General features: G+C 54.0%; 7 protein-coding genes and 1 non-coding gene across 9 annotated transcripts; 4 read left to right on the top strand and 4 right to left on the bottom strand.

The window, feature by feature from the left end:
• The first annotated feature begins 164 nt into the window (after positions 1–164).
• LZTS1 (leucine zipper tumor suppressor 1) lies at positions 165–3,976 on the top strand. The gene is made up of 3 exons (XM_074164258.1): positions 165–515; positions 1,199–2,020; positions 3,311–3,976. The coding sequence occupies exons 1-3, from the start codon at positions 165–167 to the stop codon at positions 3,974–3,976; spliced, it is 1,839 nt and encodes a 612-aa protein (XP_074020359.1).
• A 7,756-nt stretch (positions 3,977–11,732) lies between these two features.
• ATP6V1B2 (ATPase H+ transporting V1 subunit B2) lies at positions 11,733–21,269 on the bottom strand. The gene is made up of 14 exons (XM_074164341.1): positions 21,122–21,269; positions 18,402–18,457; positions 17,691–17,789; positions 16,956–17,049; positions 16,778–16,855; positions 16,131–16,270; positions 15,897–15,998; positions 15,443–15,540; positions 15,087–15,210; positions 14,517–14,667; positions 14,071–14,153; positions 13,875–13,979; positions 13,561–13,690; positions 11,733–13,452 (listed from the first exon to the last, which is right to left on the bottom strand). Exons 1-14 carry the CDS (start codon positions 21,228–21,230, stop codon positions 13,310–13,312), a joined length of 1,512 nt encoding a protein of 503 aa, XP_074020442.1. The 5' UTR covers positions 21,231–21,269; the 3' UTR covers positions 11,733–13,309.
• A 5,908-nt stretch (positions 21,270–27,177) lies between these two features.
• Positions 27,178–34,837, top strand: SLC18A1 (solute carrier family 18 member A1). Its single transcript, XM_074164072.1, has 15 exons — positions 27,178–27,301; positions 27,533–27,893; positions 28,560–28,618; positions 28,908–28,991; positions 29,275–29,367; positions 29,664–29,753; positions 30,723–30,766; positions 30,859–30,919; positions 31,474–31,569; positions 33,347–33,425; positions 33,540–33,591; positions 33,787–33,850; positions 33,954–34,073; positions 34,275–34,408; positions 34,724–34,837. Exons 1-15 carry the CDS (start codon positions 27,178–27,180, stop codon positions 34,835–34,837), a joined length of 1,575 nt encoding a protein of 524 aa, XP_074020173.1.
• Positions 34,838–38,191: 3,354 nt separating this feature from the next.
• Positions 38,192–43,032, top strand: MAK16 (MAK16 homolog). Its single transcript, XM_074164119.1, has 10 exons — positions 38,192–38,252; positions 38,664–38,713; positions 38,957–39,066; positions 39,219–39,283; positions 39,986–40,137; positions 40,428–40,482; positions 40,564–40,638; positions 40,975–41,085; positions 42,068–42,130; positions 42,392–43,032. The coding sequence occupies exons 1-10, from the start codon at positions 38,238–38,240 to the stop codon at positions 42,578–42,580; spliced, it is 885 nt and encodes a 294-aa protein (XP_074020220.1). The 5' UTR covers positions 38,192–38,237; the 3' UTR covers positions 42,581–43,032.
• Positions 42,961–46,881, bottom strand: TTI2 (TELO2 interacting protein 2). The gene is made up of 7 exons (XM_074164118.1): positions 45,992–46,881; positions 45,532–45,718; positions 44,940–45,032; positions 44,391–44,575; positions 44,158–44,301; positions 43,516–43,678; positions 42,961–43,122 (listed from the first exon to the last, which is right to left on the bottom strand). The coding sequence occupies exons 1-7, from the start codon at positions 46,642–46,644 to the stop codon at positions 43,042–43,044; spliced, it is 1,506 nt and encodes a 501-aa protein (XP_074020219.1). The 5' UTR covers positions 46,645–46,881; the 3' UTR covers positions 42,961–43,041.
• Positions 46,882–47,160: 279 nt separating this feature from the next.
• LOC141475821 (small nucleolar RNA U13) lies at positions 47,161–47,258 on the top strand. The gene has a single exon (XR_012463657.1). It is a non-coding gene; the product is annotated as a small nucleolar RNA U13 (small nucleolar RNA).
• A 146-nt stretch (positions 47,259–47,404) lies between these two features.
• RNF122 (ring finger protein 122) lies at positions 47,405–57,187 on the bottom strand. Its single transcript, XM_074164128.1, has 6 exons — positions 57,110–57,187; positions 50,966–51,122; positions 50,016–50,061; positions 49,442–49,483; positions 49,024–49,106; positions 47,405–47,900 (listed from the first exon to the last, which is right to left on the bottom strand). The coding sequence occupies exons 1-6, from the start codon at positions 57,132–57,134 to the stop codon at positions 47,786–47,788; spliced, it is 468 nt and encodes a 155-aa protein (XP_074020229.1). The 5' UTR covers positions 57,135–57,187; the 3' UTR covers positions 47,405–47,785.
• Positions 57,188–59,742: 2,555 nt separating this feature from the next.
• DUSP26 (dual specificity phosphatase 26) lies at positions 59,743–64,355 on the bottom strand. 2 transcript variants are annotated; one of them, XM_074164127.1, is made up of 5 exons: positions 64,250–64,339; positions 63,517–63,710; positions 61,939–62,211; positions 61,338–61,546; positions 60,129–60,903 (listed from the first exon to the last, which is right to left on the bottom strand). In XM_074164127.1, exons 3-5 carry the CDS (start codon positions 62,115–62,117, stop codon positions 60,704–60,706), a joined length of 588 nt encoding a protein of 195 aa, XP_074020228.1. In that variant the 5' UTR covers positions 62,118–62,211; positions 63,517–63,710; positions 64,250–64,339; the 3' UTR covers positions 60,129–60,703. The 2 variants fall into 2 exon arrangements, with proteins under 2 accessions (XP_074020227.1, XP_074020228.1); XM_074164126.1 differs by lacking the exon at positions 63,517–63,710 and having other exon boundaries at positions 59,743–60,903; positions 64,250–64,355.
• Between the last annotated feature and the right edge of the window lie 1,872 nt (positions 64,356–66,227).

Raw genomic sequence — 66,227 nt, 5'->3', positions numbered from 1 at the left:
TCACCCTGCTCTCTTTGCCTCCCCCAGGCTTGCAGCTCCCGGGCACAGCGAGGTCTTTGCTATGATCGCAGCAGCGGCCGGCTCTACCCGCTGCCTGGACCCCTCGCCCCACGGTTCAGCCGGGCTCCGCTCCCCCCACTGCATGCCCCCGGCCCGGGACCAGCATGGGCAGCGTCAGTAGCCTCATCTCTGGCCACAGCTTCCACAGCAAACACTGCCGAGCCTCCCAGTACAAGCTCCGCAAGTCGTCCCACCTGAAAAAGCTCAACCGCTACTCGGACGGGCTGCTCCGCTTCGGCTTCTCCCAGGACTCCGGCCACAAGTCCAGCTCCAAAAGCAGCAAGAATGAGGACTTCTTTTACATCAAGGTCAGCCAGAAGACTCCCGGCTCCCACAGAGCAGACTATACCTCTCTTGCCGGAGGGGAGCTGGGCAGCCAAGCTGGGACGAGCAGCATGGACTTCGGGACCCCCACGCCGCAGAAGCTGATGCCCTTCCCCAGTCAGCTGGAAGTGGTTAGTAGGGGAGACGGTGGTCCCAGAAGTGGTAGTGGGGGGTGTCCACTGGACCGCATCTGCCCTCACCGTGGGTGCAGGTCCCATCACAGGGTTGTCCTGGTCCAGGAGAAGGCCCAGAGGTGATAGTTTGTGCTGAGGGAGAGGGGCAGTGGGGAGGTGCTGGGGGTACCCTGCCCACCCTCAGCGATATGATCCGTATCCCTTCAGCCCTTCAGCCCATGGGTGGGTTGAAGGAGGATGGAGCCGGACTCTTTTCAGTGGTTTCCAGTGACAGGACGAGGGGCAACGGGCACAATCTGAAACACAGGAAATTCCATTCAAATATGAGGAAAAACTTCTTCCCAGTGAGGGTGGCAGAGCCCTGGAACAGGCTGCCCAGGGAGGGTGTGGAGTCCCCTTCTCTGGAGATCTTCAAGCCCCACCTGGATGCAGCCCTGAGTGATGTGCTCTGGGCAACCCTGCTTTAGCAGGGGAGTTGGACTAGAGGATCTCTAGAGGTCCCTTCCAACTCTGACAATTCCGTGATTTCCAAACCCAGCAGAGGCAGATCTAGCCATCAGCACCCTCCTGAGCTTTGAGTCCTTGATGGGGCCATCCCTACCACGTGGGTCTCATCCTCAGGGGCAGAAGGGATGGGGGACAACAGATGACGTACTGACGGGCTCTGCTCTTCTCCCCAGGGCGCAGAGAAGCCGGCTGCACGACCCACCGCCTTCAAGCCGGTGCTGCCCCGATCCGGTGCCATCCTCCACTCCTCCCCGGAGAATGGGGGTCACCTCCCCCAGCAGCTGCACCCCTTGGACAAAGCCAAGGAGCAGGTGCTGAAGCCGGCGCTGTGCTCGGGGGGTCTGTCCGACTCCGGCAGGAACTCCATGTCCAGCCTCCCCACCCACAGCACCAGCAGCAGTTACCAGCTCGACCCCCTTGTCACGCCCATGGGACCCATCAGCCGCTTCGGGGGCTCAGCCCACAACATCTTGCAGTGCGCCATCATCCAGGACAGCAACATGATGAGCCTCAAGGCCATGTCCTTCTCCGATGGGGGCAACAAGATCCTCAACCCTGGCAAAGTCCCCCACCACCATGCCGCCGAGAAGACCACTTGCATCCGTTCGCCCATCTCCACAGACGAGTCCACCATCCAGGAGCTGGAGCAGAAGCTACTGGAGAGGGAGGGAGAGCTGCAGGAGCTTCAGTCGAGCTTCGAGGAGAAGGAAGTCAGCTCCTGCCAGGTTTATGAAGAGAAGCAGCGGCGCTGCAAGGAAGAGCTGGAGGGCCTCAAGCAGAAATGCAACAGCAAGCTCAAGCAAACCTCACAGAAAACTCAGCGGACGCAGCAGGTCCTTCACCTCCAGGTGTTCCAACTGCAGCAGGAGAAGAAGCAGCTCCGGGAGGAGCTGGAGAACCTCATGAAAGAGCAAAACCTGCTGGAGACCAAGCTGAGGTCCTACGAGAAGGAGAAGACCAGCTTTGCCCCGGCGCTGGAGGAGACCCAGTGGGAGGTAAGTGGCACCGTAGCACCAAGAGATGTCTCGGGCTGTCAACGCTGGAAGCAAAGCGTGTGCACGGAAGGCGATAGCTCCAGCACCAGCAATAAACCACGCAGCTCTTCTCCATTTCTGTACCTGCAGAAGGTGCGAGCGGAGCAGATGGTGCCCACAGTAAGCCCAGGCTGGAGGAGATAAATATTAAAGGCGAGGAGAGCCCTAGTCTGTCGCGTGGGGGCTCTGCAAGTTATAATTGAGTGACTCACTGCCCCTCTTAACCCCTCAGCGCTTCACATCGCACAAGGAAACAGCTACTGCATAAACCCCCCAATCATTAAAATAACTTCACATTTCCAGCCTCCAGCGCAGGGTTTTCAGGCTGCCTGCCCCAGAGGAGCAGTAAAGCTGCCTTCCCATGTGTAAATAGGAACTACTTGGACTTGCCACGGTCATTTATTAGAGAGCAGTAAAACCTTCCACTCTGTGCTTAAGCTTGATTTTCCCGCTGATTGGGCATCGCTGAACAAAGACCGTTAAACTGCTGAAAATTGAGAAGCCAGCCTGCTCACCCGCCTGAGTAACATTTCATTTCCCTGCGGCCGTACAGGGAGAAGCAGAGCTGTTGCCCGGCACGCTTCGAGGAGTGTGGGGTTCACCTTCGCTCCCACGCATGCAAGGATTTCTCATAGGGCTTTCAGTATCTCTGGTTTATTTGCATTTTCGAGCCACTTTTCCAGGCTGTACGCAAGACCTACCACAACTGCAGCCGCAGGGTCCCACCAAGAGGGATCCCAACATCAGCTGGATGTTGAATCCCCAACAGCCGTCTCGGGGAGGGCTGTACCAGCCACGCTTTAGGCTCCAGCGGGATGCTCCAGCCGGATTTACGTGCTTTACTCCCAGCTGCAATTTTACAGGGTGCAGTTGGGTGTCTGCTGGGTGAAACCAGCTCAGCCAGTTTAACTGACCGCGTGAGCCATCCTGTTGGACGGGGTATTGAGGCTTGAGCACTTCCTCAACGCCATCCGCTTCCACACCTCAGTTGAGGGGGTGTCAGCTCATTAAATCCTTACGGCTGTTCACAAGCAGCTAGGGTGTTGATGCGTAGAGAGCTTAGGGTCCCCTCCAGCCCCCCTGAGAGCTCGGGGCATCACCCTCTCTTCCTGGGCATTGCTCTGGGTGGGATTTCATGGCCGGGGTCTCTGCATGCCAAGCCCCAGCTATTCCCAGCATGGTTTCCATGGGGGTTCTACTGGCTTTTTCCAAGGCACATCCCTAACTCGGGTGCTGCGTCTCTCCCTGCAGGTGTGCCAGAAGTCAGGGGAGATCTCCCTCCTCAAGCAGCAGCTGAAAGAGTCCCAGACGGAGCTCAACACCAAGACCACCGAGATCCTCAGCCTGAAGGCTCAGCTGAAGGAGGTGAGGGTGAAGATGGAAGGGCTGGAGATGAAGACCCAGGACCTGGAGAGCTCCCTGCGCACCAAAGCCATGGAGCTGGAGGTGTGTGAGAACGAGCTCCAGCGCAAGAAGAATGAGTCCGAGCTGCTGAGGGAGAAGGTGAACCTGCTGGAGCAGGAGATCGTGGACCTGCGGACGGAGCTCGCCGTCCTCAAGGAGCAGCTGAGCGAAGCCCGGGAGGTGGCCAGGCCCTGCGCTGTGGTGGACGATGCTCAAGCCCTGCAGGGAGAGGTGGAGAGGCTGAGGGCAGAGCTGAAGGCTGAGCGGGACAACAACGAGCAGATGACCTCCAGCTTCCAGCACGAGCGGCAGACGTGGAAGGAGGAGAAGGAGAAGGTGATTCACTACCAGAAGCAGCTGCAGCAGAGCTACCTGCACATGTACAAGAGGAACCAGAACCTGGAGAAGATGCTCCAGCAGCTCGCCGGGGGGGAAGACGGCAAGGAGCCCATCGAGCTGGACATACCCGGCACCGACGTCCCCTACGAGGACATCATCGCCACCGAGATCTGAGCCAGGTCTGCCTTCTCCTCCCTGCAGCTCTGGGGCAGGTCTCTCTTCCAGGCGAGAAGCTCTGCCCCACGGCTCGGTCCATGCCTTGTACAGTTCAGATGAGCCATGTATTTATTAGCCGAGCTGGTGGCCTGGCCAGCTCGCCAGCCTTTGTCCCCTCCCCGCGTGGCACCGTGGCGGTGCCCTCCGTCGCCTGTCGTGTTACAGAGGTGATCAAGCAACTCGTGCCAATGGTGACGTGCCAGCAGCTCCCCCTCGCCCCCGCTGCCACCTCAGCAGCGTCTCTTCTGCCCCCTTGTAGGACTGAGAAGCCGGCGACAGGGGTGGTCAGGGAACAGGACTTCAGGAAATAATCTCCCGATGATGCAAAACTCCCAGGGGATGCTCTGCTCCGGGCTCGGAGGGACCCTGTGATGGCACAGCCCTGGGAACAGGGACACCACAACCCTTCCCATCGTCCACAGCCTGGAGGACGCTCCGTGCTGCTCTCACATCTCCTTCACCTTCCTCCGGTCGGTACCGATCTCCAGGGACCGAGGAGGCACCTCCTGCGACAGTGCAGGTTGCACATCCACTTTTCCCATCCTTCGGCTGCTGTAGAGCCTCAGGAAGGACCCACCCGCACCCCCCACCTCGTCACAGCCAACACCCCCACCAAAATCACCTTTCACTAACGAGCACAGCCCACCTCGCACCCGTCCCATCCCTCGGCCACGACCGCACCGGCACATCCCTCCTCCCCGGACCTGCACAGCCATGGCGAGCCCAGCGCTCCCCACCCTGACCGACGAGGGCTCGTGGTCCCTTCTCTCCAGCTGCCAGACGGGCAACCGGATTGAAGAATTTACAGAAATCTCCAAGCCAGAGTCTGACCCGAGGAATCGGGGGGGAGAGGGAACGGCTTGCGTTTGCCCCCTCACCCCACACACTCTCACTTGCTCAGTGCGACCGTCCCTCCGGGAACCCCGGCTGCCTTATCTCCTCCCGTGCCCTTACGTCCACGGGATCCCAGCAACACAAGCTGGTTAAAAAACCCAAACCGACCACTTTTGCTTCATTTTCTACCCCAGCTCTTAAAATTCCCTCCTGCTGCCCGCAAGCGGATAACGAGGCTCCACTGCAGGTCACCAGCGGTGACTCTCCTGTCCCCCCACGGCTCAGGCTTGGGAGGGCATCAGCCGGCACCCAGCTTGCCAGGGTAGAGATCTCCAGCCGGGACCGCTTTGTGCCAGTGCAATGGTATTTTTACTGCAATGTGTTTGTTTACCCATTAGCACCAGCCGGGGAAGCCCCTTCCCAGGGTTGCGAGGCGGGGGCGGGGGGGATCTTGATCTTGCACGACCCCATACCAAAAATTCGGCCAAGGGCTCCAAGCTTTGCACAAGCAGCAAAATTCAGCATCCCTCACCCCGCAGGTGACACATGGAAACCAGTCTGTGCCTTCCTCACCCCCCACCCCGGGGCATCCCTGCCGGTCCCGGCACACAGCACAAGCCCATCCTTAGCCACGGTCCGCTGGAGAAAAGCCAACCTCAGATCCCAGTTCCAGCGCTGGAGCTGTAGGATGGGGCCGCGTCGGGTGAGCCAGTGTTTGCCCAGACCCACTGAAGGATGTTTTGGAGAGCCGAAGGATGAGGGATGAAGGATGGCACCCGGCTCCGCTCCGGCTCACCAGGCCAGAAGGGATTTTCTGCATCATCCAAGCCATAACCCTGCACCGAGGGCTCTGCCCCCCCCCCCCCCCTCCACTTTGCCCCCCACGTCAGAGCCACAACACGGCGACCAGGAGCTTTCCAGTGCCGAACACATGCGGGGTGGGTGTCAAGGGAGGGGGGGGGGGGGGCGCAGAGCCCTCCCTGCCTGCCCAGCCCTGCTCCTGCCAGCCTCGGTGGCACCATCCCCGGTCCCCATCACCCCAACCCTGTGTCCCCCTAACCCCCCCCACCCCAAGCCAGCGCTGTGTGATGTGATCGCCCGGAGGCATCGACGTGCTGCCTTTGCACAACGCTGTGTGTGACCGTCCGCATCGCAGCCGTGTCGCTCCCGGCTGAGGCCGGGCTCAGCCTGTACATATAATTATTTTTTTTCTGCAGGTTTTTCGGATGTTATTTCTGGTGACCGATGTAAACTACTGGTAATTTTATGTTTTTATTTATAAATAAATTTTTTAAAACTTCCTCGGCCTCTTGGGGTGCCTGGCTTGGCAGCGCTCGGAGGGTTTTCATCGCCGGTGACTGGCGATGCAGGACGGGGCTTCACCGCATCCCTCTCACATCACCCCCCCCCAAGCCACAAACCATTTATCGCGGCAGACCAAGGTCCCCTTTGGGGACATCCTTCCACCTGGCCCTGGTTGTTTCCAGCCCCGTGAGCGCTTTGCCGCGTGGGCGGGCGGCGTTATCTCCGCTGTGCAGCTGGGATAACCCATGCATGGAAAAGCGGCGACTTGGCCTCCGGCGAATACAGGGGGGAGCGGAGAGGAGGAGATTATCCGCCTGGCCCCGCTCCCAGCCCCTGCCCCACGGCTTCACCCCCCTGCTCTGCAGGTGAGACCGATTTTCATCCTTACCCACAAAGCCCAAAGACCCCAGCCCCGGCCGTCACCGTCCCCAGAGCAGGCGCGGGTCCATCCCTCCTGCCGGCGGAGCCGGAGAAAACAATTACAGAGGGAGAAATACAGTGGAAACACCTTAACAAAAGACAAGGACATGTTTTGACTGTTTAAGCTGTTTTCCTTCCGAATCGATGGAGTCGGAGCCTGTTTGCACTGCGCAGATCTGGCGGATTCACAGGTCTAAACAGTACAGGGGGAGATAAAGGGGGAGGCTGGGGGGGGGGGGGGGGGGGCGGGGGGCAGAAAATAGGGGGAAACACTCAAATTGAGGAAAACACAGTTCACCCTGACTCCTTTGGCTGTTTCCACGGGGTACGTGCCCCACCACAGCACAGGATGGGGGGGCCAAGTGACACACAAGCTGCTCCGTGCCCCCCGAAAGGGCACCCAGCTCCCACCGATGCTTTCCAGGGAAATCTTGGCTTTGCTCACGCTGCCTGAGGCGTGAGGGAAGCTTATTTTTAGAGCCTTTGAAAACTGCCGAGGAGGAAGGAGATAGAAAACCACATGCGAGGACTCTCTTTCTCCTGAGCGGCACCTTCTGTTAGAAATCACCTCCGACCATCGCCTGCCCCGGCTGTGGGTGCTGCCGGCTCCTCCGAGCCCTTCCCAGGCTCGTCCCTGTGTCTGGGTCAGGGAAACAGCGAGGAGGAGACACCCCCCCTGTTATCCCACGGGACATCCCTGTCCCACAGAGGTCACAACCCAATTGCAGATGATGCAGCGCAGCAAAGCAGAGACTTACCAGGGCTGAGCAGGAGCCAGGGCAGATGCAGGAGCAAGCGCAGCATCCCTGGGGGCACACCCCCCCTAAGGACAACTTCTCAGCAGTGCCCAGGACACTGGGAAGCCAAAACCCCAGCCTTAGAGATGCTGGTCTGCTGCTTCTGTTGAAGCAGGTGAGAGTCCCACCCCTTTTCCTCCAAAACCTTAATGAAGCTACTGAGAAAAAGCTGTGTCCTCCCCACAGGTAGGGCTCAGATGGCAGAAATCAGGTAGTGGGCACCACCCAGCCCTTGTAGGGCTGTTACACATCAGGAGCAGGGCTCAAACAGACCCAGCTCCAGTGTTAGGATCCTGTGGGATCACAAGGAAAGCTGAACAAGAGGAGACAGCCTCCGCCAGGTCCCCGCTGCCCTGGGAGGAAGGAGCAGAAAGCCCTGATAATACAAGGGTAAAGCCATTTCCCCACGATCCCCAGTGCTTCTTGGTGGCAGGTTGAACACAGAAGGGATGGCACCGGTGTGTGCCAGGGCTCCCAAGCTCATCGGAGCACGGGGGGGCACGGCTGGCTCAAGTGATGGGGGGCAAAAGAGGAAAAGCAGCACTCGTGCGTCCCCCCCCCAGTCACCGGGGTCCCTGCTTCCTCCCTGCTTTGGGCTAACTCTGCTCCAGCTGCCCGGGCGCCGACCGCCCTCAGACAGAAGGAGTTTGAATTAGTTGTTGAACTAATCAGCGGATGCAAATAAGCTTCAAGACGGAGAAAAGCTGATTTGCATCTTCTTTTAACACCCCGGTGCCACCACCCCACCAGTTTCTGGCTACGGGGGAGCAGAGTCAGACCTAAAATCTCAGCAGAGACAAGACCAGGGATCGCCTTTGAAAGAGCAATTAAACCGAGCCACCTTTTGCTCGCAGGGTGAGGGAGGGTCGGAGGCAAAGCTGCTTTTGATGTGCAAATAACCTGCAGCAGCTCCCCCCACCAGCCTGCTCCCCCTGCCTTACATCTGCCAGCCCCAACCGAAAACCCAAGGGGCAGGGTGTGGGGGGGGGACGTGTCCAATGTTTGCTCTCCCCCTCCCTCCGCCTTCCTCCTCAATGAGCCGACAGCTGGCGTGTGCTTCTCGCAGGGACCTGACGGGCTGACATCAGTTGGCAAAAGGGGATAAGACCCCCAGGCAGCCCTCATTAGTCATTACTAAAAAAAAAAAAAAAAAAAGGAAAAGAAAACAGCGTGTAAATGCGCAAAGGCAGCAGCTGGGAGATCAGCACGTCCCATTTACCATGCTACCTGCTGTCTCCGCGCCGTGAAATATTGGGCTGTTTGTTTAGCATCCGGCTAAACGCCGTGTCGAGGGCTCACCGCGCCGCTCGGCCCGATGCCACGCAGAAGGACACCCCTTCCTCCCCATCCCTTTGCTTTCCCACCCCATTTTCCTGGCGAAGGGCTCTGCTCTCGGCTCGGTGCTAAAATAGCTGTGCTGCAAGCCCCAGCCTGCTCCCGGGGCCTCCGGCTGACAGCAGCTACAGCTATTTTTGTCTTTTCTCTCTTCCAGGGCTCCGTGCCAGGCTCAGGCTCAGCTACCTGCGAGCTTTAGTCTCAGGACAGGCTCTGCTGCGACCCAGGGACCTGCCTTCACGCAGGGTGACAGTGACTCCGGGTCCTCTGTTGGCAGATGGATTTTCTCCATGAGACAGGAGGAAGACGGGGGTTTGGATACCAGAATCCAAATAGAATCGTAGAAGACAGACCAGAAAGAAGTTCTTTACTGTGTAAAGAATTACTCTGTGATTCTATGATTACAGAATCACAGAATCAAGACAGGCATTTTGGATACCAGAAAGAAATTCGTTCCTGTGAGGGTGGTGAGGCACTGGAACAGGTTGCCCAGGGAAGCTGTGGCTGCCCCATCCCTGGAAGTGTTCAAGGCCAGGCTGGATGGGGCTTGGAGCAACCTGGTCTGGTGGGAGGTGTCTCTGTCCACGGCAGGGGGGTTGGAACTCGATGGCCTTTAAGGTCCCTTCCAACTCTAACCCTTCTACGATTCTATGATTTCTGCCCAATTCTGCAGAGCCAGAGGGGAGCAGGCTCAGGCATGCCCTGCCATCCCAGTGGAGGAGCAGTGTGGCACGGCCAGCACAGCCAGGGACCGGAGGGGACAGGTCAGAGCTGGGTGCTGCCACCAAACCTCTGCCAGACACATTAAACCGGCAGCCCTAGAGGTTTAAACTGCAAGGAAGCCTGAATTAACTCCCCCAGAAAGGAGCCTCACAGGTTCTCTGCCGATACGCTCAACCTTCTGCCTTCATCCCACGAAGCCAAACAAACCAGAACCTGCCCCATCCCACCGACCTCCGCAAAAAAAAAAACCTCAGCGCATTTTGTGGCATCCGAGTGAGCTAAGAAGCATCCCTGCAGCTCTGATCATCTCTGAAGCAGCTCTTGCGCTGCTGTCTAAATATTTAATCGGGAAAAAAAAAAAAAACAAACCCAAAACACGTTATTTCCAGGTGATGGATGGATCTGACCCTTCCTTCCCGGCTGCAGCAACACGGCTGGCTGGGGAGCCGACGGGCGGCAGCCGGCTCCGTCCCTGCTCCACGCTCCATCCCTGCTCCACGCGCTGCCGGCCAGGCGCGCAGTGCCGCTGCGTGGCTGCCATGCTCCATCCTGCACCGTGTCCGCCGCATCGCGTCCTGCGCCACATCCACCCCCCACAGCATCCACCCCAGCCCGCTCTCTCCTGTGCTGCTGACAGTGGTTATTTTCTCCCCGGCGCAAAGCCTCCCCCCCCCCACTATTCATATTCACCCCAAACCTCTGCCTGCCCCAGATGAGCCACGCTCTCATCGATGGCTTCCCTCACCAGCCTGCCCTGAGCCACTGAATACACCTCATTTTTTTCCCCTTTGTTCCCATCAGCCGAAAATTAGTAGAGTTTAATTGCAGAATTAAAAACTTATAATTGCAGAACTCCTTTCCCTTTGCTCCAACGTGCACCTTTCGGGAGCCGTGGTGTCCACAGGCTGATGCTCACAGGTACCCGCCTCGCTCCGCAGCGCTCGTCCACCCTCAGGAACACTTGTCCAACCTTTGTCCCCAAAACCAGTCACCTGCTGAGGGACTTGAGGAATTCACCGGACTTTGGAACTTCTCCTCTTACTCATGTTTTCAGAACCTGTGTTACTGCGCTCCGATAGCTGCCGTCTGCTCAGAGCTATTCCCATGCCCCAACCACAGGCTCCCTCAAGACAGGGACTGAGACGGTAAACAGGTAGAAAAAGCCAAAAAGCACTTGTCCTGACTTTTTTTTTTTTAAGTCATCAGACATGTTTTTAGCATTCCAGATCCTCCTTCCGCCACATTAAATAACAGTCTTTCAAGCTCTGTGGGACAATCAAAGCCATTATTAATCCTGAGGATTAATAGGATTTGTAACGTAGCGTCTCTCCTGGTGAAAAATATACTGCAGGAGCCAGCTGGGACATTTAAATGAGGATTTTAAAAAAAAAAAAAAAAGTAATGAGCTAATGTCTTTGTCTACCTCAAGGACTTGTACTTCTGTATAAGAAACAGCTCGAATTATAGCTTAGTACAACATTTAATAGGAGAAGATCAGAGGCAGCCTCAGGCTTCTATCAGTCAGAACAAACTCTGGGGGGGTGCTGTGGGTGCAGGGCACAGCAGGGCTCCGGTCTTTAAATGGCAAAATCAGCAGAAAGGGGCTTTTTGTTTTTTCCCCCCCTTCAGAAAGGGGCTGGGTTTGACGAGCACCTTGTTCAGAAGAGGAAGGTGTGTTGGGGTTTACCTCCAGCTCCCTGGAGTGGGTCAGGGAGAACTCAGGAACTCCCCATTTCACACCGTTCTCGGTCTCTCACCTTCACCAGCCCACGCTGCAAAGCCCCAGGAGAGTTAGTTCACAGAGAGGGACCAACACCAGGGATTTAAGCAGAGTCACCCCCCAGGGAACACCTGAATAAACCTACCCAGCCCCCCCCCCTCTTTAATAGTGCTGTTTGTATGGAAAATTTAAAAGTCAATACGTGCCTAAGTTCATTTTCAAGCAGCCTTTTAAGGTCTCCTACCCTCCTCTGGTGCGAAGCATCCCGAGACCCCTGGGGTAGCGCCTTCCCCAACATTCCTGCAGAGCCTGGACCCGTGACTGCGCCTCCCACCCCCTCCAGCGGCACAAAGCACTCCAGTCCTGAAGCCGAAGGCCAAATCCTCCTCCTTAAAGTACTAGTGGGGGGGTGGCTCAAGTGGCCCTCGCTGTGCGGACCGAAGTGGAGGTGAAAAGTGTTTTCAGCACGTTTCATTCAGGTAAAGAGGATCCCAGAGGGAAAGGACACCGCAGCTACCACTGAAAGACCCCAAGGTTGTTTTTAAACCACAGAATCACAAAAACTGCCTTTTTTTTTTTTCAACACCTTCCATATTTAATTTATTTAGATATTCTCTACATTAAAGTATTCTCATGCCAACACTTCCGACCTCCCGTCCCTACCTCGAGAAAAATAGACTTGACACAGCTTTAGGGTGGAATGCACTGGAATAAAGTTGCTATTGCGTCCAAGTTACAGAGAACACTGAACAAACTAGAGAGAGAACTGCACACAGGAGACGTCAGGGCAAGCTGGAATTAGTACACTTATCGTCCCAGTCATGTTAGCACCTTCCCAGACAAGCACCAGAGGCGTTCAGAGAGGTGCAACATGCTTTGGTTAGCTAGACCAGAGCTTAGACTACATTAAGCCTGGGAAAAAAGCAGAAAGCCTGCCAAGCACTGGGCTCCGAGCCTCATCTCGGCCAATTCAGGGAAAAAAAAAAAAAAACCAAACAAAACCAAACAACCCCAAACCCAACACTGAATGGACCAGCCAAGTTTGGGGTGTTAGGGAACGCTGAGCTCTCCTGGCTGGCCAAATCTGTGCCTGCAGCACAAACCACAACGGTCTCAAACAGGGCTGGGGACCCAGTGCCGCCCGGAGCGTGCTTTGTAACAGAATTCAAAATATCCATTCCCGCATTCAGCTGCTTTCTCCTGTTGCATCGTTTGGTACAAGCCATACTTTAAAAGCTGGTCTCCCACCAGTACAACTGTGTCAGGTATAAGGTGGCTTCTTTTTCCCACATCTCAATCCCCTTCAGTAGCAGCACAAAGCCTTGAATCACCTACAGTTTTGCCTGCTGGGACACCACTGATCTCGGAACGCTTTAGCTGCTCTTGCGTGTCTCTGGCATTTCCAGAATTCAAAGAAAAGAAAAAAAGAAAAAGGGTAAGTAGGAAACTTACTCTGCAAATTCCAATTTGAAACCTTCAATTCAGTAATTAAGCCTTATCATGCTGCGTTCAGGTAGCAACACACTGGCCTGTGACCTCTGAAAAAAACCCTTTTGCTTGTGGAAAAGCACCTACTGTGCCCGATAGTGTTCTCAGTTCACACATACCTTTAACAATCTTAAGCCAGAGTTAAAAAAACAATCAGTGTCTGGCATTTTTCAGAAAGGTACATTGCCACGCACCATGCTTTCCACAGACCAGCCTGGTCTTCAGACAGGAGAGCAAGGTGCCATCTGTTCCACCAGCAGCACGGCAACCGCCTACCATCACACCCAGCAGATGCTTTGGACAAAGGAAGTCACATTCGTGCTCTTTCAACGTTTTCTAAACCACGTGGGGCTCCCGGTTTCAAAGTAAAGATTTGCAGTTTCTGGGAATCCTCTGACATTCCCCTTGAAATGTCTACAAAGAGTCCAGATCAAAGAACAAGCTTGGCGATAGCTATTGCACATTTGTAAGAGCTGGCCTAAGTATTTTCCTGAAGATCCAGGCTTTGGAAGAAGGGATATTTTAAAAACTGGTATCAGTGTGCACTGGAACACTGGCACAAATGTCACCTATTCTTGGTTTTAATTTTAAGGGCAACGAGTAAACACCAACACATGGAAAAAAGAAAACAGCATTTCACAGAGCAAGGAGTTAGAGATGAAGCTGTGGCTAGTGTTTCGCAGTCGAATCTCGAGGATAGAACTCGGCCAGCGTTGTCTGAGGAATTCTCTTCAGCATCTCCTTGGGGAAGATTCGCAAAAGCTGCCACCCGATGTCCAAGGTCTCGTAAACAGTGCGATTTTCGTAAGGACCTGCAGAAAGCAACCACAGATTGAAATATGGGGCAGGAAAGAGTCTCTTGGAAACAAGACCTATGAGGTGTTAACGCATCCAGTGACGTTCTCAGAACAGACACTCACCCTGAGCAATAAAGTTCTTCTCAAACTTCTGCAGAAACTCCAGATACAGAAGATCATCTGAGGTAAGAGCTTCCTCACCAACTACAGCCTTCATCGCCTGCACATCCTTCCCGATAGCGTAGCAGGCATACTAGAAGAAACAGAAGTGCTTTTATCTTGGTCACCCAGGTAATGATTTCTGTTCAAACCCAAGGGGTCTCACTAAACACTGTCAGTGCTTCAAAGCAGCCTCAGGAGGGTTCTGGATCACAACTGTATAGTGACAGGGATATTTGAAGTACAACTCTGCTTCTCTGACGAGGTTTTTTACATACCAGTTGGTTGGATACATCTGCGTGATCCTTCCTGGTCATTCCTTCTCCAATGGCTGACTTCATCAGTCGAGACAAGGAGGGCAAGACATTAATAGGCGGGTAAATCTGGAGGGAAGAGACATCCGTGGATTCCAACATCAGTATTTCAAAACGGACAGAGTAATCTTAAATATGTTCTAGGGGGTAAGGTACACACCTGTCTGTTGTGCAGCTGCCTGTCCACGTAGATTTGTCCTTCAGTGATGTATCCAGTCAAGTCAGGGATAGGATGAGTAATATCTGTGGAAAAAAAAATGGTTTGACAGTTTTCAGACCTTTTATATCCATTCTAGCACTGATGTAGCAGCCTTTGCTGTGACTTCTAGAGTAAAATGCCATCAGTTGGTGTATATCACTAAGTGCTCTTATGCAAGAATTAGAGTTGTGAGCACCCCTGATAACGGGTGGAGAAGAGTCCTGAAGTCTGAAATGGGCAAAGCATTTCTAATAGCAACACAGAGAAGGCAGCCAAGAACTGCAATATTCAAATGGAAACGTAAAGGCCAAAGGACCTCCTGATCTTGCTGTGTTCCAGACAAGGCAGGTTGCTCCAAAGGAGTCCCTGAAAGCGTTATTTATTAAAAACACTTGAAAATAACTCACCATCATTGGGCATGGTAAGAATAGGAATCTGAGTAATGGAACCATTTCTGCCTTCCACGCGCCCAGCACGCTCGTATATAGTAGCCAAGTCTGTGTACATGTAACCTGGGAAGCCACGGCGGCCAGGCACCTCCTCTCTAGCTGCCGAAACCTGAGGCAACCCAGAAAAACATTTCCAAGAAATCAGATCACACAGACTCACCGTCTCCCCTAATTGAGCTACACAAAGTGGATGAAAGTACTTCCTCCTGCAGGTGATACCCAAATACAGCCACACAAAACCCTATTATGGGAAATTATGTCACCACAACCATGTCTGACAGACAAGATGCCAAGGCAAATCAGACACTAATATCAAACCACTAGTCAAATAAGTTTAGCTATCACTGAAGCAATGGTTTTTTGACTGCTGAACATAATCATAGACTATCAGTGAGTAACCAAAACCCTCACTGGGTACTTAATAATTGCAATGAATACCAATTGTAACAGCTTGAGCAGAAGTTTACACTCCCACTTTACAGCAGAAACCCTTTCTGCCAACACCCAGCACGCAAGTTAAACACGTACCTCTCGCAGAGCTTCAGCATAGGAGCTCATGTCTGTCAGAATGACCAACACATGCTTCTCACACTGATATGCCAAGAACTCAGCCGTTGTCAGAGCTAGACGAGGAGTGATAATGCGTTCAATGCTGAAACAGAACAGTAGGGCATTATTTATGGCAAGTGCTTTGAGGCTGCAAAGTAATAGTCCAAAGCTACAAATACTTAAATCCTCTGAAAACCTGCTCTGTGCACCAACTGGAGTGCCAGCATCTCATAATTCAACTTTGCTGCAAAATGCCACCAGAAGACATCTGGCAGGACACCAGAAAGGTTTGTTCTTTGCAGCCTTCCCCCAACCACCAGAGTGTTACTACTTACGTCGGATCATTGGCCAAGTTCAGGAACAGACACACGTTGTCCATGGACCCATTTTCCTCAAAGTCTGATTTGAAGAACCGAGCCGTTTCCATGTTCACCTAAATCACAAGATTAAGGCATCAGTGCCAGACCAGACTTCAGCATACTCACTTTGCATCATATCAAGGTCTAAATACCTCATTAATAATCCATAAGCAAAGCTCTCTGTATCATGAAGACTTCCCCACATTCCCAAAAGAATGAGGTATTTCTAGAATTCCAGGCTAGAAATGTTAAGTTTCAGATACTTTGTCCGGATCAGACACAGCACTTCTGGCCATTTGGGATTTTCAGCCATTCCGCCAGCCAAGTTATCACTGTTTAATTATACACACAAGACCTACAGAGAGCACTTTCAAAGTAGTGTTCAGCTACTCTCAGCGGTCTTACTTATTATTTATTAATATTGACTTACACCCATAGCAGCAAACACGATGGCGAAGTTTTCTTCGCTGTAGTCCATCACATCTTTGGATTTCTTCACCAAGCCAGCTTGGCGACAGATCTGAGCTGCAATCTAGGGAAAAAGTGTGTTTCAGTCCAGCCGTATATTTGATGCTATTACACAGACCACAATTTATCTTAGTTTACTTTTAAACCTCAGAGAAATGCAAGCCACTAACTGTTTAGAGTAGCTCTGAGTACTCACGTCATTGTGGGGCAGGCCAGCGGCTGAGAATATGGGGATTTTCTGCCCCCTGGCAATGCTGTTCATACCATCTATAGCAGAAATGCCAGTTTGAATCATTTCTTCTGGGTAGATGCGACACTGGGGATTGATGGGCTGACCTGTACATGAAATAACATGCGTTCTCTTAAAAAAATATTAAGATGTTTGAAGCTTGATCAAGCTACCACTGACCTTGAGCACAGATCTAAGGCTCACATCAAAAGGTGCAAACCCCACCGCTAGACTTAAATCTTTAGATGCACCTGGTCTTTAGATGAGCCTTTTCTAGATCCCAAGACTCTGTCATTCTATGGTCATGTAAACGGTAAGAGCACTTTCAAGAAAAGCCTACCACATTACTAGCTTTTTATCTCTGCAGGCTGTATAATTAAGATAGTCTACAAATACTTCAAAGAACAGCTTCCAAGCATTACCGAAAGCAGTTATTTTCTGCCACCTCATCATCCTGCACTTGTGTAGATTTGAGTTTGATGCTGCAAACACTTAAAAATAAGATTAAACTCCCCCTAACAGTTAGATCCTGTGTTCAAAACTAAAACTATGGTAACATTCAGAAATACCAGATTTGTGGTTAACTCCATACCAGAAATGGATTAAGAACATACCCATTATGTCAAGGAAATCTTCAGCCAAGACAATGGGGCCTCTGTCTATAGGTTTTCCTGATCCATTAAATACTCTGCCTACAAGAAACAGCAATAAAATCAAAATGTAAGTTACTGTGAAAATAAGTTAGTGTGGGATAACTCTGTTCGTTCCTCAAAGCAAGATGCAAGCACTTACCAAGCATATCCTCAGAGACAGGGGTTCGAAGAATATCCCCGGTAAACTCACAAGACGTTTTCTTCGCATCAATACCTGAAGTTCCTTCAAACACCTGTAAATACACCAGAAGAAAAGACAGAACGCAGGAGAAAGGAGTTAGTATTGTGCTTTACAAATTAACACACAAGGATGCTGCTTCACAGCTGGAGAACTCGCTCAGCCACAGGGCGGAAAAGCAAGGCCGTCCTCAGCAAGCAAAGGATTTCAAGAGCAGCTCACGAGTACAAAACAGCACATAAAAACCCACTTTAAACAAAATTCATGAAGCGTAACAGCAGCAACCAACAAACATGGTGCCGTTCCTTTGATCTCAAGTATTTCCCTTTGCCAACAGGGTGAAGTTCTTCAGATAAAAATTAGTATTAACAAGAAACAGCTGCTTAGAAGAAATACCTGCAGCCACACAGCAAAGGAGCTGATTTTGAATCTAATACTGTAAAATTACAGTACAATTCCTTTAATGTAGCAGCAAAGAAATCTAGGGAGGGGGGATGCAAGTAAAAAACATCACTGCACTCGTTTCAGTCTTCTGAAATTACTCATGGCACATGCACTTGGAATAAGTAGGTGATTTTTTTGTTTAATTTACAGTGCCAAATGAACATATGACAAGACAGATCTGACACAGCTCAGATGCTGATTAATAAAGTACTTTTCTGTTGCAACAAGAGGCACTCCCGGCCTTAATCGTACCTGAACCACAGCTTTGGAGCCGCTGACTTCCAGCACCTGCCCGCTCCTCCTTGTGCCATCAGGAAGAGTCAAGTGGACAATCTCCGCGTACCTAGGAAACTGGAGATGAGCAAGAAAGAGGGTGGAAGACATTAAAATCCAGAAGAAACTAACGTCATCAGTTTCAAGAAAGCTTAAGCTTAACTACTGAATTTTTTAAAAAATTAATTTTATCATCAGAACAAGACTCATCCCAAGACAAGCCACGATGCAGTGTCCCACACAAGAAAAAGCTGGCTTTTGCCTGTAGCTGCTTTTGCCATCAGTTGCTTGCCTTCAACAGCAGCTTGCCAGTAATGTGAAAACAGTTCCCTTTTACAGAGCACTCACACTTTGGTAACAAAAAGGTCAACAAGAAAGCGAATACGTACATTTCCACATTTAAGTTTAAGACAACATTTTGAGGGATTTTTGGTAAAACTGAAGCAATGTTTCCTCCCTTTTCCCCAACAGTCTCAACCACTCTCCCTTTCTTCCAGGACATGGATAACCCTCCTCAGGTTCACAGCAATTCACATATTCTCATTTATCTCAGCAGTTAGAAACATATCTTGCACTAAAATTGCTCAGTGGACCCACGGATTTCACAACAGTCTGGATTTAATCTGTCACAGCTTTTCTTATAAACTCTCCCTCAAAAAAGGCTTCATTCATTAAAATATGAAACTTTACCTTAACTTGATCCAAGATAACTAGGGGGCCATTCACACCCGAGACAGTTTTATAAGCTGAAAGAAAACAAGCCACAAGTCAAGTACTTCCTCAGAACATCAGAAATATCCTACATAAAGGTTTTCAAGTTTCATTCCTATCACCGGTCTCGGGTTTGCAGATTTTGGGCTCAGCTATCACTTTGTTATGAACTCTACAAGAAAGACCAGATTCTGAATTGCGTGGCCAGCATTTTTTTTTGCTGCTACTTGCAAAGCACCTGAGGTAATATTAAGATATGTAATATTGCCATTTTCTTGTCTGTCATGGGAATTCACTCCAAGCCTATATCCGGGGACAATTTGGATGCCACCAGAAACACCCACAGAGTTGACATCGTACACTAAGAAAAATGCAGTTGCAAGATCTTTAAAAAGCAGGTATAAGAACATCTGTAATTTGTGATAAAGATGATGCCACTACAATTTGTGTCCAACAAATGGCGAGAAGACCTTACTATCAACACTCAACTTCGAGGCTTTTTTAACCACAGAAGCATCCTGCTCCATGACACTGGAACAGCCCATGTCAAAGCCTGGACTTACCAAAACAAGAACACCTTGCACTCAAAAGCTGATGAGCGGAGCTTCTACGGTATATTTTGGCACACTGCTAAAAGGAAACCTTACAATACCTTTCCTGTCTCCAAGAAAAGGTCAACGCACCACATTGTAAAAGGTGGAATTTCACCTTAGCCAAACTCCTCCCACTCTTGGGTTATCCTGGCTTAACTTAAGGATTGACACCTGATAAAAGGCCACAGCCAGCTCATCAGAAGGCTCATGTCTTAAACATCAGCAGCTCAAGTATTAGCACAACACAAAACTTCTGTGCCCAGAATTCAGAAAAGCTGTGAAAATGTAGCAAACCATGCTCCTGTGTTGCTCCAAGGACACAAGAGTATCCCAGCATCACTTGACCCACAGAAAAAAGTAATATCGAGTCAAAGCTTTATCAGGATCACAAGGAGCAGTGACCAAGAGAGTGACTCTTAATCACTTATCCCTGGGAGGGAAAAATGAGCAAGTGGAGCCATTTGCAGAAGAGGAGAGACAGCGGCACACATTCTTGGTCACACTACAAGGCAGAGGAAACCAGCACTGGAGGTACTAGGAAAGATCACAAATTCCATGAGCACCAGGCCACAGGGATTCATCATCTGGCTTCGACCCTTCAGTCTGCCCAGGCTCAGCACTTACCATGTGTTGTCTACACTGTCAACAACGCAGTATTTACACTTAAACAAACCGTTTGAACTGTTGCAATGTAGTTTCCTAAACAGCACTAATCAAAACTGTATTAGATAAGGTTTGAGGGTCACTGGGTGTATAAGACAGTCTAAGGCTGGAACTCTTATTTATCAGTTTTACTCTCATCAAAATCCTGCTGAACACCCTGAGACATCACATGTCCCTAAATTAGTCTTATAAAAAGCCCAAGCTGGCCTGCTCCTTCCCCTGAGCAAGGAGAACCACACAGACTTTATGCTACAGAGAGGACTCTGCTCTGAGCAGTGTTTGCAGCTCACCGTCTGCAAGGAATGGAAAACATTATCTTGAGCAAACCATTTAATCTCATGACTGTCTCATGAGCACTTCCTCCTCCAACAGCGGGAAGAGGCTCACACTCCTTGCTTTGTCCACGGGAAAACAGTTCCTTGACATCAATCAGCATCAATTCCCCTCGAAATCCGCTCGCCACCGACTCAAAATTCCTGTTTCCATTATGATCAACCAGTTCTACGGCAAATCAAAAGCAACTGAAATGTTTTTCATATCCAGCTCCCAGGAAATGTCAGTTTGGGCAAAAGCCAAAATCTAGACGGAGAAACACAAACTGAACATGAAGCCACCTTGGCTCCAGCCTTGGCAGAAGCCTCTGCTCTGGAATAAAGCGGAGCTGTAGGTTTGGGGGAGCAGGAATGGTCGTGACCCATTTGTCTTTCAAACCAGACTGACGTTTTCGAAGAAACCACGTCACAGAAGCTCCCTGGCTACCACCTTGTACATACTCTATTCACCTGTACAGGTAGAGTCACTCGTGTAATTACTTCCTAGATTTAAAAAAAAAGGCCAGAAAAACACACGTTCAGACATCTTTGACTCTCCCCCTACTACACTGCAACAAAGGGTTTTCTACAAGGCAACCGTATTTCCTCTTTTCCATCAGATTTCTCAACTTCATTTTAAAAGAACAGAATCCACACCACCCCCTGCAATTTACAGTAATTTTCAGTTCCTGCTAAAAACGCTAGGTTTTTCACGAAGGACACCGAAACGGCCTGTGTCACCCAGCGGGGAACGGGCTCCTGGCTCCAGCGTGTGACTAACTGGAGTGTTTAATTGGAGTGTTTAGAGAGGACCAGCCCGTGGAAGGCGCCGCTGCAGCACCCGCTGCCATTAAAGGCCCAGCTCGAGCGGGGGGGGGAGGCACCGGCCCGCAGCTCTCCAGGCCCCCCCGCGTACCCCCAGACCAACCACGGCCTGTGCCCGAAGGACAGCCCGGGGGAGGCCGGTTCTGCCTCCAGGCCCGAGCTGCCCGCCTCAGCCGCCGGAGCTGCGGGGCGGCCGGGCCTGCCTGCGGCCCAGCGCGGGGGCCGGGCCGGGCCGGGCCGGGCCCACCCTCCGCGGCGCCCCGGGAGAGCCAGCCCGCCCGCCGCCCGCCCCGGGCCCCGCACTCACTGAGGCGCGGCTGGGAGAGGTAGTCGCGGGTGAGGGCCGCCACCTGGTCCCGCGGGCCGCCGGGCCCGGCGCCGTTCACCAGCCCGCGTACCGCCCGCACCGCCGCCATCTTCTCCGCCGCCCCGTCCCGGCGCGCCGCCGCGCATGCGCTGATATAGCGGCGCCGCGCAGGGCCCCGCCCACCGGGAGCGCTGGGGGCGGGGGAAGGAGGGGAGGGGGGAAGCGGAGCTGGCCGGGGTTCTGGGGGGGGCGGCGGGGAGGGGGATAGGGGAGAGGGAAAGGGAAAGGGGAAAAAAGGAAAAGGAAAAGGAAAAGGGAAAGGGAAAGGAAAAGGAAAAGGAGGGAAAAGGAAAAGGAAAAGGAAAAGGAAAAGGAAAAGGGGAAAAAAGGAAAAGGAAAAGGGGAAAAGGGGAAAAAAGGAAAAGGAAAAGGGGAAAAAAGGAAAAGGAAAAGGAAAAGGGGAAAAAAGGAAAAGGAAAAGGAAAAGGAAAAGGAAAAGGAAAAGGAAAAGGAAAAGGAAAGGAGGTAAAGGAGGAAAAGGCAGAAAACAGGGAAAAGAGGGAGAAGGGGAAAAGGGGGGAAAGGGAGAAAAAGGAGAAGAGGGGGAAAAGGAAAGGGGGGAGAAGGGAAAAGGAAAGGAAATGGAAAGGGGGAAGGGAAAGAGAAAGGAAAAGGAAAAAAGAAAAGGGAAAGGGGGAAAGATAAAGGAAAAGGAAAAGGAAAAAAGAAAAGGGGAAAGGAAAGAGAAGAAAAAAGGAAAGATAAAGAAAGATAAAAAGAAAAACAGAAAGAAAAAAGAGAAAAGATGAGGAAGAAAAGGAGGAAAAGGGAAGGAAGGAAGGAAGGAAGGAAGGAAGGAAGGAAGGAAGGAAGGAAGGAAGGAAGGAAGGAAGGAAGGAAGGAAGGAAGGAAGGAAGGAAAGATGTTAACTACTGAATTGAGAGAAGAGCTAAATGGCTGAGAAGACAAGAAAAGGAGTAATTCCGCCATAAAAGGAAAGCAGAGCCCTGGGTTCCCACATGGGTGACCCTGGCACAGCCGTCCCCAGCCCCGGGCCGGGGTGTGAGGGGCATTGCAGTCCCACCAGCCCCCCTGAGCAGTGCCCCGGCCATGGGGCTTGGGGTCCCACAAGCTCCATGTGTGTCCTGACAGCCCGGCTGTGCTCCAGTCTGAGCCAGCGCTTTGATCTAAGAGCGTGGCGGTGGCTGCTTGGGCAGATCAGAGATAAGTAAAGTACAAACTGGCAATGGGACAGGGCTGTCCATGGAACCCCCCCCCCCAGCACCGGTCCCTCACACTCAGACTTCAAGGGCTGACTGGTACAACTGTTTATAGGACAGAATGAGAGCTGCCTTACCCCCTGAACCTTTAATTTCATTTAAAAAAAAAAAGGACAGCGTGTTATTTATAAACACCTTTTTCCAGGAAACTATTAGCCTGTCAAGCTTCTATTTCCTTATGGGTTATGTATCTCTCCATATGTCTTAAATTTTAATAGTTGCTGTTCCCCTGGCTTAGCAGTGAGACAGAATTATTTGATGTTATAAACAACATTCTATCTCCTTCTGCATTAAAACTAGAAATATTTTGGGGGAATATGTTTTCAAAGAGATATTGGCAATTCTGGGCTTGGTACCAAGGACTCGTGAGACTGGTGGAAAAAAACCTAAACAATGGCACAAGAAACTGGCTAAGGAGGGGGTAAACACCATAAATAACCCCCAGACAAGGGGAAAATGCCATAGAGTGGATTAAACACAAAACTGGAAGGCTTTGGGCAGGTTTCAGCTCTCCTTCTAATGCAACGTGCCCATGAGCACATTAACGAGCTCTCCTGTGTGTTAATATGCAAAAGGGCTTAACAGAATCCAAACCAGCAGGACTCGCTCAGTGGCAGCCTCAAGGGTTACTTCAACCCCCACCACTTTGCTTCCCCCTGCGTTCAAAGTCTGGCTAAAAGGTGGCCCAGGGATGCAAACTCCCACTCCTCAAAACAGACCTTTTTGCATTTGAAATATTTTTATGCAGCTCGTAGCATTGAGAGGATGATGCAGGAGAGCTTGCGGCAACAGGCAGTGGCCAACACCAAGGCAGTGGTTCCCGTGCTGGGTAATAGAAACCTTCTGGCAAAGGAAATCATAGAATCATAGAATCATAGAATTGCCCAGGCTGGAAGGGACCTTTAAGATCATCCAGTCCAACCATCAACCTAACTTTGATAAAAAAACATCACTAAACCATGTCTCTAAGCATGATGTCAACCCGGCTTTTAAATCCCTCCAGGGATGGTGCCTCAACCCCTGCCCTGGGCAGCCCATTCCAAGGCTTAAGAACCCTTTCCGTGGAAAGTCCTCATAAGACTTGTGCTCCAGACCCCTCACCAGCTTCATTGCCCTAAATACTGGCAAAGAGTGATTTTTAAAGCAAAGTATCATTTTACAGGTTTACAGGTGCCTTCTCTGTTTACACCATCGGCCCCAGGCTGGTGGTGTTACCTCTATAAGGCATTTTTCTCCTGCTGCTTTGGCAAACGCTGCTTTGTGCTGGCAGCAGGAGCCGCGCCGCACGGCCGACGTGTCTCCCCACACCTTTGGGGTGAGTCAGCAGCAGAGAGCAATCTCACCCAGCGAAACCTGCTGTCGACCGAAATCACCGGAATTGCAATCAGCCTGCAGAGCCGGCGTGAGGTCTGCTACCGGCGGTTTTTCAGGCCCACGTCCTCTCCTGGGCCTCCAGACAGCCCATAAATTCTCTTATACTTCTCATTACATTAGAAACGTTCACTCTGCTGTACTACCTCGGGCTGGCCAGGAAGAAAATTGTAATCTTTTTTTTTTTTTTTTTATTTTTTTCCGTAGGGTTATTGAAAGAAAAATTCATGGCAAATATTTATAATGGTTAAAAAAAAAAAAAAAGTCTCAGAGAACTGCCTGGAAAAATCTGACAGACACATGGAAATGCTCCCAAAGCACGTCTGAGTAAGCTTTCCCATCATCTCTGCAAAACAAGTGACACAACTGCCATCTCCTTGGGCTGCTTAAAGCTGCCAAACGAGGTGGTGTCCTGACCTCGGGGCCTACAAAAGAAAGAGATAACAATAATAATAATAATAATAATAACAACCGTCTCCATGTGCCTCTCCTCACCTGAAGGAGAATCGGAATTATTTTCTATCCAGAGCCCAAGGTAACGGCTGAGCAGTTCTGCGCTCCCTCGGTAGATGGTGGTGCTGCACTGCTCAGCCTCTGCCTACCTCGCAGATATTTAGAAAGTCATTTCCAGCCATTCAATTCGCAGCTCATGAAACATATTTAAAGGCTTTGACTTCTGCTCTAATGCACACCCAGGGAATTCCTTGGTAGGATGCACTCATCTCAGGTTATTGGCAATAGTTTTTGGCCGTGCAGAAGCCAGATAAATGGCCTCAATGGCAGATTTACGTGCCAACAGAGAAAAGGTGAACATGTTTAGGATTTATTTTCTTTCTCTGCGGTAAATCTCTGCATCCTGAATGAATGATGGAATCAGTTTTGGTTTGAAAAAGAAATCATGGAGCAAAGTGTCAAAAGTTTAAGAAAACAGAAATGATAGGAGAAAAGAGATTCCACTGTAAATGGCATTTGCAGTGATTCACCCATGCATGGATATAATTTTCCATCCAGCTTTGCTGATGAGAAACTGGCCTTGTTACTCCGAGAAATATCTTCCCTGGCGATAAAGCAGACAGTGTAACAGCGTGGGGAAAGGCTGTGGATGGGGACCCCACTGCCGGCATCTTCTGGGGGGAGGAGGCAAGGGCAGGACTCAGATGTGGAGGGCCCTGTTGATACCCAGGGGAGAGGCGAGATTCCCCCCAGAGCTCTCAGAAATCATGGGCCAGACCGGTGCATTCTGGCCTTAAAGATATTTCATGATAAATAAAGATATTATCATCACACTTATAAATTTGGAAATCCTGGAGAGCTGATCTGCTTTGTGGCCTAGGCAAAGGCAGCTTGTTGTGGACTAGGCAAAAACATGCACAGAGGGAGAGGGGAAGAGTGACTGATGCAATAGCCCTCTTTCATAGAATCCTGGAATTCTAGAATTATAGAATCATAGAATTGTCAAAGTTGAAAGGGACCTTCCAGTTCATCTAGTCCAACCATCAACCCAACACTGACAAAACCCATCACTAAACCATATTGCTAAGCATCAACATCGCTCTTCCATCAAATTGTGCTCCCTGAGCTTTGCAGTTAACCAAAAATCCCCAGGGTGCTGCAGGTCCCAGCAGTGAAATCTGCCTGGTTTTACCCTGGGGTCACAGCTGAAGGAGGGCAGTTGAAGGACAAGCAGCTTTTGGCAGCAAGAGGATGGCCATCAGTCTCTGGACAGTTGCCCAAGACTATTTTGTGTTTCATAAATGCATTTCCCGGGGCCATTGAACGATGCCAGCCTTCCCTCCCAGTGATGGATCCATTCGCTGCCCTCGTAACCACCCAACAGCTTCCCCCACGGAGGAGAGAGCAGTGCGTTCGGTATGCTCAGACCCAGGCAAGAGTTAAGGTGCTCGGAGAGAGATAAGCGTTGATGAAAGCCCGGAGAGCGGGTGGCTCTGCTGCAGATAAACTCTCCTGCCTCTCCTCCTCATCCCCCTCAGCCCACCCCACCGTCCTGCTCTGACGCAAAGGGAGCTGCAGGGCTGCATGAAATTTGTTTGAGGTTCCAATTAAATCTCCATGGAAAGAGGGACACTCATATCCTCTTCTGATAAAAGGTGCTCATAAATCCTCCGGGAGCAGCAGCTGCAGCCCACACCACTCCCGCCGCCGCAGCCAGCTCCTCGCACCAAGATGGGCTCCAGGGTAAGAGCTCCTTCTCCTCTGCTCCACGCAACAGGTTTGCATTGAGAAGAGGATGGGGTTTGTGGCTTGAGACGTAAGGACTACATCAGTCTACATGTCTTTATTGTCTATATTTACTCATTCTCTCCCTCTAATTTCTTTCTTATCTATCTATCTATCTATCTATCTATCTATCCATCCATCCATCCATCTGTCTATTTGTCTATCTATCTATCTATTTGTCTATCTATCTATCTTCTCTTGCAGTAATTCTATTATTTGGTATTTGCTACTGCTTGGAGGTACAGTGAGAACCCATCCCTGTTTCCCAACTAAGTGACTTGTGTGGCACTCATATTTGACGATAGAGGGTTTGGATGGTTTGCCTTTTTTTTATTAAAATTTGGTAAATATCATTGACTGGGATTTCAGGAAACCATGGGAGTATTGGGAAGAGTGATAGTTCAGACCCAGCTCCATCCATTTTGCCACTTAGTCTCTGAAGTGCCTACGAGCTACAAGAATGTAAATGGATAATTGTTTGGTTGGTTTAGAGCAATTTCCTGATTGATATTTTCAGTGTGACCGAGCGAGCGATCTTCTCTCAGAGCCTCCGAAGCCCTGATCTTAATCACGTACGGTAGGCTTTTAAGTCTTGTATCTTGCCATGACATTTCAATTAGGTCAAATGAAAAGACATGTAAGGTAAATGAATTTCCTTTGAGACCTAATTTAATCTCCAAAGAACAAACATGGAATAAAAGATGTAGAGATTACCACAGATAAGCTGCCGGCTTGATCTGTGCTTTGAGTCTTTGGAAGAAGACTTAAATGATGCCTTGAAGCAGGTACAAGGTGTCTCAGGAGAGTGGAAATGGGTTAGAGCACACTCCGTCTGCAACTTTAAATGCAAGCTCGATAAAACCACAGTCTTTGAAGAGCAAAGCTGGTGGTCCCAGCTCCTCGGGAAGAGCACCCAGCTCTTGAAGGACACAGGGGTCCTCAGGAAGAGCACCCAAGCTCTTGAAGGACACTGGGCTCCTAGGGAAGAGCACCCAAGCTTTTGGAGGACACGGACACTAAGTGACCTCAGGAGGTGCTGTCTCAAGGGAGAAGTCATGAGCTGCGGGAGGTTGTAACGCAGAGTATTCTCTTTAAAGGTTATAGGAGATCTTCTGCCCTGAAGCCCAGGAGCCAGCAAGACCCCGGCTGAGCTCCAGGCTCTTGGCCATGTCCCCGGCTGCTGAACGCGTGCCCTGGCGCTGGCTGGCAGCGGGCAGGGCGTCCCGGAGCCTGGTGCTGGTGGTGGTTTTTGTCGCGCTGCTGCTGGACAACATGCTGCTGACGGTCGTGGGTACGGCGTGCGGCTCTGTGCTCTTTGGGTGCCACCTCGGGGTTTTGGCTCCTTGGTCCATCTCCGGTTGATGCTGGCAGGGTCCCTGTGCAGGGAGAGCCGTGGGGAGGGCTGGGTGCAGGGAATTTGCAGGACACCAACGTCCAGCCAGCACCATTCAGTTCAGCTGTATGCCGAGCCAGAAAATGGAGTAAAATCACTAACTAATCCCTTCCCTGGCTTTTTTTCCAGTACCGATCGTCCCCACCTTCCTTTATACAACAGAATACAAAGGTGCCAATGCCTCTGTTGCCCCAGCCCCGACTGAGCTGGCTCCTCCAGCCTTGAAGGCTCCTCCTTTCTCCTCCATGTTCTCCTATTTTGACAACACCACGGTGACCGTCTCAGGCTCCACCAGCACCGTGGCGCTGGTGAATGGGACAGAGAGCAGCCCCCCATCGCAGCCCCCCACCACCAGCCTCCCCCCACCGAGCGGCTGCCTGGAGGGTGAGGAGTTCCTGGCCAAAGAAAACGTCCGTGTGGGGCTGCTGTTTGCCTCCAAGGCTCTCGTACAACTGGTGGTCAACCCCTCCGTGGGTCTCCTGACCAACAGGTAGGTCAGAGACCTGGCTTTGTACCTGGTGTGACCCTTCAGGGAGAGGCAGCTCCTGCCTGCTAATGAAATCATCATTAGCCGAGCAGCAAAGGTCTGTGCTGCACATCTGCAATCATGGAATTACAGAAACTGATGGGTAGAATAGCAAGGGGGAGGATGTATGCATCAAAATAAGCATGAATTTTACCTTTTCTAAAAGGCTACAAATGGCTTGCAAGTTTATATTACAGCAAAAGTCTCACTAGTGCTCTCTTCAGGTGCAGACAGATGCTATTTAATACCAGCAACCATCAAATAAACAAACAAAGACTCCCACCCCACTCTGGATATAAGGTGGTTGTTCAGATTTTCTGCCCCTGGGTTTTTCGTTGCCTCTGTCTCCGACAGATACATGTGAGGGGCGCTGGGCTCCTCTCCACATGCTCTGGGTGGGCAGATGAGTTGGCAGAACAGAGCTGTGCCTCTGGGTGTCCCTTACAGAACTACCTGGGGGCACCTCAACACTGGATGCTCCCTCGAACAGCACCCATGGGCACATCCACACGTTCAGGAGATGCTCACCAGCCCACAGAGAGGCTGGGCAGCGAGAACAGATCTCGAGCTGGAATGAGGAATCCTCCCTGAGATGGTACCTCTTTGGGTTTTTTTTTTTCCCCTTTCCAGGATAGGATACCACATCCCCATGTTCATCGGATTCGTCATCATGTTCCTCTCCACAGTCAGTGAGTATTGCCCCTCGGGCTGCCCTTCACGCACAGCAGCACGGGAGAGAATCCTTTGGTCCGAGCCTGCACTGCTGTCCCCGTGCAGGAGAAAGGAGTGAGAGCAGAGCAACCGGTCTCAGAAATAGGTGACAAGAAAAGATGAGGGGTGCCCAGCACCCTCCAGCACCCAAACTGGTGCAAGCTGTGTGGCTGTTACCCTCTGCAGGGTCTTAACACCCCGTCTGCCTGACACCGCCTGACACCGTCCCCCGTTCTGTCTGACACCCTCTCTCTCCTTCCTCCGCAGTGTTCGCCTTCTCCGCCACCTACACCTGGCTGTTCATCGCCCGAGCCCTCCAAGGCATCGGCTCCTCGTTCTCCTCAGTGGCAGGTAAATATGTGAGCTACACCCCAGTCCCTCGTTAGCTCCCCCCCTCTGGGTTCAATTATCATCTCAGGAACGATCAGCAGCACCGAGTGCCTTCCTCAGCTTCAAGCTCCTCCTCCTCGCTGCTCCTGCCTGCCTGGTGCAGAGGGGGCACCCACACAGCCCAGCCGGGGAGCAGATAACCCCCCCCCTGCAAAGCCCAGGCTGCCTTTTTCAGAGAGGAGTGCCCCCACCAGCCACGGGACCAGCCAGCCTCACGTAGCCTCTGCTCTCCCTCTGCTCCCAGGCCTGGGCATGCTGGCCAGCGTCTACACCGACGACTCCGAGAGGGGCAACGCGATGGGGATCGCTCTTGGAGGCTTGGCCTTGGGTGTGCTGAGTAAGGAAACCTTGCTTCCCACAGAGTTCGCATCAACGGCATCTCCAGAGCTTTGCTGGCCACCCCCTGCCTGCCTGTGCCCCTTCCCTGGTGGCATCCCACGCTGTCCTGTCCTCCTCCCTCTCTCTGCTCCCTCCCCACGGCCACTGCCCGCAGGACCCGACAGCTTTCCATCCCCTCCACTGAACATCCGCGGGGGATGCAGAGAAAACCACAGTGGCAGGAGCCGAGCTGGCTGTCCCCGGGCACTGGGAATGGTGGCACCGCCGCTGTGTGACCCAGCCTTTCCCTTGCAGTCGGGGCCCCCTTCGGCAGCCTGATGTACGAGTTCGTGGGGAAATCATCTCCGTTCCTGGTCCTGGCCTTCCTCGCCCTCTTAGATGGAGGTGAGAAGCCAAATGGTTTAAACCTTCCAAAAAAAAAAACCAAAAAAAAAAAAAACCATGTGAAAAGATTTAAATGCGGGTGTTTTGGGGAGAATCTCACAGGGATTGTGTGAAGGAAGAGGCACATTAATACCACACGGGTGGTATCATCAGCACTGGTTATTCTGTTATTGCTAAATCATACGTTTCCTGCCACCAGATGCGTGACACAGCAATATAGTAAGAATTAGTCCCTCATTACTTAATAAACCCCCTGATTGCCGTAATGGCTTGAATAGCACATTCAGTAAAGCTCTTTGAACTGCGAGGTCTTTGTGAAAGGCATGCGCGTCTGCAGGCTCTTCACCTCCCCACGGAGGAATTAGACTTTGCCAGCGTAGATGGTGATCCTCGTTCTTTCCCCGGTAGCTGTATTACAGACGCAGGCCACGGGAGCCCTCCGAGTGGAACGGCAAAGTTACAGATAGCAGAAATGTGCATTTTTAGTGGGAAGCATTAAGCTAATTAAATTACAGTCACAGTTACCGTCTTTGCCTAGACGTAATGCAAGACATCTCTAATGAAGCATGTAAGAGCTTTTGGAAAATGGAACGTAGGTCCCATACATATGAAACTTTCTGTTTTAATCCTATTCTTTTCCACATCTAATTTCTGTCATGCTCTAGTTGCAGCTCCCCAGCAGGCAGCTGGCAGCCTGACGGCGAGCATTTGCATATTTGACTGTTCCATGGGTTGACAAAACACTTCAAATGCAGTCCACTTCAGGGAGTTTTGCTGCTCCCTCCCGTGGGAGCGGGGCTGGGACCCACCTCTCCCCCTGCCCGCTTGAACCATGTCCCCAAACACCGTTACTGCACCCCCGGGGGCTCTGCCGAGGACAGGGGTCGGGTGAAGGAAAAGCCAGAGGGAAAGGTGTGTTGAAGCGATGCTGTCTCCAGAATTAAGCTAAATTCAGTGTTTTCTTCCCAGCTTTGCAGCTCTGCATACTGCAGCCCTCTAAGATCTGCCCTGAGGTGAGTACGGAGGTGTGTGACTGTGCTGAGGATGAGGGGGGATGCCCAGGGGGCTCTTGGCTGAGGTAAAGCCCCCCTTTGCCATCCCACAGAGCACCAAAGGCACCCCGGTCTTCACCCTGCTGCGAGACCCCTACATCCTGATCGCTGCAGGTAAAAGCGGGGGGAGCAGCAGGCACCGTGCTCCTCATTCTGCCGCCCCCCCCCCCCCCCCCCCCCCAATTAAAGAGATTCCCTTGTGCCTGCTTGAAACAGGCAGGGGGTTCAGGGCAGGGGGTTCAGGCAGGGGTTTTTCAGCCTGGAGAAGAGAAGGCTCTGGGGAGACCTCAGAGCCCCTTCCAGTCCCTAAAGGGGCTCCAGGAAAGCTGGGGAGGGACTCTGGATGAGGGAGGGGAGCCCTAGGAGGAGGGGGAAAGGTTTGACACTGAAAGAGGGGAGATGGAGATGAGTCTTTGCTGTGAGGGTGGTGAGAGCCTGGCCCAGGTTGCCCAGAGAAGCTGTGGCTGCCCCATCCCTGGAGGGGTTCAAGGCCAGGTTGGAGGGGGCTTGGAGCAACCTGGTCTGGTGGGAGGTGTCCCTGCCCAGGGCAGGGGGTGGGACGGGATGGGCTTTAAGGTCCCTTCCAACCCAAACCATTCCGTGATTCTATGGAACAGCAGCCGAATGTGGCTTAAATTGAGCATTTCTCCCTTTTCTCCCCTCGGCAGGAGCCCTCTGCTTCTCCAACATGGGGGTGGCCATGCTCGAGCCCACCTTGCCCATCTGGATGATGCAAACCATGTGCTCCCCAAAGTGGCAGTTAGGTGGGTGCCCTGCTTTGCCACCTCCAACACTTGCTTGATGGAGCTCAGCTAGAGCCAGTCCTGCTTTGGCACTGCGAGATGGACTGAATGATCTCTTATATCATTCTAAAAAAGAAGAAAACATATACCCTCGCCCGCACAGAGCGAGCGATCCCAGGCTGCGTGTTGCTCCAATTTCAGCTGGAAATGTCCTTAGTGGTAGCTGTACAATCTGCTTTTCTCTATTATTGAAAAAATTGTATAGAATCAGACTCCCCACAAGAGCAATAACGGCAGAAGAAAGGCTGTTTCGTGCATGGGAAGCCTGTCGAAGCCTGTCTTCTGCGGGGCAGATAATGGCATCGTGCTGGGCTGGAATCGTGGCAGCCAGATGGGTTCTGCAGGAGCAGCTCTGAGTAAAACAAGGCCATTTAGAGAGTCCCAGGCAGGACAGGATGGTACGTGCTAATTACCAGCTGCCTGGAAAATGTGATATGGAGATAACACTGTCTGTGTTTGCTACAAAAATAAAACCTAATTGTTATAAAACCCAATTGGCTGAGGAATGACCCGGGGGGTGCCCCGGGCTACACTTAGATCCCAAATTGAATTGCAGCCTGGGAGCAGGAGGGCTGAGAGGGCTCCTAATCGAGTTATCCTCTGGTCAGGCAGCAGCATCCATCCCGATAAGAGCCTACGATGTTTCTCGTGAGCAAGTGACTGAGCAAGGACGGGCGAGGGTAACGCAGCGACCCCGGGCTGCTGGCAGTGGGGAGAAGGGACAGCGTAGCTGCCCAGGAACCACAAATGTCACAGGCTGAGAAACACACTCAGAGCTGCCCCCCGTCACCACTGAGCTCAAGGGGAACCTTTGAGGTGACTTAGCAGGACCCAGAGGTCAGCAGACACCAAAGAAAATCCCAAATATATTCACTAGATTCTCAGGTACGTGAGATTTGAGAGCAGGTTGGATTTAGACACAGCTCAGCTGCGAGGCACCCATCTCACACGGGCCTCACCTGAGCTACTATAAGCTCAAGGGGCTTCTTTATTTCATGCTTCAGTTTGCCCACCCCATAATTCTGGGGAAAAAAAGCCACCGAAGAGCTTGGGCTAAACCTGCAGGATTAACCGTGTTCTGTAGCCGTTAAAGAGAGGAGAGAAAATTAAACATAAATCAGTGTGCTTCAATAAGGAAGTTGTCTTAGTGAAATGGAGCTGATCAGTTTTATTTAGAGTCGGCGGGAGAGTATATTAAAAATAAACAACTGGTAAATCAGCAAATAGTGCAAATATTTGACTACCTAACGATCCCCAAGCTTTTACTTAAGCAGTTTTTTTATTCCTCTTTAATTTAGTAAGTGAAAAGCAGAAGGCAAGGGGAGAAGGGCGGAAGAAAGGGTGACAGGAGAGAAGGACAAGTTTATTAAAGCAGAGGGGACAAAATGTCCAGCATTTAGCCCAAGATCATTCACCCAGATCTTGCGGGTGAATCGCTGTGCCTCAGTTAATACGCAAATGCACTTTCTGTGCCTCCCCATCTTCATAGTGGGACCCCCACCCTTCCTAAGGGCATGGAGCAAGGGGGCAGCCAGGGCAGTTGTGACATGGAGCGATGGCCGCAGAGGACAGGGAGAAGCCCCACTGCACGGACAGACCCCCCAGGAGCCGGAGCCGGACATTAACCCGCCCTCCCTGGTTCATGAAATGAGAGAGGCCGTCAGTGAAGTGACTATTTCTGCAAATCCCCTGTATTTGCTTGAGGATGACACACGCTTCTGTATCCTCTCTCCCTCAGGGATGGCGTTCCTCCCTGCCAGTATATCCTACCTCATCGGCACCAACCTCTTTGGGATTCTGGCTAACAAAATGGGCCGGTAAGTGGAACATAAAGAGATTCCAGCTCAGCCCAGCCCAGCCTGGTGCTTTCAGCACGAATCACGCTCGTGCTGCTGTGCAGACTGAGAGCATCTGCCCTCTCCTCGCTGCAGGTGGCTGTGCTCCCTGATCGGCATGGCCGTGGTGGGAATCAGTCTCCTCTGTGTAAGTAGAGCAAGACGATTTCGAGACCTTTCTGTAGAAGGAGCAGCAGGGGCAGGGTGGGCGATCGTACCGAAGCCAGGTTACATGCCCAGCCGGCAGTAGGTGTTCAGTGGTTGCACGTGTGCATCGGTTTCACAGCTCTGTGTCGCACAGCTCTTCTGGCCTCATTCATATTCCCTCTCTCTCCTCTCAAAGGTACCTCTGGCCAAAAATATTTATGGTCTGATTGGCCCCAACGGCGGCCTTGGCTTTGCCATAGGTAAGCTGTCGGCGTTCAGGCTGCACAGCCCAGCTCAGGCGCAGCTCTCGCCACCGCCCTCGGAGGCGGCCACGACTGCTCAGGTCCTTCTTGCTTTGGGCAGGCATGGTGGACTCCTCCATGATGCCCATCATGGGCTACCTCGTGGACCTTCGCCACACCTCCGTCTACGGCAACGTCTACGCCATCGCAGATGTCGCCTTCTGCATGGGCTTTGCGATTGGTATGGAGGAGCTCTGCCCCGTGGGATGACGCACTCCGCGTATCTCGCTTGGTTTATCGCTCCCTCTCCTCCACCCAGCGTCCACTGCAAGAAACCAGCACTTTGTAACCCCGTCACCGTAGATTTATAGACCTCCCAAAAGGTGGAAAGGCACCTTTTGCTCTCTGTCATCTTAACCTCTTTTAATTTTTAAATTTTCAGGCCCCTCCACAGGCGGTGCGATTGTGCGAGCCATTGGGTTCCCCTGGCTGATGGTCATCATTGGAGTCATCAACATCGCTTACGCTCCTCTCTGCTGGTACCTGCGCAGCCCTCCCGCTAAAGAGGAGAAGATCGTGAGTTAAAGTATCCTTCATTCCCTTAAAGCATAGGGGATTGATAATCCAGAGACGTGGGGGGAGAGAAGAATAAATTCGCCAGGGATTGTGTTTTACCTTGTGGGCTCTACTCTGCCCTCAACGAAGGGACAGAAAACTCAATAAACCCACAGAAGTGCAGAGCTACTGTCCTTTCCCTCACTCACAGCTGGGATTCCCTGGGCAAAACTTGTTGGCTGCTTTGGCTTTCTCTGAAAGCGGCAATGCTCCCGTCAGCTATTCAAATTAATCACCATTTCTACTAAAGCACGATTTCTTCTCTCCTTTCCTCAGGCAATCCTGAGCCAGGAGTGCCCCATGCAAACCCAGAGCTACGCCGCCCAGAAAACCCTGCGGGATTTCCCGCTCACAGACGACAGCGACGTGGAGGCAGAAAACGCGGAATAGCAAGCGCGAGGATGCCTGCCCCGTTCTGGAGCAACATTGTGTTTACAGAACACGATGTATTGGCGCTCAAGAAATCACCCAGCCTCCCCCAAGGCTTGTGGACGCAGGACGGACAGGAGGGAGGAGAGACCCGGGATTTGGAGGCTCGATCAGCCCCTCGTTCGCTGTGTGACTTCCAGGCAAGTTACCCAAACTCACTGCATCTCATCTGTGCAAAAAAAAACAGCGAGGAAGATGAGGAGAATTGTATCGACCCGTCCTGCAGAACAATATTGGCTTGGGCACAGCCTACCCAAGCAGTAGGGGGTAATAGCAACACCTCACCCAGATGAGTCCGGTGGCATTTGTTAATTGTGTCCTTAAAGCGCTTACTGTTCTTGAAAGAAAAGCATTGGAGAAAATGAAAATAAAATAAGCAGCATCAGCTTTGGGAGATTTCTTTTTTTCAGAATTCTGCAATCATAGAATTGTCCAGGTTGGAAGGGACCTTTCAGATCATCGAGTCCAACCATCAACCCAACTCTGATAAAAAACCATCACCAAACCATGTCTCTAAGCATGATGTCAACCCGGCTTTAAATCCCTCCAGGGACGGTGCCTCAACCCCTGCCCTGGGCAGCCCATTCCAATCACCCTTTCAATGTGAAAATTTTTCCTAATATCCAATCTGACCCTCCCCTGGTGCAACTTGAGGCCGTTTCCTCTTGTCCCATCGCCTGTTCCTTGGCAGAAGAGACCGACCCCCCCTGGCTACACCCTCCTTTCAGGGAGTTGGAGAGAGCGAGAAGGTCTCCCCTCAGCCTCCTTTTCTCCAGGCTGAACACCCCCAGCTCCCTCAGCCTCTCCTCACAAGACTTGTGCTCCAGACCCCTCACCAGCTCCGTTGCCCTTCGTTGCTCTGCTCCCCAGCATGGAACCTTTCCATCCATCCATCCATCCATCCATCCGTGTCACTGTCGGGCCACCAATAAAGGTGTCACTGCCCTGCTAATGTGCTCCATGCGCCTCTGAAGACAAAAAAAAAGCTCACTGCTGTCTCAGTACAGATTTGTGTGTTGTGCTATTTATGTCCTACTTACATGTCCTTTCCAACATCCATTAAATTAATTCCTTTACTTGAAGAACTCAAAGAATTTCAGGTAGAAATAAGGCCAAAAGCACTTCTAGACCCTTTAGACTCAGCCAACAAAGCCAGTTAGACCCCTCACGGTCGTAACTAACCGGAGCATCTTTAAAAATCCCTGCCTCTCAGCTGAGATGGGGCGACAGGCTGCGTTTGTGATCCTAACCCGCTGCAACGAGAAGTGCAACAGACTGATTTAAGTGCCCTTTTGCAATTTCCTGGCCCCAAGTTTAGCAAGAGAGCAGCTGCACCGTTAACAGTAATTACCGACTATAATGAGCTGTAGAAGTACGTTAAGAGAGAGAGTGAAGTCACAGAGGTCCCAGATTAATTTTATAAGTATCGGAGAAATTCCCGTGATCTCAGTTTTTCCAGCGAAACCTCAAACTTAACAACTTCTCCAGCTCCACTGCTGGCAGTTTATATAAACTCATTTCTACCTCGAATGAGCAGTTGTGTAACGCGCGGCCATTCCACTTGCCAGAAAGAAGAGATGATTCACTGCTCCGGAGCCCCGGCAGCACAATGCAGATGCGCCTGCCAGCAGGGAAACGGGAGGATAATAACAATTCGTCAAGATTTGGTACCTTATGACTCATTACCAAAGGTCATAAATGGCTATTGTCAGGCAATCCCACAGCCACGGTGGGCCCGCTGCCCCTCGCTTTGCACACAACAAGATGAAATTATATTTTTTAGGCTGCCTGGAAGTGACTAATGCTCAGCTTGTTCTCAAAAACGGCGTTATTTTTATCTTCCACCTGTTTCCCTGCTTTGCCAAGAATAAAAGGAAAAACGTGTTTGCTCTCTGTGGTGGAAGGGAAAAAAAAAAGCCAGCCATTCTATTTGGGGATCTATTCACACCTCCGCAGTGCACCTCCCAGTTAAATATTAACACTTAAAGCCCTCTGTGTGCCCGTCAGCTGGTTGCTCTGGAAACCCACCCCCTGCGAGCATCAGGAAGGCAGAGGGGCCTCCAGTTCCTGCTGGAACGGTGGGGTCCCCGCAGCCAGCCCTCCCCGGGCACCGCACCCAGCATCAGCCACACAAATCAGCCTCTTTCCTTCAGCACTGGCAGCCTAGATCTTTTAATTAATAAATTAGCGGTAATGCCAATGTCATCGATGGAGCATCTCTGCTCTGAGTGAAGAACTAGGTTGTCATCTTTGCATCAGACAACCTGATTTTTCACCCACCCTGCTGAAAAAAAAGTCATCTAACTCTTGTGTGCATTAACAGCGATATAAGCAGGCACCGATAGCTCTGCAGTCGGGGGAGATGGAGGGAGACGAGGTGGGTCTTGGGAGCCATGGAGGAAACAGTTTTCCCCTCCTCAGGCGGAGAATCTGCAAACAAACCTTTCCCTCACAGCTTCTGCCGTGTAAAATTAAACACCGTGGGCCTGCATCGGGAGCTGGTGTCAGTTGCCCCATCTCCATCTCTGTGGCAGCTGCCGTGTCCTATTGCTGACAGCACAGAGGAGGAAGGACAGAGCACAGAATCACAGCATCATCCGGGTTGGAAGGGACCTTTAAGATCATCGGGTCCAACTGTTAACTAACACTGCCCAAACCACCACTAACCCATGTCCCTCAGCACCTCGTCTGCCTGCCTTTTCAACACCTCCAGGGATGGAGACTCCACCACTGCCCTGGGCAGCCTGTTCCAATGGTTGATAACCCTTTCCATGAAGAAGTTTTCCCCAATTCCCATCCTAAACCTCCCCTGGCGCAACTTGAGGCCGTTTCCTCTTGTCCCATCGCCTGTTCCTTGGCAGAAGAGACCGAACCCCCCTGGCTACACCCTCCTTTCAGGGAGTTGGAGAGAGCGAGAAGGTCTCCCCTCAGCCTCCTTTTCTCCAGGCTGAACAACCCCAGCTCCCTCAGCCGCTCCCCATAAGCCGTGAGCAGACACGGCCTGAGGCCTGAACCCCCCCAGCCGCCACCCCGGCGCCTCACGCAAGAGACAGGCCTCAACCATCACGCACACGGGGCTACCCAGGGACCGCGCACTCGACAGGCCTCCGTTAGCGGCGCGCATCGCCCGCGACAGCCTCTCAGGTTTGTGTGCCACCGCTTTATTTCCCCGCCCAGAGGTACCCCGGGGTGAGGCGGAGGAGGCGCCTGGCCGCCGCCATGACACCCGGGGCCCGCCTTTCCCCAGCTCTCGCGAGAGTTGGTCGCGCCACGCCCCTTCCGGTCACGGGGGCTCTGTAGGCCGCCGACCCCGCCCCTTCCGGTCATGGCGGCGCTGTAGGCCGCCGGTCCCGCCGCCGCTATGCACTCGGACGATGTAGGTCCGCCGCTTGACTCGGTTCCGTCCGCCCCCCCCCCACACCCTCCCCCCCAGCCATCAGCGCCCGCCCCGACGCTGCATCGGTTGAGCCCGGCTGGGGCGCACCGTGCCCCCCTCCCCCTCCCTTCCCTATACACCACGTGGCGGGGGGGGCCCCGGCCCCGGCCCCAGGGTACAGAGGGACCGGGGCGGGGGGTGTGAATGGGAATGGGGTGTCCCTGCCCCGCTTGTGGCACCGGAGCCTCCTGCCGGTGAGGGGCAGAGAGGGGACCCCGTTTTGAAGGGGTTGTGCCACCCCCCCCATCGTTAGAGCCGCACCGGGGCGGGGGGGGGGGGAGGGGCCAGGGGGTGCCCGAGGTGGCGGGTGAGGGGGGGACGGTGTGTGTCACCTGCTGTTTGTCCTCACAGGTTGTCTGGGACACGCTGGGGAACAGGCAGTTCTGCTCCTACAAGATAACGTGAGGTTTTTTTTTTGGGGGGGGGGGAGGGGAACAACAGGGTGGGCTGGGATCTCTCAGCGGGGGGGGAGCCCAAATCTGGGAGCCCCTCAGACCCCGACACATTCGCTGTGTTCTTGTGCCACCACGGCCACCCATGACAGTCGCAGAGGCTGTGGTGGGCAGCTGTGGGGGGGGGGCGTTGGGGGTCCTCCCCGCCCCTGCCACCCCTTTCCCCTTTAATGTCACTTTTCTTCTTTCCAGGACAAAAACCCAAAACTTTTGCCGCAATGAGTATAACCTGACGGGGCTGTGCAACCGCTCCTCCTGCCCGCTGGCCAACAGCCAGTACGCCACCATCCGGGAGGAGAAAGGTGAGGGCCCAACCTGCAACCAGCCCCTCTCCCCCCAGCCCGCCCCGAGGTGGGGAGGGGGCGAATACCTGTGTGCCCCCGCCCCGGCTGGGAGCACCGTCCCGCCGTCGGGGTCACACTGGGGCCTGGCGTCACCTTCCTCTGCGCTTTAGGTCGGTGTTACCTGTACATGAAGACGATAGAACGGGCGCCTTTTCCCCGTCGGCTCTGGGAGCGGGTGAGTTAATGAGAGCAGGCGCTTAACCGAGCTCTAACGAGGTGACTGCCCCACTGTACTGGGCACTGGGGAGGCCCCACCTCGAGGGCTGTGTCCAGTTTTGGGCCCCTTACCACAAAAAAAAAAAAGACATTGAGGGGCTGGAGCGGGTCCAGAGAAGGGCACCGGAGCTGGTGAGGGGTCTGGAGCACAAGTCTTGTGAGGAGCGGCTGAGGGAGCTGGGGTTGTTCAGCCTGGAGAAAAGGAGGCTGAGGGGAGACCTTCTCGCTCTCTCCAACTCCCTGAAAGGAGGGTGTAGCCGGGGGGGGTCGGTCTCTTCTCCCAAGGAACAGGCGATGGGACAAGAGGAAACGGCCTCAAGTTGCGCCAGGGGAGGTTCAGATTGGATATTAGGAAAAATTTTTTACCCTGAAAGGGTTCTTAAGCCTTGGAATGGGCTGCCCAGGGCAGGGGTTGAGGCACCATCCCTGGAGGGATTTAAAAGCCGGGTTGACATCGTGCTTAGAGACATGGTTTAGTGATGGTTTTTATCAGAGTTAGGTTGATGGTTGGACTAAATAATCTTAAAGGTCCCTTCCAACCTGGGTAATTCTATGATTCTAATGAGGCAGGGGAGGGCAGGGAGTGATGGGACTCCTCCCAAGAGCAGATATGTCCCCTTTTTGCTGCTGCTCCACAGCTCAACCCTTCCCCCGCCCCCAGGTCCTGCTGAGTAAGAACTACGAGAAAGCGCTGGAAGAGATCGATGAGAACCTCATCTACTGGCCGCGGTTCATCCGACACAAATGCAAGCAGCGCTTCACCAAGATCACGCAGTACCTCATCCGCATCCGCAAGCTGACGCTCAAGCGACAGTAAGTGAGGGGGCCAGGAGCGAGCATCGCCTTGGGGTTTGGTTTAAAGCCGCTGAACACAGAGCCCTGGTGCAACTTGCCTGTTCTCATGAGGCCCCCCCCGAGGCAGGATTGCAAACGGACCTGGCTCAAATGGGTTTAACTGGGGTTTAGTCCGAGTATATAAATGCACTTAAATTACCTTCAGCCACATTTCTAACGATAAAACTGCTGGTTGTTGCCCCGAATGAGCGTTTGCCCACCTGCTACACAAGAGAGTTTTGTTAACTAGCGCTTGTTGTTCCCCGTAGGAGGAAGCTCGTTCCTTTACGCAGGAAGATTGAAAGGCGAGAGAAGAGGAGAGAGGTAGTAACGCTCTTCCGTGTCATCTCCTTCTGTTCCACGTGTCTTTCAAACTACTGACACAGCTCCTCTTTGCTCCACCAGGAGAAAGCCCTGATTGCCGCTCAGCTGGATAACGCCATCGAGAAGGAATTACTGGAAAGACTGAAACAGGACACAGTAAGGATCCCTGCCCTCGGATCGCAGCAGTAAAACTGCTCCTACTGCCCTCTGTCCTGCTGCTGCTTGTCCAGGGAGGGGCAGGGCTGTTGGTGTGAAAGAGAAGCACCACCCGTGTAGGAGGGCTAGGGGACAACTGCACCTGCCCTTCTGGGGGGGCTCTATAATGGGCTGGAGGATTTGCTTCCCCAAGACGCAGAGCCCCTCATTTTCTGTACAGAATTAGGGAAGCCACCAGTTGAGGCTGCCTTGGTACTGCCTCCGTGCAGGCCATAGGCCTTAGGTGACCCTACCACCAACGGCTGTCTTACAGAAAATCCACCTTTTCCTTTTCAGTATGGAGACATTTACAACTTCCCGATCCATGCCTTTGACAAAGCTCTACAACAGCAGGAAGCGGAAAGCGAGAGCGAGTCTGATGCAGAGAAGGAGGAGGAAGAGGATGAGGTAACGCTTTCAGCCACAGCACCACGGCTCATCCTTCCGGTGCAGCACCCCCGATCCACCTACACACGGGGTAGTGCGAGTGTCGGGGTGAGAAGAGAAGATTAGGAGAGGTGAACTCAGAATCACAGAATGATACAGGGTTGGAAGGGACCTCTGGAGATCACCCAGTCCAACCTCCTGCCAGACCAGGTCCCACAGGAACGTGTCCAGGTGGGGTTTGAATGTCTCCAGAGAAGGAGACTCCACCACCTCCCTGGGCAGCCTCTTCCAGGGCTCTGCCACCCTCACAGGAAAGAAGTTCCTCCTCGTGTTTAGGTGGAACTTCTTATGTTCAGGTTTGTGCCCGTTCCCTCTTGTCCTGTCACTGGGCACCACTGGAAAAAGACTGGCCCCATCCTCCTGACACCCACCCTTTCAGTATTTATAGGCGTTGATCAGATCCCCCCTCAGCCTGCTCTTCTCCAGACTAAAGAGACCCAAGTCCTTCAGCCTTTCCTCCTAAGAGAGATGCTCCAGGCCCCTCATCATCTTCATAGCCCTCTGCTGTACCCTCTCTAGCAGTTCCCTGTCCTTCTGGAACTGGGGAACCTGGAACTGGACCCAGTGCTCCAGATGGGGCCTCCCCAGGGCAGAGCAGAGGGGCAGGATGACCTCCCTCCACCTGCTGGTCACACTCTTCCTGATGCCCCCCAGGATGCCACTGGCCTTCTTGGCCACCAGGGCCCATTGCTGGTTCATGGGCATCCTGTTTTCCACCGGGACTCCCAGCAGTTTTTCCTCAGAGCTGCTCTCCAGCAGGTCACCCCCAGCCTGTACTGGTGCGGGGGGTTATTCCTCCCTATAAAAGAAGGGAGGAAATTTTTTCCTCAGAAGAAAGCACATGTGTGCAAGTGGTGGTCTCGGATGGCTCTTCCACTGCGAGTCGTGACACTCAATCATGCTCGGTGTCCACGTTCAAGCTGCTGGCTTTTATCTCTTACAGGACGCAGATAAAAGAGAGTTTGTGGAAGCAAACAGCGATGACAGTGACCTCAGTGACTTCGAGGTAAGTGAAGCACCAGGTATAAACTGTCAGGCCAAGCTGTTTGGAAGCAACCTCCACCCTTGTGGTGTCACAGGTGATGGGAGAAGAGCCAGAGGAATCAGATTTGTGGAACATGATGATACAGTCAGACTGCGCTGCATCCACTGCACCCCAGTTCCTCCGGCCAGACAGCTGGGAGCCAGGAATTATAAAATGGAATCAGATACACAAGATAATTTTGCAGTTACACAGCATGCTTTGACGTCACTCTTTCTTTCTCAGGACATGGATAAGCTGGAGACAAGTAGTGAAGAGGAGCAGGAAGAGGAGGAAGAAGTAGAGAAGCAAGCCTCTCACTCCAAATCTAAAGGGAAAACTCCCCTGAAAGGACCAGCCAGAAGAAAACGTCGCTACATTGAAATAGAGTATGAAGAGGAAACAGAGCCAACCAGCAAAACAAAAGCAGCCTGACTCCTTCCTGATCCCGCATTTTGTACAGAATGACAGGACTCCAGATCTGTCACTACAACTCCTTCCAGCTCTCACCGCTCTCTGCAGGACCCTCATTAATTACTTTTTCCATCCTCTAGACTAATACTTTTCTGTAAGAAAAGAAGGGTTTCTGCCCTGACCCCAGGCCATTGCAGCAAGTTTGTACAACTCCTGCGTGAAGCGCAGTTTGAAGACTCCCCACCTTCTCTGCAACCGCACAAGGCTCAGCTCAGACTGTGCTCCGGGAAGGAACCTGGGCTGGGGGGCACTACTGCTTCATTCCAAAGCTGGAGAAGCCCACGTGTGGGTAGGCGAGCACAGGAGTATGTCTTGTTCGGGGAGGTATGGAGCTAATGGGTGGGATAAGAAAGACAATAACTTTTAATAAAAAAATAAATTTTACTGTACAAAAAGCAGGGAGAGCATCAATCAGCCTCGCCTCACGTGTTCTCTTGCACTTTTCTGATGCATTCCCGTACGCGGCTTTCCTCACAGCTGCTGTACACCCCTTCCAGCAGGACCTGAAATGAGACAAGCATCAACTTCCAGGGCCTTGGCACACGTGGGTTTACGGTGTTACCAGCCCTCTGCCAGCGGTTTGTTGGATAAGGATTCTACTAAGCATAAACCTGTTGATACGTATCGAGTCACTTATCACATCAAGTACTGATGTTGAGGTGGGTGGAAATTGATGCTTTCAAAATACTGTTGGACTGGGGAAGGAAGCAGGCTCTTCGCTCTAACGTGCTCTGGGCTGCTCTAACATGCTCTGGGCAATCCTGCTTCAGCAGGGGAGTTGGACTAGATGATCTTTATGGTCCAACTCTAAAAAATACAGTGAAATTTCCTGCACTGTGCTGCCCCTTCCGAGGGGGAAGGGATGAGGGATGAAGCGGTGCTGGATCCTGGCTCACCTTCACTTGCCCTTCAGAGCAGCGATCCAGCAGGATGAGGCATTCGGTGGCTCCCTGCAGCAAGGCAGCTTTCACCGGCTCTGGCGTTGAACCCTGGTCAGTGTGTACGTCCCAGATCATCTTCAGCAGGGCTTTGAGGAGCACAGGGAGCCTGCAGGGCATTCTGCAGGGGGAAACACCAACCTTGCCTTATTCTAAGTCCTCTCCACAAGCCAGGGGAAAGCACAGCCTTCGCCTAGCCCTTCCTAGACACTTCAGGCAGGAGCTGCCAGTTGCCATTGCCATGTGGAACAGGATTGTAGCTGGCCTGAGATAAGCAACTGCTTCAGCGACGAGGCTGAAGCTGCCACATTCAGTATGTCCACTGGAGGGAGGACACAGGTCCTGAACACACAGGTAACCTTAGGATGGTTTTTAGCCAAGATAATGCTTCCAGAACAGGCAAAAGACCTCAAAATAAGAACTCAGCTTAACTTTTTTGTCAGGTTTTTTCAGCAAAGCAGCAATGCCTGTGATTCCTCCCTGTGAGAGATTCTCCCTTAAGATTTCAGGGCCTTTTCCTCAAGCAAGAGTAACTTTGGCTGTGAAAGGACAGCGTTCAGGGTACGCTTTCTATAATCTCCTTTACCCCCAGAGCGGTACCTGGGCCAAGCGTGCTCTATGGTGCATTGCAGCGTTTCCAGTATTCCCAGTCGGGCTTCTTCCTCGGGCCCATCACAGACTTCCAGATATCCCAGGATAACTCGCTCCAGCCTCTTCAGGTGCCGCGCTATCAGGATGCCAAGTCTGCCGAAGGGAAGCAGCAGACACTGAGGAGGGAGCTACAGAGCAAAGCCAAAGCAGGTCCCCGCGGGTCTGGGGGTTGCTGCTCTCACCTCCGCACAAAGGCGGGCAGGGCCCTGGCATACACCCGCCGCAGTGCAAGGCGATGCTCTGCCTCCATGTGGGTCAGAACCAGCTGCAGCACCTCATCGCAGGGGGCGGTCGGTCTCGCCCCCTTCTGCTGCCGCTGGGCTCTCTCCAGGACGGGCAGCAAGTCCAGCAGGCACAGCAATACTGCCTGGTTCAGTGCGAGACAGAAAGCCTGGGCAATCCTGATTTCTCTCCAAAATAGCAGTAAATTCCTGACCACCCACCACTGCTGCAGTTCACCAGATCCGACTATTACCTGTTACCAGCCCTTTTCAGCAAGGTTGCCACCTGGAAGGGGGCAGGAGGCAAGAGATCTTCCCTCCACTTTGATATTTTCCTAAAATCTACTGAGTTTTTTTTGTCTCTTGGCCACAAGCATCGGCTGGTAACAGCCCGACTAGACTGTCTGCAAGGAAACAGCTTCTGCCTCCCCCTGCCTTATGCCGGTTATCCCTCGTGGGGCTGACACACAATACCACGAGGCGGATTGAAATGAGGTTCTGCTGCCCTACCTGGATGAGAGGGGCCTCTCGCGAGTAGAGGTGGTTGTAAAGGGCATGGTACACAACCTGAGCCCGGTTGAACTGGCACAGATCAGCAGCTGGCTGCAACGAGAGAGAACAGAACGTTATTCCTGTGCATCCCATTCAGCACCGACTTCCCCTAATAAAAGGGAACAGCCCTCACAAACCCTCACACACACCGTGCAGCAGGAACACCGCTTACAACAAAGTGGGAGCAGGTGCTGTAATAAATGCAGGTTAAACCCTGCCGTGCACCGCAGCAGCCACTTTCCTTCGTCTCCCCAGCTGCAGTTTTGCAGTTCCCACTGGCATTACTTTAATATCCTGCCCTGAAAACCATTGTCAGGCCAATACGTGAATCAGCTTGAGTTCAAAAGGTGGCAAAGCACTTCTTTGCTTCTGTGTTAACAGATGTAAGAACTACACATATTTAAACACACAGAGACAGTATGAAGGATGGAGCAGAATTGCTTGGTTAACAGCAGAACCAGGATTACAAGTTAGGGATCCTCACAGGCGTCCAACTCACCCTTCCTTCTAACACCACCCAGAAAAAGATCCGAATTCTCAAATCCCTTACCACGTTGAGGACGATGTGATGCAGGCAGCGCACACCCAGGATTTTATTCTCCTCCCGGTAGTCGTCTGAGATGAGCAGCGACGGCGGGAGGACACGCTCCAGGTAATGGCTAAGCCAAGGCCGGGTGACCTGAGGCAGCGTCCAGGAGAACACGAACTTTGTGGCAGGGTTACGCTTCCAAGTGTCTCTGGAAATACACAAGCTCAGCGAACACTGGAACTAAGGAATGCTCATTTCCTATATATTCAGGCCTCTCAGCTGACAGTAAGCCCTGCCCGATTCTTCCCCTTTCCCCCTGTTCCATTACTGGCTCTTCTTAAAGCTCTTGGCCCCATATTTACCTTCTAGTGTCTTGTAATGCCTGAGCTCATACAGTTTCCAAAAAGTTTCCAGTGTTTCCTACACAGAGACCAGCCAAACACACCACCCTCTCCACCGCTGCCCTCCCCTGCCTACTCACTTGTTTAACTCCTGTTTCAGGAGCCCCATCACTGCTGCAAATCTTCCTTCCTCTTCTTCATTCTTTCCCCGAAGGAATTCAGCCACCGACCCGCAGCCTGCGGCCTGAACCAGCAACGCCAGCAGATCCTCTGCCACCCCCTGAGACCTCGCGTTTGTCCAGGGCCTCTCCACAACGTGTGTTGCAGCAAAGATGTAGATGGGTCCCATCACACGGCCTAGGATTGGACCCACCACGGGGACACCCAGAGCCTCCTGGGTCTTGGCAGCTTCCAGCTTTGCAAGGAGATGTAAAAACACTGAGCCAACATCCACTGCTCTCTCAGCCGCAGCAGCATATGCACTGTCCTTACTGGGGAGATCCGCAGCATCTTGCTCCTGCTTTGGGGGTGCCGCGTAGCCGTTCAGCGCAGCCACCAACTCACCGGCCGTCGCAGGGCTCAGGCCTCCAAAGAGCCACCGGCAGTCGGCAGCCTCGACCAGCGCAGCCAGGTCTCTGACCAGGGCGGCCTTGGGGGCACGGCCGCCCCCCTCGGAGAGGCGCAGCCCGATCTGGAGGAGGACCTGCTCGGCCGGCGGGAGAGCAGGGGGCGGCTGCTCCCCGTCCCGCGGCTCCTCCAGCCTCAGGGCTCGCACTAGGCCGCTGAGCTCCATGGCCTGACCAGAGCCAGCTTAGACCCACACTCCGGGGCCACTTCCCACCCCGCGCTGCGACCTTCCCCCGCTCTAAAACCCCTCTAAATACACCCACGCATCCCTCATTTAAATCCACATCCCTCTCCTGACCGCAGGCAGCGGCGCCCTGCGAGGAGAGACACACACCCCCCTCCCCCCCAAAACCCCTCAGAGCAAGGAACACTACCGCTTCCTGCAACAGGCGCCGCAAACCGCGCCGCTGTCGCAAAATACCGTCCTTGCCGTAAAGGTGGTGGATAAGGGCGTGGCCACGGGTGAATAAATTAGCATGGGTAATGAATCGCCGGTACCGGGGGAAGAGGCGGTCGTGCGGCCCGGCGAAGGGCGTGAGGAGCTTACGGGCGCGCACATAGTTGATGCGGAGGAGCATTCACCGCTTGGAAGGGAGAAACGGTGGGGAGAGGGGGGCCCTCGCCCTGACTTAGGGGCGAGTGGCATGGCGCTAGGGCCGAGCGCGGGAAGTACACTCTCCCGATCCTTCCGGTTCATAGCGCATGATGAATGGGAGTGGCACGCGCGGCTGCGTGACGTGTGCGCCCTGCGTTACGACGTGGCACAGTTCCCTTCTGAGCGCCACCGGGGGGTCAGGGTGACGTCATTGGTGACGTCAGCGTGCGGTGTGAAAAGCAGGGGGATTGGGGGGGCGGCGGGGGAGGACCCCCCCTGCCGCGCCCCCCCCCCCCAATCCCCCTCTTTTCCCCATAAGGACTCAAGAGCTGAGAAATTATCCATTTATTCACTTTTTTACACAAAAATATGCAGCCCCCCCACCGCCCCGTGCAGCAAAGAGGAGCAAGAGTTGGGGGGGGGCTCCTTTCCAACGCTGTAAAAAAACAAACACACCCCCCCAAAAAAAAACAACCCCAAACCCCCCCACCACCGCCCCGAAACGCCGCTCCAGGAGTTAAAAAAAAATAAAATCCCAACTTCGGAAGGTCCAAAATCCTTCGAGTTCGGTCCCATAAAAGGGACATAAAGGGACATAAAGGTCCCTGTGATGTGGTGTCCCCCCCCCCCCACACACACACACTCCAAGGAGGGTGAGGAGTGTCCGGTGAGGATTTGGGGGGGGGGGGGGGGAAGTGGGGGTGTCCTTCCTTCACACCAGCTCATCCAAGAGGGTGCCGATGCCGGCGCGGGGTTGAGCCGGCCCCGCCATGGGTTTGTTGCACATGGGGCAGACGCAGCGCACCTCCAGCCACTTCACCAGGCACCTGCGGGGGGTGTAGAACAACCCAGGGAGGATGAGGAACCACCCCCCCGCCCCCCCCCCAGCCCTCCATCCCAGTACTGGGACCAGTTCTGGGTTCCCCAGTTCCAGAAGGACAGGGAACTGCTGGAGAGGGTCCAGCAAAGGGCTACAAAGATGCTGAGGGGCCTGGAGCATCTCTCTGATGAGGAAAGGCTGAGGGACTTGGGGCTTTTTAGTCTGGAGAAGAGCAGACTGAGGGGGGATCTCATCAAGGGTGGGTGTCAGGAGGAGGGGGCCAGTCTTTTTCCAGTGGTGCCCAGGGACAGGACAAGAGGCAACGGGCACAAACCTGAACATAAGAAGTTCCACCTAAACGTGAGGAGGAACTTCTTTCCTGTGAGGGTGGCAGAGCCCTGGAAGAGGCTGCCCAGGGAGGTGGTGGAGTCTCCTTCTCTGGAGACATTCAAACCCCACCTGGACACGTTCCTGTGGGACCTGCTTTGGCAGGAGGTTGGACTGGGTGATCTCCAGAGGTCCCTTCCGACCCCATGTGATTCTGTGATCCCTGGAGGTGTCCCAAGGCCAGGTTCGAGGCAAGTGCCGCAGCTTGGTGGCTACAAGACCTCCAGATCACAGGGATGTGTCCCCTTCGCACCCAAGCCCTCCAGAAACATCTGATGCTGGGAGGGCTGGAGCCCCTCTGCTGGGAGGACAGGCTGAGAGAGTTGGGGGGGTTCAGCCTGGAGAAGAGAAGGCTCCGGAGAGACCTTGGAGCCCCTTCCAGTCCCTCAAGGGGCTCCAGGAAAGCTGGGGAGGGACTCTGGATGAGGGAGGGGAGCCCTAGGAGGAGGGGGAAGGGTTTGACACTGGAAGAGGGGAGATGGAGCTGAGATGTGGGGAAGAAGTTCTTTGCTGTGAGGGTGGTGAGAGCCTGGCCCAGGTTGCCCAGAGAAGCTGTGGCTGCCCCATCCCTGGAGGGGTTCAAGGCCAGGTTGGAGGGGGCTTGGAGCAACCTGGTCTGGTGGGAGGTGTCCCTGCCCAGGGCAGGGGGTGGGACGGGATGGGCTTTAAGGTCCCTTCCAACCCAAACCATTCTGTGATTGTATGAAATTCCTATTCCCCCCCCCCCGCCGGCCGTTACTCACTTTCTGTGGAAGGCGTGCTGGCACGGCAGCACCCCCAGCTCCTCCTTCGCCTTAAAATCCTCCAGGCAGACGGCACAGGTCTGCTGCGGGAGGCGAGACGGAGGGTGAGGGCGGCTGCGAACACGTGGGACCCCGGCGTGACGCCCACGCGTGGCCCCGCTCCCACCAGCAATGCCATGGCCATGAAATCCCACTACTCTTCCCGGGTATTTCCAGCTGGGAGCTCAGCCCAGTTCCCAAAACACCCCCAAGGAGGGGTTTTCCCTCCCGATTCCCAGCCGTGAGGTGCCCACATCCCCATCCCGGCCTCCCTCTGCCTGTGAGCCGCCTCTGGCCCCACGGAGCCGAGGGGACATGCCCCAGAGCATCGTCCCCGTCAGTCCCAACTCCATCCCAGCCCAGAGGCGGTACCGCTCACCCCGTGCACGTTCAGCCTCCGGGCATCGCCCTTGAGAACCACCTGAGGGAGAAAAGGAGGCAGAGGATTTAACATCAGGAAGGATTTTGCCAGGAGGTGTCAGGAGGATGGGGCCAGTCTTTTTCCAGTGGTGCCCAGTGACAGGACAAGAGGGAATGGGCACAAACTTGAACATAAGAAGTTCCACCTAAACACGAGGAGGAACTTCTTTCCTGTGAGGGTGGCAGAGCCCTGGAAGAGGCTGCCCAGGGAGGTGGTGGAGTCTCCTTCTCTGGAGACATTCAAACCCCACCTGGACACGTTCCTGTGGGACCTGCTCTGGGTGGACCTGCTTTGGCAGGGGGTTGGACTGGGTGATCTCCAGAGGTCCCTTCCAACCCCATACCATTCTGGGATTCTGTGAACCAAGCCGGGCAGGTCCATCCCAGGCACAGCGGGCAGTGTGTCCCGTCACGCTGCTTTTGAACCCCTGAGCCCACCTGGGGACAAGCAGCATCGGGTCCCTGCTGTGTCCCCACCTGCCTGCCCCCACCTCCCGCTCGGCCCCGTGCAAGAAAACAACCATCAACTTTACCTCCTTGTACCCAAACCGCTCGCTCTGAGCCTGGTGCCGCAGTTTGCTGGAGAGGGGGGAGAAAAAGGCACCGTCAGTTTTAACAAGATCCTGAACAGTGTGGCCAAACATATTCGGGAGGCACCTGGAATCGGGGAGGGGACGCACTCTTCCCTACCAGGATTTGGGGATAAGCGGCCCCGAGTCTACCATGCCCCGGGCAGAGCCGCGCCGCGGGGCCCCGTGCTGCCTCCAGCGCCGGCAGGAATCAGCAGCCGGGAGCGATAAGAGCCGGCAGCCCCGATTGTTTGCTTTAGGAAGTCGTTCGCGGCGCAGGAAACGCTGTATTTCCAGCGCTCGCCCGCCGGCAGCTCCCAGCCCTGCTGTGACCTTGGCTGGGGAGAGGGCACCGGGGAAAACCACCCAGGCAGAGAAACCCAGCAAGACACGGGGGAGAAGGGGACCGCTCGCAGTGGAGCTTCTCCTCCAAGTGAGGCACCGAGACGTGTTTCCACAGTCCCAAAACTGGCTGAGAGATGCAGGGGACACCGGCGGAGCCGGGGCATCGCCGGGGGGAAGGACTGAGCCACCCGGGCCCTGCAGAAACACCAGCTGCTGCCTCGGCTTGGGGTTTAAAAATAGCCCTCCCTGAACAGGGAGTGTAATGTAAAGACACATCCTCTCCCGTGCAGCCCCGCTCCTTCCCTGCCCGACACAATGCGTCCCTCTGCGTGGTCCCCCTGAAAAACAAGAGCCCCTTCCTGCGTTTCCTGCCCTGCTCTGGCCGTAGGGGACCACGGGGACCACAATCGCGCCTGGCTTGAGCACGGCGGGCGACCAGCCCCGCTCCTCGGGGCAGATCCTCGTGGCGAGCGGCTCCTGTTGTTGTGGGACAAAACAACGGGGCGCCGGGAAGGGCTGGGGGTGCCCCAGGGACCCCAACCCACCGCCACATCCCTCCCCCAGCTCACCTGATGAAGTAGCAGCAGAAGATGAGGCTGAGCACGAAGACAAAGATGCCGGTGCCGAAAATGACCATGTAGATGTTCAGTGGCAGGTCCTGGAACGTGATGGGAGGCATCGTGCAGGGATCACTGGTGTGAATCAGCCCCAGACTGCAGGAGCACCCTTTGCGGGGGTGGGGGGGGAAGAAAAAAACCGAAGTGTTTAGGGTGGAAGAAGGGGAAAAAGAGGTGAAGAAGATGCGCTGTGAGAGCGGAGAGAGCCTGGGCTGACTCAAAGTGGGCAGAAACCAAGGCCAAGCCATCGTCCCGTGGACTGGGGAGCATCCCCAGGCAGAGCAGCAGCAGCTCAGCGCGGCACCGGCAGCAGACACCACTGCCTTTCCACGGTCAGAAAACCCTTCCCCGGCGGCGCAAACGTACCCCAGGCAGAATCCAGGCGTCGGGGAGGAAAGGAGGCCCCGTGCTCTCATCTCCAGAGAAATACATGGAGGCTGGAAGGGGATTTAGGGAAGGACAGAGGGGGAAAAAAGAGCTTGAAAAACAAGAACAGTTGGCGCCTGTCGTTGCTCGGTGGGAGCCAGAAATGGCAAGCGGCTGGTTCGTCCTCGGCGCTGGGAGAAGCGCCGGGGCTGTGCGGGAGCACCTTCAGCACCACCAGTGACCGAACCCCCTTTTCCGAGCAAAAATGTGGGGCCACACGCTGCGCCTGGGCCACCACGTCTCGCTGCAGGTCTGACGCCACGGGGGGAAACACAAAGGAGGTCGTCACGCAGAGCCGGTGACAGCCCAGCCACCCTGGGAGGGTCCCCACCAAACCAAGGGGGGAAGGCACGGAAACCCCAGACCCACTGCAGCTGCCTCTGCCGGGAGCTGATGCAGAGTCAGGCTCTGGCACTAAATAAGCTCTGCTTTTTATCTCTCGAAATCACGCTGACCCCACAAGAGCTGGAGCTTTGATTTCCCATCAGATCTCGCTCAGACGGGACTTTAAAGGAGAGCAGCCCCCGAGCCCCATCTGTGCTCCGGGGAGCATCTCCCCCCGCCCCTTCCGCTCAGCACCCTCTGTTCCCGCCCTGCGCAATCTCATCAAAAAGCTCCTACGGAAACACTTCTGGGTTTAATTACAGCCCACCAAAGCCCTCCACAGAAACCTCCGCACAAGCGGCGAGATCCCGGGTTTGGCCTGTCTGGTTTCCTCCAGAGAGAAGACAGTGGCGTGTGCTCCAGAGGCGCCCAGGACCTCTGCGGACCCTCTGCAAGGGGAGCCAGAGCAGGACGGGCAGGCAGCACCCCAGGGGTGAGATCCTGCTCTGGGACACTCAATTCCCAGCTATTCCTGGTCTCACCACGGTGCTGGGACTGTGACCTGTGCCCATGGGCAGAGCGGGGGCGGCCACGCTCACCCAGCCCCTCTGGATGGAGATCCCTGGGGAAAACACAGACCAGCTTTGGTCCAATAAAGCAGCTTCTAATATAGCAGCATCTGGATGCGGAGGCCGAGCAAGTCTTGCCAACTAGGACACACCACGCTGTGGTGCCAGTGAGCTCAGAGCTCTTCCCAGCTTTAAGGGCAGAGAATGGCTGGAGAGCAGCCCTGAGGAGAAGGACTTGGGGGTGTTGGTGGATGAGAAGTTCAACATGAGCCGGCAGTGCGTGCTGGCAGCCCAAAAAGCCAACCCCATCCTGGGCTGCATCAGGAGAAGTGTGGCCAGCAGGTCGCGGGAGGTGATTCTACCCCTCTGCTCTGCACTCGTGAGACCCCACCTGGAGCACTGTGTCCAGCTTTGGAGTCCTCAACACAGGAAGGACATGGACCTGTTGGAACGGGTCCAGCGGAGGGCCACGAAGATGGTCAGAGGGATGGAGCACCTCCCCTATGAAGACAGGCTGAGAGCACTGTGATTGTTCAGCCTGGAGAAGAGAAGGCTCCGGGGAGACCTCAGAGCAGCCTTCCGATATCTGAAGGGAGCCTACAGGAGAGCCGGAGAGGGACTCTTTGTCAGGAAGTGTAGTGACAGGACAAGGGGTAATGGGTTTAAATTGGATGAGGGGAGATTTAGATTAGATATTAGGAGGAAATTCTTTCCTGTGAGGGTGGTGAGGCACTGGAACAGGTTGCCCAGGAAAGCTGTGGATGCCCCATCCCTGGAGGGGTTCAAGGCCAGGCTGGATGGGGCTTTGAGCAACCTGCTCTAGTGGAGGTGTCCCTGCCCAGGGCAGGGGGGTTGGAACTCGATGATCTTTAAGGTCCCTTCCAACTCTAACCATTCTATGATTCTATGATTTAAACCAGGGCACAACCGTGGTGCAGCCAGCACAGGCACCCCAAGGCTGGGAGAGGGAGCCCACACTGGTCTCTCGGGGTCCCACATCCCGTCGGTGGTCCCGGCAGCGCAGCCGGGCGCTCTGTCAGGTACCTGCTTTGCGATGTGCTTTGAATTGAGATACCCCATCGGTGCCATGGCCAAAGCCACCGTGGCCAGAGCAGCACTGGGCTCTGGGGACCGTGGTCTGCAGCCGGAGCGGGCACCAGACAAAAGTCTGGACTGTAGGAAATGGGGTTTTCCTGCTACAGAGCCACTTGCCGATCTCTCCCTCCTGTAGTTGCCAGAGACAATTCATCAGCCACCTCATCCACTGAGCGAGAAAGGGAGGATTTGTGTCAGGTCCTGCTCTCCCAACCCTTCTGCTCTCAAGACCACCAGGTGCAGGAAAAGGCAATAGGAAAGGTTATAGGTTTTTTTTTTTCCATTTCCTTGCTGGAAATGATTGAGAAATGCTCAAAAGAAAAAGGAGAAAAGTCTATCAGCTCTTAAAAAACACACGGAGCAACTGAATGAGGTAATGTGGGAGCAGGCGGTGGTGGGACACGGGCTGCAGAGCAGCTGGTGATGGACAGAGGAAGCCTCATTCAAAGCTGGCCAAAGAGAGCGCGGTGGGTTGTGGTAACAATAACGGGTCACAAGTCAGACAATAACGTGTATTTCAAACTGAGAGCTATTCCAAAAATCTGCTGAAAAGCCCCAGCCCTTCCCCTGCGTGCCACGAGAGCCATGGCGACAGAAAACAGCCCAAACCCGAGTTCCAGCCTCGTGAGAGGCGAGGGGACCGAAGGGCTGCTGCCGCCCAGAGCGAGCGCTTGCTCTGCTCCAGCCACCGCTCACCACCAGCCGTCGAGGGACAACCTGGTCCTGCTCCGGGGGGAGCTTCCATGAGAAGCACCGGCCTGGGAAAGAGCCCCAGGGATGAGACCCCGCCGATCCCAGGACAACGTCCCCAGCGCATCCCTCTGCGCTCCTTTGAAAGGACTCAAACCCCCTGAACATCACACCCAGACCTCGCACCTCTGCAGGGGGCTGTCCCTGTGGTCCCCACACTCTGCCGGGCTGCAACCCCCGTCCCGTGGGGCAGAAATCCCATTCCCCCACCCTGCGAGTTGCTCACTGTGCGTTGCCCCACGTTAGAAGCCCAAATTCCCCCCAGGTGGCAAAGGCTGAGTGTAAAAGCCACACGGGTGCCGAGAGAGGGGCACTCAAACCAGCAACAGGGAAAAAAAAAAAAAAAAAGAGGTGGAATAAGAGAGGCTGTAACTCACAGCCCCGAACCGAAGGAAGCAGAGAGGAGCCGGTCTAACATGTCCCTGCCAGCTGCAACACAGCTGGCAAGGCTAATTTTAGACTCACCAGCTTAGCAAGGCTCATTCCCGTTAAATAGGCTTTCGAGAATTCACGAGCTCCAGGCCACGGTGCCGAAAAGCGAGCGAGGGTGGCTCCGGGGACGTGCCCTTTCCCGGCCGGGGAGCAGCCACGGGCTGGGCTTAGATGAGAAGGTCCTGCCAGGACAAGCCCTGGAGCAGCGGGTCTCAGGGAGGCAACGGGAACAGCGTGGAGCCCCCCCCCCGACCCCAGCCAGCCCCTTCCCCTCCCGCTCCTCCCCACCAGAGCCCATCGACACGGCGGAGCCATGGTTTTGATTAGCACCAACCCCTTCGCCTGACAAAGGCGGCCGTATTTTTAGTTCAAGAAGAATGGAGCAAATCTGGTTTTAACCAACATGAAACGAGGACCTGATGGGCACCAAACCCAAACCAAAACAACCCATTTCACCAGTTTCAGTCTGACTAGCTTCGTACCTGAAACCAGAATCCCCAGAGGTAGCATGCTAGAACAATTATTGGGTGGAAAAATGAGAAAAGAAGGGTCACTAGACATGTGTGAAAGCACCTACAGACACGCACTGACCTTCTGGACCCTTCTCACTACAAGAAGGATGCGCAGGAAGGTGGTCCATCTGGCCAGCAAAGTGGTTTTTTCACGCATGCAAACTGCAAAACCTCCCCTTTGTGAGCAGCAAGGAGTATGGTCTGACCTTGCTGCAAACCGCTGTGAGGACACGTGGGGTGACCCCAGCCCTGCTCCCTCCCCCCCAAACCCCACAGCTCGATTTAACCATCACCGTCCCACTGAAGAGCCTGGCTGACCTTGTGCTCCAGCAGCACCGTGTGGTTTGGCCCTCTGGACACCACATTTTGCAGTATTTCACAGTATTTCAAGCCAGAAAAGACACAAGTTTCTGCCCGTACTGCGCAGGCACAGGGTTTTGCTGAGCAGAGCTTCTCCCTCACCCCAATTCTTGTTCAATAAACCAAATGGAAAACTCAGCAGGTCATTAAATAAAACCATTCTTTCTACTCCCACACAAAAGCCGTGGGCTTTGCATCACAAAATCGAATGCAGCTCCCATATAATTTTTGCTGTGATGCTGGAACGGGCTTCCTGCAAAACTCGCCCTTAAGCCAAGCAGCTCTCCCGAGGGGATCACCAGCTCCCCTCCAAATAAAGTTACCTGCCTTGTGCCCGGTGACTGCAAAGTGGCCCAAACGACAGCTGAGTAAAAGGAGGAAGAAATGTGATGCAAAAGAGGAGCTGAAACGCCAAGGCAGGACGTTATACGCCGTCCGCTAAGGTATCTTGAATATACCTATTTAGGTTGAAAATGTGATTTCTTTACTGGGTCTCAGATTTATTTACACCCCGATCCTGCAAAGCTCCTTCGCAGCGCACAGATGAGCAATTTTGCTGGTCTCCGCTGATTTGAACATTTGCGAGCTCAGGGCTTAAAGCCAAAATGCACAAGTCGGATGCCCACAGCTCGTCTCCTAAACACACGTCTTGGCCTTTGAACAAGGGTGGGCTCTGTTCGCGGTGGTTCCCGAAGCCCGTGCCTCGGGAAGCTGAGGAGAGCTGTGGCCGCTCTGAGCCTCTAAAAGCAAAGTCTTTCTTATTTAGGATGTTTCTTTAACACAACCAAGTTTGCATTTTCTGCTGTGGAGCGTTTACAAGTTCCTCATTTAAGGGAAGCCCATGCTCTCACCACATGTCCAGGGCTAACTGCCTGCAGGACCTGGGGCTTCTTATCCCCCAAGTCGCACAAGAACACACAAGGTATGTGTTACAGGACAGGAAGCCACTGGTTGCATTATATTTAGCTTCAAAGGCTGTAACCCTTTCATAAATTAAAATAACCCAGCCTTTGTTGCTCAGGCAGGGCTTTGATGGTGGAATTCCCAGCGCAGCTTTTCAACTACTTAGTCATAAAAATAAACCACTTCTCATTTAAACCAAAACCCCCTTCACATGTGCAAGCTCAGTTCCACGTTCCTGAGAACTTCTTACAGCGAAGGCGAGAGCGAGGAGCCAGGGCCTTGGCTGGGATCCTTTAAAAATGGGTTTATTCCACTTCTGGGGACACATGAAAGGGGAGAGGGGGGCGTTCATCGCAAGCAGCCCACGAAGCGAAAGCATGGCAAACTCATTTAGTAATTGGCTTTATTCCTGGGAGCCGAGCAGGACTCGTTGCTCGGGAAGTTAAAAAACTCCTTTCCCGGGCTCATCCCCGCCCCGCACAGCCCCGGGGCGGCAGGACCGGGGCGGGGGTTTCCCGGGACCCTCGCCCCTCTCCGGTGGCGAGCAGGGACCGGCAACCAGGCGGGACTTCCCCGAGCCAACCGGAGAGGGGCTGGAGGGATGCCCGCTCCCCCCAGACTCCCTCCCCGCAGCCTCCCCTGGGAAGGAGGGATGGGAACGGCGCCCCATCCCCATCCCCCCCGCAACCCTCCCGTCCCGCCGCCCCCCCGGACCCCGCTCTCACCGTTGCACCACTGGAAGGGGGGCATCCGGCAGCCGCTGCGCGGGGCCGGGGCCGGGGCGGCTCGGCCGGGCCATGGCCGGGAGCGGGGCTGGGCGGCCGGCGGCGGAGCGGCCCTGCCCGCAAACCCCGCCCCGGTCTCCCCCCCCCCCCCCCGCTCCTGCCCCCGCAGCCGCCCCCGGAGCCGCCCCCGCCGCTGGCGCAGCGCCGAGCGCCCCGAAAGCGGGACGGGGAGAGGCTCCGGGAGCGGCTTCCCCGGGCCGGGGGCGTGAGAAACCCGGCGGAGCCCGTGGGGAAGGAGCCTACGGTGCACCTTGTCATAGAATCACGGAACGGTTTGGGCTGGAAGGGACCTTAAAGCCCATCCCGTCCCACCCCCTGCCCTGGGCAGGGACACCTCCCACCAGACCAGGTTGCTCCAAGCCCCCTCCAACCTGGCCTTGAACCCCTCCAGGGATGGGGCAGCCACAGCTTCTCTGGGCAACCTGGGCCAGGCTCTCACCACCCTCACAGCAAAGAACTTCTTCCCCACATCTCAGCTCCATCTCCCCTCTTCCAGTGTCAAACCCTTCCCCCTCCTCCTAGGGCTCCCCTCCCTCATCAAGAGTCCCTCCCCAGCTTTCCTGGAGCCCCTTGAGGGACTGGAAGGGGCTCCGAGGTCTCCCCAGAGCCTTCTCTTCTCCAGGCTGAACCCCCCCAACTCTCTCAGCCTGTCCTCCCAGCAGAGGGGCTCCAGCCCTCCCAGCATCTCCGTGGCCTCCTCTGGCCCCACTCCAACAGGTCCATGTCCTCCTGCTGTTGGTGGCCCCAGAGCTGGAGGCAGCACTGGGCTGGGGGGGTCTCCCCAGAGTGGAGCAGAGGGGTGGAATCCCCCCCTCACCCTGCTGGCCGTGCTGCGGGGGATGCAGCCCAGGATGCAGGGGGCTTTCTGGGCTGCCAGCGCAGGTTGCTGGGGTCTGTTGAGCTTCTCATCCACCAACACCCCCAAGTCTTTCTCCTCGGGGCTAATCTCCATCCATTCTCTGCCCAGCCTGGATTTGTGCTTGGGACTGCCCTGACCCACGTGCAGGACCTTGCACTCGGCCTTGTTGAACTTCACGAGGCTCACACGGGTCCACCTCTCCAGCCTCTTGTGATCCTCATTCTTGCCACACATGTCCCCATGGTATGTGTGCCCACGACGCACCTTTCTGCCATGTGTGTCCCCATGAAACATGCACAGGCCAGGGGCTCTTCTCAAAACTGGCCCCATCATCCAGCAGAAATGCTCTGCATGTGGCCCAGGTTTGGGTTACCTGCCTCACGTGCCACCTGGCTGGAGCCCAGCCCGTCCTCGTGTATGCACCAACCCTTTAGGTGACCCTCCTGGAAGGCACCAAGCTCCTGGTGGCTCTCAGTCTTGTGCAGGGGATGGTTTTGGACACAAACAGCATCTCCATCCGAACTGTGGATCCTGCAGGTGACTGGTGACCATGAGGGCAGCAGGACCGGCAGTGTGGGGCTGTGAAACAGCTCCGTGTGCCCCCACACGCCCCATGTCAGGGATGGGCTCTGTGTGTCCTTCTTGACGCTCTCGGCTCCAAGGATCAGGCAGGTTTCTGCTGCTGGTGGCTGGGGCTGTGCTGAGAGTCCTTCTGAAATCGGGGAACTTTCCCACGCGACACTTTGCTCTCCCACCGCAGGAGCTCAGCCGCTGAAGCACACGCTAAGGTACAGCACACCCCGGGCTCCGTCAGTGGTTTCGCTCTCCGGATTAGTTTGCTGATCCTCCACACACGATCTGCCCTCGTGCTCAGAGCCTCCCTCATCCCAGCCTTGTCAAACTCTGCAGCCGGGGGCCGATGCGCAGCGGGCTGCACAAAGGGAGCTTCGCAGCAGCAAGGAGCACAAAGCAGAACTGCAAAATCAGACAGGAGGCATTTTACACCCCCCCAAGGACCTTGCCAAGCTGCAATCCACACACACGCACCCCTCCGCCGAAGCTTCTGGCGTGTCCAACAGTCCCAGCAGCACCAGCAGAGCGTGACCAGCCCCTGCGTGGTGCCCACCACCAGTTCCTCCTTGCCTCGGTGTCTGCAGCCCTTGTTCGGGGTAACCTTGGCCCAGCAGTCGGTCTGTTCTCTCTGCCGGTGCCTTTCTGGGACGGTGCCGTGCCCTGAGCACCCCAGGGCACCTCTAAAAGCAGCGTCTCCAGCCCAGGAGCTCTGCAACACACATAGGGGACACCACAGCTTCTGCAAGCTAAAGTTTGCTCTCGAGCTAAAGGCAGGCATTCCCCGGGGCAGGAATGCTTGGAGCAGTGATGGGGTGCTAAGGCAGGGGCCTTGGTGTGTCCAAAGCCAAGCGTCTCACCCTGCGTGGCCACCGGGCTCCTCTGGCTACGTGTTTAGGAGATCTCAGCACAACATAGAGCCGGCAGCCGAGCAGAGCTTCGTGGGCTCTCAGGAAGCAGAGGAAGAATGGGGCTATAATAAGAGCAGGACAATGAGTGCTGGCAGCGTGCAGGAGCAGCCCAGCACCCGTGGGGCCACCCAGCAACCCTGTGCCACCACGGACACTCGATCCTGGCCCTGGCCACCATCCTGGGGTTCGACTTGCCCATCCCTTCTATAAGCAGCCAAGTTGTTTTTTTTTTTGCAGGTCCCAGTGGACAGCTGGCTCCTCTGCAAGCCTGGGCGAAGGCTTGGTGCCTGCCTGCCTTTGGGAGACCGACATCGCCACCTCGTGATGGATGGTGACCCTAGTGACAGCCAGCCCGGCTCTGCTTTCCACCAGGAGCTCCCCTTTCTGTCCCCACTGCTGGAAAAAAAAAAAAAAAAAGTAAGGAGGCCCAGCACAGGCACTGGCCACCAGTGGAGTCTGACAGGTTCAGCCCCAAGGATCCCCCAAGGATCTGGGAGCACCTGGGTCCATCTCAAGACAGAGCACTCAGGGTGATGCTCTCCCACCGACTCCTGCGACGGGTCCCAGCCTGAACACATAAAATCTGTCCAAAAGCACACAAGGGATGGCCAAGCTTTTTCCTTTGCACTGTCTTTATTTTTACAGGTTGACACTAGGCATGGAGGACATCCAAACACTACGACAAAAGGCCTGTTTGCCTGAGCCCACACACCAGACCTAATTCACGTTGCTACACAGACCAAAAACAAATGGGAAACAAGACACGCAACGCACAGAGCCTCAGTCTCCTGGGAGGGAAGGGACAGGACCGGCTTGGCAAACACATCTGCCACATGGGAGAATGAAGCCTTGAAGGCTTCCCGGAGCCAATAGGGATAGAATAACCTGAAACGTGGGGCCGAGTCCCTCAGGAGGCATCTTGGAGCGAGCAGGCTGGGAAGGAGGCTACACGTTATGCCTACCTAGGTGGCAAGATTGCAGGTTGAGGGCCTATGCTTTACCACTAGGAATAGCTCACATGTCTGGGGACCCCCTTAGCTGAGGGGGAGGCCCAGGGGCCAGTCGCATGTAACCCATTAGCTGCCAAGCGTCTGCACCGCAAGGAAAGCCCTATCTCTGCCACTCAGCAGGCATTGGGGTCAGCTGAGCACCACACACACAACGCTCCCACCGCACAACCCCTCTCGTCCTCCTTCATGCACTCCTCTTCAGCCTCAGGGCATTGTCCAGGGCGACCAGCTGGCGCAAGAAACCCCGGTTGGGGATGATACCGCGGTGGTCCTTGACCGTCTTTATGGCTTCTACAAGGGGCATGTGGTGGCGGATCATGAGGTAGGCGAGGACCAAGGTGGCCGACCTGCTCACCCCGACAGCACAGTGCACAAGGATCCTTCCTGGGGGTGAAACACAGGGGCTGTGTCACAGCAGACCATATATCCCAATTAAAAAAATTACTGAGGACCCAACTGTTCGCCTTGGTGAGTCCCGGAGCTGTAGGGCCCCAGTAATAGCACGACTGTGATGCACCGATGTCCCCCTCTTGGCAAAGGGTATCAAGTGTATCATGATCTCCAAAACCAGCCTGAATAGGACCAGCCACACCTCAGGACACAGACTGGGACTGTGACCTGGGGGGCCAGCGCTCTCATCTAGCCTGTTCCCTCTTTGGAGGAGGTGATCCAGTGCGGAAAGCACCACCCCAGGCCAGAAATACCTTTGTTTTCTAGGATGGTTAGCAATAGGATGTCAATCCAGCTCCCCACCTACCCAGGGCAGTTTCTTCCCATCCCAGCTCCCCACTTCTCTCCCAGAAATCTTTACCGCTGACCTTCATTCAGCGCTTGGTGGATGAAGTCAGCTGCAGGATAAAAGTAGGGGCTCATGTCAAAGGAAGGCGAGTCGTGGGCCTCGATGCCCAGGTAGCGGATGCCTGTGCCCTCGTAGTACTCCGCGCCCCCCCTCCACTTGCTGTGCGAGGCGTTGAGGATGTGGGTGATGCGGAGGTGAGCCAGCTCCCGCCGGTTGGCAGCTATATCTCTGCAGAGAGCGAGAAACAGAGCACGGATTCAGAAGTTTAGACCAGTTAAAGTTTCTAAAGACAGCGTAAGGGCTCTCCTGGAGAAGTATTTACGTCTGAGAAAGCTGGATGCAAAGGGAAAATGCCTGACTCTTAATATTCTTGAATTTTAAGTCAATCTCTGATTCCATGGGCACATCACCTCCGCCAAGCCCGCCACAGCAGTGCTCTGAACTCTCTGCAGTGCTCACGTCCTTCCCCTTCCTTTGTCCCAATGTACCTCACCCGTCACGTCCTCCTCTCCCTCTCCTTCTAGTAGAGAGGCTACTTCTCTCACCCTCCCCCTCCCAGATTTCCCCATTTCACAAAAATACCCCAAACCCTCCAGTTCTTGTCCCATTCTGATACGTACTGATCTCCCAGGTAGAGTCCTGGCCAGACCTCATCAGCGTGATTACAGGCTGTCTTTCCTGTGTACAGCAGCCTTTCAAGCTCGAAGACGCTGAGGATGGGGTGGTTGTTGCGCTCTTCCCGCGAGCCCCGGCTCGGTGACCTGGTGCCATTCCTGGAGAACCGGGACAGGAAAGCCATTGGAGCTGCCGAGACCCACAAGGCATACCTGTGGGTTCGTGAAGGCCGGAGAGCGGCCTGGAGGTCGCTTCTGCTGCTGCTGCCACCCACGGTCCTGTCATGAAAGCAATGAAGACGCCATTAGAAGAACTGGGGACCTCTCACTCTGTCCCTTTTGTAGAAATACTGGCCCAAAGCAGCCAGTTCTCACCTTCCTGATGAGAGAGCTGTGTCAAGTCATCTACCCAGTGGTTCCCAGCATGAGAGAGTATCACCTCCCTTCCAAGAAGCAACACTGCTGGGGAGAGGTTTACGATGCCAGGGCTGGTGAGGGAAGCCAGAGGCAGCCAGATTGCTGAGTCTCCACAGGCTGAGGTTTTGCTCCAGCCCCATGATTTTGGGTTGAGGCCACGTTGGCAAGAGATGTTCTACACAGGGCCACCTTCCTTCTGAGCTGGCTCTGGGGCTTTGCCTGCCAGTGGGACAATGCCAGCTCGAGAACTGATGCTGCCAACCTGCGATCGGAAGCAATGAAAGGCGGCCAGGTCTGGGCAAGCCACCAGGACTGGGGAGGAGAAACCCCCAAACAGGTGGAGGATTCCATATGGCACCACGCAGAGCCTGGCCAGGACCCAGACTCCTCCGGACCAGGCACAAAAGCCTGTGGGGAGGGAGAGGCAGGATTAACCCCTCCAAGTACAGCAGTCCTGCCGCTGCATTTGAACATCTAGGACTGGTTTGGGGTGGGAAGAGTTAATTTCAGGGGATGAGAAAGCTCATTTTGCAGAGTGGGTCCTCTAGGACGCACGCTCTGCTCTCAAACCTTTAGATCACTCCGATACTTGTCACACATCTGCAAGAAACCTCCCTGGACAGCCTTACCCAGGCAGAGCAGTTCACAGTCCCTGCAGCCAGATGTTTGTCAGAGATGCTTTTTTTTTTTTTTTGGCTCGTTCGCTGCTGCCCCACCGACAGAAAACCCCCCCCACACACACGAGAATACAATTCTCTTTCCCACCATCACCGCTGCTGCCCTGGAAGGTGTCCAAAGAGCATCCCATCACAGCCCCCCAGCAGCAGCCGGTTGTCTCTGGGAAATGCAGCGACCTTGGGCTGGCCAGGCTGGATCAGAGCACGTCTGTCTGCTTTGACATTTCGCCTAAGGCTGCGGCCAGCAGCCAACAGTGCAGAAGGAAGAAGCCTCCAGCCATTTCTTGGCAATGTGCAGAGGAGGAAAAACATTGCAAGGGCATGGGGGAGCTCAGAGGGAATTCAGAGGGACTCATGGATGTCTCCCTTCCCCACTCAGACCCTGTCTGGCACCCCGGGGTGCTTCACAGGAGAGATCAGCCCTGCCCACACTGCTCATCCCTGGCACCGAGCACACCACAGCCCCCAGCATGGGGTACCCAGATCTCACCCTGACACCTCTCCCCTGCCCCGATGAATTTTGGACTCCTTCACGCTGGGAATTCAGACTTGGCAAACTCCACCTGGAAAAGGCATTCAGCACGGCTGTGTTCCGGGGCCCTTAAACCTTGTGCGACCTTGGCTGCAGCACAGCCACATGCCAGCCGCCCCGGGCAGCACTGAGAATCAAAACAGCAGAAGGGTCTGAAAAAAAGCAACCAAATCATCCGTGTAAGGCTGTAACTGGCCAAATAGCAGACCCTCTTACTGCTACAGCTGGCTGGAAAAATAGCAATCCGCACCTATCCTGGGGTGTATCTCTAGAAACCTCAGGCCCAAAGCTGCCTTCCAGCATCCCACCCCCAGCACCCCACCACGCCAGCTCCCCCAAAGCGCTGCAGGGCAAGAGAAACTGCCCCACATCCAAGACCTCAGAACAGACCCAAAAGCACTCCTGGCACCCAAAATCCTCCTAGGCATCGGCTGGACCCCCCACTTTGGTAGCCAAGCCCGGGGGCTCGTATCCCACTCCCCCGAGCCCGCTCATAGCTGCCTCCGGAGCCCCTCTGCCAGTCGTGCCATGCTTGGAGGGAGGGGAGAAACAGCCAGAGCCTGCCTAGATGCACAGAGCGAGCTCTGAAGAGGCATCGCTGAAGGAGCGCAGGCTGCTCAGCCCCGCACACTCTGCAGAGACAGACAGACAGACACGCAGGAGGGAGGAGACGCCCACCCTGTTACTCTACCTTTGCGAGAGCTGTGATTTCTCGGCTCAAAGGGAGCGTCGCAGTCAGATCCAGTCGGCCATGTCTTCCTGCCGCTGCTGCCGCTGCTGTAGAAAGGCTGATGTATGAACATCTATTTTAAGCCATGACATGTCCAGAGGCAGGTTTGTTTATATCATGCTGTGCATGGATGGATAAGGGAGGAAGGAGGGAGAGGGACACAAATGCAGAGACGGCATGCAAGCACGCACAGACACACACACAAGTGCCCATTACTACGCAGACAGAAACAACAGCAACAACAACATATCAAAATTCTCCTGCCAGCTTTTCTCTCACTCCTCCTCCAGCAAACCAAAAGCCACAGGCGCGCAGAGGAGAGAAGAAAAAGCCGAGAAAGTGGTGCCGATGACACGATTACCCATATCGTAAATCCGCAGCTGTCTCTAGAGGATGCTTCTTCATGTTTTTATTTACAGTTGACCTTGTCCTCCCCCCTTGCTAGGGTCCCTTTGGCAGAGCCAGGGCTTGGTGACATTTTCTTCATTTGCTAAGAAAATAAGCCTGGGGGGGATGTATGTGGTGAGATGACAAACTATTTACAAATTCATGTCAAAGTCAGGGAATACTTTTTGCTGGGGAAAAAAAAAAAAAAAGGAAAAAAAAAGAAAAAAAAAGAGGAAACTCAAATGATTGAAGCTTTTTGTTTTGACATTTTCTAAATGACACCATTCATTTCAGAAGTGCTGCAATATTTCACTTAAACATTTTCCAGGCAGAATATTCTCCTTTTCCCTTTGAAGTGCTGGCTTTCAATTTAGAAGTTTGAGTCAAATCAGAAAGTAGGAGTGTGGTGGGAAAAACAACCTGAGGAAGAATCGAAACATGCTGTTCCAGGCCAAACGAGACATTCTAAGAAGATTTATGGCATTCCCTCCCACGCTCCTGTTTGATTAAAACCCTGGAAAATTTCCTGTTTTGTTTTCAGCTTAACTTGTGGCTACCCCAGGATGCAACCTCAGAAGCTTCAGGGATGAACTCAGCATCACCAGATACCCGTCCTGACCCCCCTGCACCGCACGATGTACTCATGATGAAGTTTGGCTGGGCTTTTTCAACACCCACCCTGGACAGCCCAGGTCCCAGGAGGGCAGCCTCAAAGCAGCACACATCTTTCAGTGTACCACAGGCCTGTTTTTCCCCCCGCCCCCGTCGTGCACAGCTAAACCACAGGGTTGTCAGGAGCTGTACTGGAGGTTAACAGCAAACACGGGTTCAAAAAGACTTTGAACACACCTGAATTTCAGATCTCTCAGCCTTCTCCATGAAGTTCTGGATACAGCTTCAGCCCAGGAAGCTGGTAACCCCCCAGAAGCTGGAGGATACGCTCAGGAATGCGTCTGGGATATGCCCTGCTCTTCACTGCTTTTCCCGGGCAGTAACTGCTGGCCGCTGTGGGAGCTGGGTACCAGGGATGATGGACTCTCTCTGTTCCAGTTCCTTTGCACCTGCAGAAATATTCACCCCGTGCTAACAAGTCCCAGGAGAGACCCACGTGCAGCACTAACAGAGCTGCAGATCCAGGGGGTCCCCATGAGCCCTCCTGCCAATCCTCAGGGAACAGAGGCTCTGGCTCTGTCCATCCCAAATGCTCCTTATCCAACAGCTCCGCTGTGTGAATAACCCAGCCCTAACTGACTCCACGTCCACCAGCCATGCTGGGGCAGCAGACGTGACATGTCAGGTAGCCACACTGCCACCAGCTCCAGGCGCAGAGAGCCAGAGCTACCAGGTACAGCCCCGCGGGCTGGCCAGGAGCAGCCTTTCGCTCTTCTGGCACAGCCCCCAAAAGCTCCTGCCCTCAAGAAATGCTGCCCTGTCACCAGCTGCCTCTGCTCCCAGGCAACAGGCAGTGAGGAGCCATTGCTGATCCCACCCTTTGGCTCCTGTTCAACACATTTGAGAAGCAGCACCCGGAGACCTGATTTATCCCCTTCCT

This window comes from Numenius arquata, chromosome 26 (assembly GCF_964106895.1).
Source record: "Numenius arquata chromosome 26, bNumArq3.hap1.1, whole genome shotgun sequence".
Classification (NCBI taxonomy): Eukaryota; Metazoa; Chordata; class Aves; order Charadriiformes; family Scolopacidae; genus Numenius; species Numenius arquata.
This window is presented reverse-complemented; position numbering and strand designations above follow the sequence as displayed.

What these genes read in the sequence shown, in the direction of transcription:
- DUSP26 (XM_074164126.1), bottom strand. Translation starts at nt 62,117, where the DNA reads ATGGCTTTCCTGTCCCGGTTCTCCAGGAATGGCACCAGGTCACCGAGC. An exon ending in GGACTCTACCTGGGAGATCA is followed by an intron (nt 61,547 to 61,938) that starts GTACGTATCAGA and finishes CGCTCTCTGCAG; the next exon opens with AGATATAGCTGCCAACCGGC. An exon ending in CCACCAAGCGCTGAATGAAG is followed by an intron (nt 60,904 to 61,337) that starts GTCAGCGGTAAA and finishes TTTCACCCCCAG; the next exon opens with GAAGGATCCTTGTGCACTGT.
- MAK16 (XM_074164119.1), top strand. An exon ending in AGGAGGAGGAAGAGGATGAG is followed by an intron (nt 41,086 to 42,067) that starts GTAACGCTTTCA and finishes TATCTCTTACAG; the next exon opens with GACGCAGATAAAAGAGAGTT. An exon ending in GTGACCTCAGTGACTTCGAG is followed by an intron (nt 42,131 to 42,391) that starts GTAAGTGAAGCA and finishes TTTCTTTCTCAG; the next exon opens with GACATGGATAAGCTGGAGAC.
- RNF122 (XM_074164128.1), bottom strand. Translation starts at nt 57,134, where the DNA reads ATGCCCCCCTTCCAGTGGTGCAACG. An exon ending in GGAGGCTGAACGTGCACGGG is followed by an intron (nt 49,107 to 49,441) that starts GTGAGCGGTACC and finishes CGCCTCCCGCAG; the next exon opens with CAGACCTGTGCCGTCTGCCT. An exon ending in CAGCACGCCTTCCACAGAAA is followed by an intron (nt 47,901 to 49,023) that starts GTGAGTAACGGC and finishes CACCCCCCGCAG; the next exon opens with GTGCCTGGTGAAGTGGCTGG.
- TTI2 (XM_074164118.1), bottom strand. Translation starts at nt 46,644, where the DNA reads ATGGAGCTCAGCGGCCTAGTGCGAGCCCTGAGGCTGGAGGAGCCGCGG. An exon ending in ATCACATCGTCCTCAACGTG is followed by an intron (nt 45,033 to 45,531) that starts GTAAGGGATTTG and finishes CTCTCGTTGCAG; the next exon opens with CCAGCTGCTGATCTGTGCCA. An exon ending in CTGCCCGCCTTTGTGCGGAG is followed by an intron (nt 44,302 to 44,390) that starts GTGAGAGCAGCA and finishes TCCCTTCGGCAG; the next exon opens with ACTTGGCATCCTGATAGCGC.
- ATP6V1B2 (XM_074164341.1), bottom strand. Translation starts at nt 21,230, where the DNA reads ATGGCGGCGGTGCGGGCGGTACGCGGGCTGGTGAACGGCGCCGGGCCC. An exon ending in AACTTGGCCAATGATCCGAC is followed by an intron (nt 15,211 to 15,442) that starts GTAAGTAGTAAC and finishes GTTCTGTTTCAG; the next exon opens with CATTGAACGCATTATCACTC. An exon ending in TCTTACCATGCCCAATGATG is followed by an intron (nt 14,154 to 14,516) that starts GTGAGTTATTTT and finishes TTTTTTCCACAG; the next exon opens with ATATTACTCATCCTATCCCT.
- LZTS1 (XM_074164258.1), top strand. Translation starts at nt 165, where the DNA reads ATGGGCAGCGTCAGTAGCCTCATCTCTGGCCACAGCTTCCACAGCAAA. An exon ending in TCCCCAGTCAGCTGGAAGTG is followed by an intron (nt 516 to 1,198) that starts GTTAGTAGGGGA and finishes TCTTCTCCCCAG; the next exon opens with GGCGCAGAGAAGCCGGCTGC. An exon ending in TGGAGGAGACCCAGTGGGAG is followed by an intron (nt 2,021 to 3,310) that starts GTAAGTGGCACC and finishes CTCTCCCTGCAG; the next exon opens with GTGTGCCAGAAGTCAGGGGA.
- SLC18A1 (XM_074164072.1), top strand. Translation starts at nt 27,178, where the DNA reads ATGTCCCCGGCTGCTGAACGCGTGCCCTGGCGCTGGCTGGCAGCGGGC. An exon ending in CATGTTCCTCTCCACAGTCA is followed by an intron (nt 28,619 to 28,907) that starts GTGAGTATTGCC and finishes CTTCCTCCGCAG; the next exon opens with TGTTCGCCTTCTCCGCCACC. An exon ending in CCGCTAAAGAGGAGAAGATC is followed by an intron (nt 34,409 to 34,723) that starts GTGAGTTAAAGT and finishes TCCTTTCCTCAG; the next exon opens with GCAATCCTGAGCCAGGAGTG.